Source organism: Gambusia affinis, linkage group LG19, assembly GCF_019740435.1.
Source record: "Gambusia affinis linkage group LG19, SWU_Gaff_1.0, whole genome shotgun sequence".
Lineage (NCBI taxonomy): Eukaryota > Metazoa > Chordata > Actinopteri > Cyprinodontiformes > Poeciliidae > Gambusia > Gambusia affinis.
Window position 1 is genome coordinate 18,438,789 of NC_057886.1, and position 60,948 is coordinate 18,499,736.

Below are 60,948 nucleotides of genomic sequence, written 5' to 3' on the forward strand. Positions count from 1 at the left end.
AGCAGTTTCATATCAGTAACAAAAATCAAATAATGCAAGATGATTTACTCCCCCTAGCAACTGGGGAGCGTACTCTTAGCAACCAGCCAAGCCCCGGGCTTCGGTGTAATCAGCTTGAAAATATTTCAATTATTGTGTTGATTTTAGTGGATTTGAGAGGCGGACGGTGTGCGCCTCAGTACATTCAGCCCATGACCTGCAGAGGAAGGCATTGATTTAAACAGGTGTCAGAAAGAAAACGCGGAGGCAATTTAAATGGGAATGGGATGGCAAAGTCATTGAGCATTGTTCAGTGCATGTGTGACATCCTCCCATAGCTGCTAAATCAATGCAGCTCAGCTGAAGCAAAAAAAGAAAAAAAAAACACCTGGAGGAATCATGTATTTGACCAGTGGAGCTAAAGGATTGCTTTTCTTTTGCTGCTTTGTCGTCTCTATTGCCGGGCCAAAGTAAAGTGAGACCCTTTAGCTCGTTAAACTGATGGAAGACTAATTGATTCTGTCAGCTAAACAGTTCCTGCACATATTAAATTGCCTCTATGTCAACAATCATCCTCCAGAGCAACTTTTGTCAAGTGCCAATGTGAAAGTAATATTTAGTGAATGATAATTTAGATTAAGGTGTTGAAAACATGTTAGAAAGTTTAATGTCAGCTATTCAAAATAAGTATAAGACCTAAAAACTTTAAAATGCTTTTGAGAGATTTGAAAGCCAAGTGTTACTTTCTTTGTAGAACAGATTAATAAAATGAGAGGATTAAAAAAAAAGAATGTGCCTGAATTTCTTGTGACAAAGTTTGACAACAGTTTGTTCTTCTCAACTGTGCTGATATTTTAATCTTTGAGGGGGCTTTGTTTGAATAACTTGCACTGTTCTGGTGCCTTGTGGTGACACAGTAATACTCTGCAATCAAAAACGTTGCACTTGCGTTGCCACAAAATTGTTTGGATATTCTTGCTTGGATCAAGCTTTGTGTTGATAACAAAGCACTCGCTGTTACAATGTGGGCATGATGTGTAGGTGTTTTGTGATAACGTAAGTCTTGTGTGTGCGTGTGTGTGTGTGTGTGTGTAGTGCTAAGATGTAATTTCTGTTCATTTAAAATCAAGATGTTGGAAAGTTTGGCTTTTATGATGAAAATGTAGAAGAAGCAGACTGCATGAACTGCCCTCCAACTCCCAGCTGCCAACTACCCTTTTTTCAACAAAATATGCTACTATCACAGATTTGTTTCCAACAAATACATGTATTTGTTCAAAGTATATATATTTTTTGTTTCCAGTTCTTTTGTTTTTTGCTTAGAGTGAAAAGAATATCTAAACTGGAATGGAATATACTGTTATTGAAGGCAAATATCTAGAAGGCACAAGATAATTCTCACTAAATGTGCAGATAACTACATTAAGTGTTCCTTCTTCCAGTATTTTACCTGCTATTGAACAACATTTTAGATACGTAAAATAATCTGGAGAAGTAATTGCTGGTATAGCTGGAAATTCTGTTCTTCTTGATACACAAGAGCATGGAGAACTAAGTCATAGTTTCTCATTTTTAACACATTTGTTTTTTCACCATTTCAAACTTGGTTGAGGAAAAGGCCATCTACCAACAGCTGTATGTTATCTATCATGCATGGATCCATACTGCCTTCAGAAAGTTATTCAACCATTTTGTTTTCAGTCCCATAGAAACCTTTTTTCACTAATAAAAAAAGGCTGGGACAAAATGACAACTCGTGGGAACAAAATCGGAGCACCAAGTGGCAAAGCTGTGAACTCAATCTTATAGGCTAAATGTATAAAAAGATGCAAGACAACACAAAAATAAAATTACTACTTCTTTGCTGAATGAAATAATGTTCATCCAAACTTTCCTTTATTCTTTATTTTCTGAACAGCATAAATAACAAAGACTGTGAATGATTAGTAAATGTGAGCAGAGTAGCCAATCACAGCAAATTGTGATTTATGAGAAAGAGGCCTTTCACAGCACAATACGGAAGCAAAAACAGTCCCTTATAGCCCCATATATAAGAAAACAAAGAACACAAAATGTAATTTTCCATTTATTAATAAAGATTATTTTTAAGTGTATCCATGTAGAGCTTCTCCATATGCAATATAAATATTTTTCCAAGAGCTAAAGCAATAAGTAGGCAATAAATAATGAAATTATACAAAACGTGTCTGAAGGCCCATTTGGTTACTCAATAAAGACATTTTTTTCCACTGGATTAACCTCTTAATTGATTCCTCCTGGAGATCATGTATAGGTTAACATACACACAGTTTCTACAGACATGTATCCTTGGGTCTTTACCAAGAAAAAATGTATAAGAAAATGTCAAGTTAGAAAGGTGCCATCATGTGTGATCGCATTAATCGCCTAACAGAATCTCACTTCCAGCAGTTAGTCCATTATGATTCACACTGATGTGAGGTCTAGGTGTCAGGTGTCATAATTTAATTGTGTTGTTTTCTATTTCTCACGGATACTTGAGGGAACGGCAAGCGGCATAATACAGCTCAGTCCACCTCTGCTCCATCTCACACCCCACATCTCTCTTTTCCTTTCTCTGTCTTAATTGGAGACACTGGGGGCTCGCATCACTTTTCACTTTAATCTTGACCTTAGAAGATAAACCACTGATAAAGATGAGAATCATTATCTGCCAAGAGAATTCGAGCAATAATTTCCCCAGCTCATGTACTATTCATTAATGGGAAAGTGCTTTTGTACTGGAGGATATCTTGAATTTGCAGACATGCTTTAAGATCTGCGGCCGAGCGGGCTGTTTTCAAATGCTCTATGTTGTCTTGTCGATTGTTTTTTTTTTTTTTTTAAAGGCCGCTTTCAGCTCTGCTTTGAAGTTACATTTGCTAAGTAACTCAGCTTCTAAACAACTGTTTGAAATGCGCACAGCAGGTATCGCCACTAAAACCACAAGACATTGAAGTCAACAACACAGGAGTCCCCTCAGAAATCTACCTGATGAATGTGTCAAATTAAATTTTCGAAACTTCTTTACTTAAAATAATCATTCTTTTAAAAGTCAGAAAAGCAGTAAAAATTACTTCTTCTTTTGTGACACTAACAGCTTAAGTTCTCCTTGTGTGATAAACAAATCAACCTTTGATCCTCTGCTTACACAAAAAAAAAAAAATTCAGTTTGTTAAAAGCTAAAATTATTTGTCTTTGTAGAATATTTTATCATCTATCATCTAAGCTAATGAGGCCTCTACAAAGTCAGAAGCTGGTTAAAATTACTGCCTGTATCTGACTCTTCAAATGGCCCAGCATCCTTCATTTGTGAGCAACGAAGGGAATCAGATGTGCTCTTGATGGCCTCATGGATGAAATGGTGCTAGAAGACTGAGGCTAATGCTACATGTCGCTTTACAAGTTGATGTTCCATAGGGAAGAAATAAAAAGGAAAGCACCTCCCCACTCACTTGGCAGGTGTTTGTATTAGGTATGTAAGGAAGAAAGTCATAATTTTAAGTTGAAGTGGACATATTATAACATCTGTATCTAAAACAAGGTATCACCAAACAGCATAACAATAATACAGCAGATCATTGTGCCACATTTTTTTGGCACAAAATATTTTTACTATGTAATAGAAAATTACATAGAATTCTTTATAAAAATATAATCTCTCCTCGAACAGTATTTATACTTGGCTTTATGTATATCTGACTGATGGGGAAAAAGCTGCAGGTGGCAGAGTCCCTTTTATCAAGGACAAAGTCACCTTCCTTTGGAGGAGACTTGAGTCCTCTGAGAGACACTGGGGCTTGTGAGTTGACTGCAGGAACTAGGGCAGCTCACCTCCTTACTGCAAGTTAAACTACTATTCCCTTAATGTTGTCTTTCCTCTCACTGTGTATGACTTTCTCTGTGATTGACTTGTTTTTTCTCAGGAAAAGCCCCGAACAAACATAAAGGGCACAGAATACCAACTTATTCAACACCAAACATCAACTTTTGAGTCCTTTGCAAAATATTAAAAATAAGCCAACAGCTGGATCTAAGACGCATATTTTTCTACCTTGTAATTTTCTTGGAATACAGACACAAAGAGGTTAGTTAGATTTACGAAACAACTTCCCATTTTTGCAAATAATTAGGTTTAAAAAGTATCTAAAAATGTTCATTGAATAAAATAAAAGTTAGAAGCAAGTGCACAAACCTTTCATTAAATAGTAAATTTTATTATAAAAATATGGTCTTCAAAACACTTTTCTTTGAAGACATTTGCAAAATTGTTCAGTGACTTGCACATTTTTTTTGGATCCATCTCCTGACTTAATCCTTTCAATGACATTTTGTTTCTAATTGGTTTTATAGTATTCCTTTCCATTCATGTTGTAATGGTAACCAGAAACACTGGTCCACCAGTGACTGAGCCTTCCAAACAAAGATTTATACTTCAATCGCTTGAGATACATTCACTCCCAGTGATTTCTTCTCCACCTATTGTAAGCCTACCAGTACCACATCAAAAACTACAAAAGGGTGTAACATTCCAGGGTGTGATAACTTTTTATACTGACGCTGATGGTGGTAGCTTACCATCAGCGCCAATGGCCCATTCATGCACAGATGTGTGCATGAATGGGCGGCTGATAATAATTAAATGGTAAATTGCTTTGGAGTACTCTGATTTGATAAAGTGCTATACAAATAAAGGGTATTTAACATTTATCATACAAATCTCTATATTTGGCACAGAACAAACACTATACATCACTCTAAAATAACATCCTCAAGACAAAGACCCTAAGCAAACAGAGCTACAACAGAAAAGGTATAGATAAAGCTCTTCTTCTGTTAGATCGGCCGCTGATCATAAACCCAACACAACACTGCTTACCTGAAATTTTCTGCTCACATAAATTTTGACAAAACAGATGTTGTGATATTTGGCTAGAGCATTGTAAAAACATACTGTCCTGGGATCTTTACTTTAGTTTTTCTTTCTTTCTTCTTCATACAGTCCTCCTCTGGGCCTTCCTGGTGAGCGTAGACACTGTGAGTCAATTCTTTCCTCAGTAACAGAGTAATTAGGATCAGCAACTCTTCAGCCTCTGTACCTTGTTTTCTGTTTAGGTGTGAGGTAATCAAACCCTCCTGAGATTTTTTTTTTCTTCAAAATATTTATCAATAGTTTATTCTCTTTGGGATTCACCTAAAGCATTTTTAAATCCTGGAAATTTCTATCAAGCCATCTAAACTGCATTATTTATCAGAAATATGTTGTCAGCAACATTATTTTTATTGGTATCTTCCATTGTCTTTCAGGATTTTTTATTTTAATTTTATATAACATAGATTAGACTGAGTTCATTTGGTTCTCTTTTCTGGAGAAAGTAATTGAATGAGACACTGCTTCCATGATATTTATAACCTGTATTGTTTTTCTTTCCGACACAAAGCACTTCTGGTACAGTGCCTCTGTTTAGTTCTGTTCCTCTCATGGATGAGTTGTTGCTGCTTATATCTCTGTGAACTCTTTGCTTTTATGAATTTCTCTTGAACAAGTAACTATTTTTAATTTTGTATCTTCTTCCGTCACTCAGCTGGTTACAGCAGAATGCTGCTCATTTAGATTTTTTCTCTGTTGGAGGTTTCTTCATGTCAAAAGGGAATTGTTACTTTTCTCCGTTGTCAGATTACATTCATCAACAATCTTTTCCCAGAATAATGGTCAACAACTCAAAACTGAGTTTCCTTAGTGGCAAATTATATTATATGACCAATTGAATTTGTCTGTGTTTTATTATATTTTAGATCAAATTGAATTGTATGTGACTGGAACTTATTCTGATTGTGTTACTTAATTATATTATATAAACTGAATTGAAAGGAGTTGAATTTGGGATGAAATGGATTTGGAAGTGAACAGGAGAATCTGGTGATATTGTTTCTAGCAAAACAATATCACCAGATTTTAGATGCAGTAGAAGAAATGCCATTTCAATGTTGCTCAGTGCACATGTTCTTCTAAACTGCCCGTACATTCAACTTAAGTTGCTCTGGGTGGTGCTTTAATTGTCTTCCCTTTTCTAATTGCTTATTTGGAAAGTGCTGCTAATGTTCATTGATAGCAGAGCACTGAATGTTGTGCTTTAAATGTTCCTTCCCCCCATCTTCCTCAACCTGTCAATATGTTGTTGGGAAGGAAGCAACCAAGACCATCCTCAGTGCTGCTGATGGATTCGCTCACACCTCCAAGAAGTAAACAGCATTGATTCTGTCCCACTATCACCTCTAACTTGCTTCCAGCCTCCGTCCAATAAGCTCCTTTATGACTAATCACACCCATTTACAGGAGTGATACGAGGCATTTTTTTTTATTATTTATTTCCACAAGTGTGCCTCAAGCTCTCATGCACACTGTGTCAGTATTGAAATGTTTCTGGGCTGTCACATCTCACCACTTCCTTAGCTCTAATGTGATCGATCTAGTCAACTTCAGAGCCATAACACTCTCTTTCAAAGCACTTTTACAGTAACATTTCAGGCCCGGTTGAACGTGGCATCCCCTGGGGCCATTAAATGAAAGCCTGGACCTCAAGTTGGTCCATCTCTGAGCTAACAGGCACGTTAATGACAGAAATTGTACTTGTCAGTACTACCAAAGAGCCAACGGATTAAATAATGTGCATGTAATAGTGAGATCTGAGGTCTTGGCCTTGATATGCACCGAACAGTTGCAATATCACTTTAATGACGAAAGGAAAGAGCAAAGTCTGAGACTTTTGCCTCAGCAGACATGTCAGGTCTTTCATGGGAACCATCTTTAATTGCGACCAAAAATGTCTATTAGTGAAGTGTCCCTAAGGCTCATATGTTAAACCCACTGCTGTTGCCAGAAGTAGGTTGGCTGGGGTTGAAATATTTTCAGCATGAAAAATCTTATTATTTCAAAAGATTATTGTTATTCTGGATTATCTCAAAACTTTTTTTTCTGTAAAATATATTATAAATATGTAAACCAAAGACTGTTGTTGCTTGTTTGTTGACTTTTCATGAACAATTTCTCAATATACCCCATATTTGAAATATTGCCCAGCAAAACAATCTTGACAAATTCCATGGATTTAATTCAAATTCTCACTTAGATGTCATTATTACACCTGTTAATGTGATCTAGCTGGAACACATAAAATGCCAAAAGCACGAGTGGTGGTTGCAGATGGCCCATGGGGCCATGTTAGCCAGATTTAAGACTTATAAAGAACTGACACACACAAATAAATTTGGACAGTGTTGCTTTAACATCTGACAACACTATTTAACTCATCCCATCTCGGGAAGTTTTCACACTTCACACTTCATTAACCTCCGGGGCACAGATTCCCTTGGAAGTCAAGGAAGGGAGGAAAAAAAACTTGTCTTTTTCAAAATAAATCGCCACTGAGCAGTAATCTCCCAATGACAGCATTTACATGCAGACAGTACGCCAGATAATAACTGATATTCCGCCTAGAGTGCGATTCAGCATGCTTCTTGTATGCACCTTCATGTCTCGATCGCAAATTTCCATGTGCACGCATAAACATATGCAATGTTTCAAATGATACTGTGAAAAGCAAGCTTTCCCTAATCGCCAGAAACAGCATCTGTGAAAAGGCAAAGTTTTTGTCTCAATAGCCCAGACCCATTTCATTTGCACCACCGACCAGCAGTTTTAGTGAGGAAGATGTTAAGTATATTTTCTACAGTGTTTACTGGTTTAGACTAAGCTTTCTTTCTGAGAAATGTAAATATTTGGTTTATTATGTTATGATACCCACATATGAGCTCTATATCTGCCAGCATCAAAAATAAATTGATTAATTTTATAAAGTTGCATCCCAAAAGACACATATTTTTCTATGTATAATATAATCATCTTAGGTTAAAGAACTATGTAAAATTATCATTAAATTAAATTTTTTATTTAGTATTTCAAGTTTATTGTTAGAAATGGGTACTTAATGATTAGTTATTACAGATGTTCATTACCACATTGTTCCCCTCCCACCATGGATCTGATGGGGGGGATCAGATCCATTTTATTCTTGGACGCCACAGTGTTCAACTTCTATGATAGTTAAATCAACTGCTGTTGGTCAAACTTCCATCATGATCCCCAACTTCTGAAATAAAAAATATAATATCACTGCTGCTACACAACAGGAGCTGCAATGCCCTGAGTCTTGCTTTTTTGATGCTATACATCTTATTAAATCAGACTCACACCTGACCTCGATCAGACCTTTGTAAACATGTAGGTAAATTGTTTAAAAGTACTTAATACTGAGAAACAAGATGCTTATAGATTGTATTGCCAATTACCCTGGTCATTGACCCTAATGGCTAATAAACCCTACTGGATCTCTAATTTAGAAATGGAACACAGCACATAAATAAATAAAGTCTAATTAACAACATATGTCATAAAGATATATATATATAAAAACTGTCTGCAGGAAAAATTATTATCTGTACACAAGTGAAAAGAAAAAAATAGACTATCATATATAATCTCCACGGACAGACACCAACAGCATAAGCACATAAACAGCTGCCTTCCAAACTCTTTCCATCCCCCTGTAATCAATAAAATAGTCTCGTTTATTGCTGCATACCTACTGCCATTCTTGTGCTTTTCATGAAGTCCACAGGGGACTTTGCTCCAATGTAGTCTCAGTCCTTTTGCTGTCATCCACTGCAGTGTCTTCCCTCGGATACAGCTTCCACAGGCATTTGGAAAAAAAAAAATACAATAAAAACATACCTTTACCCTCCCAACGGCTGAGACTGATTCACCTCCAGATTTCTTGTTCTGATTCCTTGCATTGATCCAAGAGCAAAATTATGTTACTGAACCCAAAAGTCAAAGACTTTTCATGAACTGAGTTCACATTGCTACCCAAATGCCCCCACTGCTACAAATTACAGTTTCAATTTGGAGAACTCGGCAAAATAAGAAGACAAAGCATTCTTCTTTTGTCTGCACTAGTAACCAGGGGCAGTTATTTGTGTATTTTTGCAGATTTTGATATAAGTGAGAAGGATTTTTAAATTTAGATAAGTCATTGAGCACACTGTGAACACGCGTTTTGGTTTAAGTTAATTTTGTTAGACAAACAAAGACACACCGAAGAGCTCTGGGAATATATTGTAGCATCTTTACTTCCTATTGTATTTCCTGGGTCATTTATCTCCCCATGTTTTGTGATCTACAATGCTATTACCTTCATTATAATATTGAAAATTATACTTTTCCACATTACCTGAAGTCCTTCTGCTGTGTTTAGTAGTACCTCCCATTTATCCAAACTGCTTCCAGAGCCGGAGCTTGAAGCCTCAGCTGGATAATCATAGCTGCTGGTTATCACATGTTATACAGAACCATTTAGACGTTAGGCTGATTGCTGTTATAGCCTGGAGTTTTCTGTCTGTGTCGCTTTTCGTTCTTGGATCAAGAGTTGCTTTCACACCCTTGTTACACCAAAACCATTCCTAAGTGACTGCCTAACTCCTTCCTCTATATCTTGTACTCTGCTGTGGCATTGCCAGCAGCATATGGAGGATCTGGTGAGGGTGTACAGCCTTATGATGTGGTAAACCCCGGATTTAATCATAAGTTGTTGTGTGAGTTATTATTTGCTTACATAATGCATTTCATCTTAGTACTTATTACTTACTTCTAATTTCGCATTATCCAAACTGTTGCCTGGACATTTCTGATGGTTCCAGGTCTGCTCCCTTTACTTTCAGTGATATAAGTAGGTAAGCTAACCTAATGATATAACCTAATAATTTTTGTAAGCATTCTAATTTATTATTCTTCCTCATACAGTGTTTAAGCCTAAAATAGGATGATTATCACATATCATCTATCAGTTGGGTTTGAAATATATTTGAAGATGTATGTGCCTTAATAAGTAAAAAGTGTTTGAAAAGTTACAAAAATGAATTAGTTTTACACATTTATCTAAAATACAAAACTTGAAACTCTAAAAATTACTTAAAGTTTTCTGGGAAATTTAATCAACTCTGTCTCCGTGTCCATTCTTCTTCCTCCCTGTGGTGCTTTAGTTCCTGTCTGAAATCTAAATACTAAAGCAGCAGCCTCTGTGGATATACTTGTATCACTCCCCTAGGCTGCTTCTAAGTTATTTTTGCTGAAGTTCAGAACATTTTTGCAAATGGAATCCATTTACCTAATTAATTTCCAAATGACTTTGTTTTCATTATATTAATGTGAACTTACGACACAGTTTGCAAAGTTGCCATTCATTCAACCTTACCTCTTATATTGGCTTTTCACTGAATAAAATAATTGAGTCCACTTCTGGCCTTGAATGACCAGTGTGCCTCATATTTTACCTTTGTTTCAACACAACTGATTCAAATGGCTGAATTCCTCCTTTAGAATGTTAGCAAATCATCTAGAAATGTTGCAATACAGTCACAATCTAGAATGTGTAAAAAATAAAGCAGGTTCTTAACAGTAGCAAAGAAAGTGCAAAATTATATTTTCTAGAATGTAAAATATTGCATACCGTTTTTGTAGTACATCATGTATGACTGAATAATGTTAAATGAGTACATTTCTAAGGCCTTGAAAACATTCCACATTTTTCTTTGCAAACTGACGCATGGAAGACTTTGTATTAAGCAGAGCTGAGATATTGCACACCATGACAGCTTTATAAATCCTTGCAGAATGTAGCATGCGTTGAAGAGTGGCGCTAGGGCACAGACTGATAAGCCAGATCAATACAACTTAGCCTTGTTTGAACATTTTTCATTCATTCTTCTGTAACAGGTAAAGAAAAATATCTGAATCCAATATTTTATCCTTTTTTGTGACCCTACATACAAACAAATGTAGCTCTGTAACTTTTTTCTGAGACTGAGTTATTAATATCTTTGTCTTATATAATTGTTTCATGCATTGCCATGGTTTTGTGCATTAGTTTGCCAGTTTGCCTACACATACCTAAAAGTGGAGCCAGTTAAGCTGTAAGTTAAACTGTAAATGTTTGGATCTTATTCTTGCCATTATTGTAAATAGAAACAGCAGACGAAGTGTTAATTGTTATTGTGCATACATCTATGACACGTAATTATTGTGTTGCCTGGATTCAGAAAGCCATAGTATTCAGTGTGTGATGCAAATCTTTTTTTTAACAACCTTGGTTTAACATTTAAAACTAAAATAGTTGATGAAGCTCTCATTTCTTTATAAATTAATTTCTTTTCAGAACAGACTGAGCTTTTAGACAGATCCTTAAGACACCAGGATTGATGTCCTGAAGCTACAAATGCATTTATTTGCTATTCTAAACTTTACTTTTTGTAATTCAATGTGTCAGAAAAAAGTTAGCAGTTGTGTCGTGAGAATTTCTGATTAATAGTTATGATGAAGGAAAAAAAAACTTTCCTGTGTATAACTGTAAGCTGTAACATGTGAACCATTAAAAAGTAACAGGATAGATGTGAACATAATGAAAGAGTTTTATTTTTCTAAGTTGCAATCAGATTTTTATAGCTAAATTGTTGCACAAAATTTAACAACAGATTTTTAGGTGGGAAGATGTGACCTGGCACAAAAAAATCCCACAAGTTGCTTTAATTTTTTTCTTTGTTCAAAATGGCTTATGTTAAACACTCTAAATGTTTAAACGTTATCTGATGAGCATACATTTTTTTCTAAGCTCAAAACTTGCAACAAATTAAAAAAATAGACAGGCAATTTTGCAGTTTTTTCCTTCTAAACATGGTGCATTTTTCTCTTATTGCATAAATGAAACTTCTCTAATATTCTAATCCTTGCCCAAAGCCATTTTAACATAATATGGAGCATGTGTAATAAAAATAAATTACAATATTAAATGGGAAGAACTTCCTTTCCTAAGTATTAACTATATGCATTATTACAGGCCTTTCTTTGTTTTTAAAAATGATTCTTGAAAAGACTGTCAGTATTTGGTCTAATGCCAGAAGTTAATTATTATCAAAATTCTTAGTGTGTTATGGTATAAAACAATACACTTTGTTACATGATAGTAAAGACATGTGAATAGACTGAATATATATATATGAACAGACTGTGAATATATTTATTTATTTATTTATTTATTTATTTATTTATTTATTTATTTATTTATTTATTTATTTATTTACTTTTCCTGGGAATAAGTTTAACTTAAATTGGTCCAGTAGATTTTGGAAAGATATATCTATTGGTTCTCAAGTAGGAAACACATGGAAATCCAAATGACTTAATAACCATTTTTTTAGGGACTTTTTTTCCGCAGAGTACTGTGAACTAATTAAAATAATTTTAAGGGTTGTCCTGAAATCAATGCAGATGGTAATTTCAGGCTTATCCCAGGTATGCACGGGAAAGATAAGAATGATTAAATCCGTCGGCGCATTAATGAGTGTGAGATGTAAAATAATCCTAAAAGGCATGGCAGAGTTGCTGCAGGAGAAGCCAAATGTCAAGTACCATTTTATTTCACGGAGGATCTTTTTTTTCTTTTTTTTTTTTCTTTAAGGGACCAGGTTTTCTTTCTTATCCAAACTGAGCCCTCCGAGTCTCCAAGATCTCTTACAGGAGCACAAAGCGCACATGAGTAGCCTGCACAGACAGATGGATTTGTGACAAGTGAGCGTTGTGGTCCATTAAAGTTGATTCAGACTTGAAACTTGTAAATCTCTCCACATCACATCCAAGAAATAAATGCATTGGGGACAAAAAAATGCTCCAGATGACAGTTAAAGTAGACAAAATGATTTTTTGAGCAGATTTTGTTGCTAAATGAGATGCTTTTTTTGTTTGTTTTTACGGGAAACAGAATTCAGCTCATTTAGCGCTGTGAAACAATCAGTTTCTAAACTGACTCAGTTTTACTCGGCTGTCATAAAGAGAGGAAAACATATGAAAACACCCTAAATAAAAACAATTACTTTGGAAATTTTATTTTTTTTTCCTGAAGATGCTCATTTAGGCAATGCTGTAAAGAAGACTCTCAACATCATGGCCATAATTAATTGAGCAAATTTGTTTCTATTAAATAAAACTAACACACACAGTAAGAAAACTCTATTAGCCTTAATTAAGCTTGATATCCTAATTTAGGAGATGGGTGGTTGAAAACAAGGCATTTTGGTCGACTTTTTTTTCTCTGTCTTTCTCTGATATGAAAACCCTACCAGCTTTCTGCCTTTGGGCTGCTTTTCCTCCTTTGAGAGTTGGAAATGAGAAATGGAAATGGAAATACCAGGAGGTGCTAAATTAGCTGCCTGATCTGCACTTATTGCCGCATACAGGCCCCTATTACTTCTCCCAATCTGCGCCTCTCTTTTTAGCATTCCGGGCATGGAGGAGCTCCGAGATAGCAGATTTATCAAATGGTAAAATGAATGCATGATGATCAGTTAAATTGAAAATCAGCGTCTGCATGACAGCCCGACCTGACACCGCCGTAATTAGAAAGAAAAATGATGGCGTCCGATGCATAATAGAGCAAAAACAATTTACACTCTCCCATAATGATCCGGCGTTCAAATTGAAAATTTCTCCGGGTATAAATTGAATTCATAAAGTATGATTCATGGGACGACACATCTCCTGGAGGCTGCCTGGGCATATCGATTGATAGTTTGTCTTGAATCATGCAGCGTGCAGCTCTCAGGCAAGAAAAGCTTAACTACTTAAGCAAATCGCTAATTTCACCTTTAGGCCACCAATGTGCAGCCAGCGATACTCCTATTCAGTGCGCTAATGAATTATGGATGAACTGGGCATACGTCCCAAGGAAAAAAAAGAAAAGAGAAAGCATAAAAGAAGTATTTCAAGAAAAACACACACACAAGCATGATTGTGATGGGTTGTTTCACAAATTGGTGAATAATCCTTGAGAAAACACAGAGTATGGACTTTTTTGTTGAAATTTGCGGGGAAATTCTTGAATGTTCCCAAAAAATTATTTAGATTAAATGTTGCTAAAGAATTAAAAAATACTATTAATAAAAGAAAAAAAGAAAACAGTACTGACAAATATAATTGATTTTCTTTCACCGTTAATTACATCTTCAATGTAATTAATTGAAGATGATTGAGGATTTTTTTCACTTTTAATTCTTTCATATATTTTATTATTATTTAAAATGATTTAAAGCTGTTTTTGTCTTTATTTTAAGCTTGGTTCATGGTAACTTATTTCTGACTCTTTAAGAAACTCTTCAAGGCAAATCACAATCCTTATCACACAGACAATAAGGAAGCTGTGACCCCAGTACATATGGCCACCTTTAACCCAGAGCCACGCGGGCCTGAGCCCGTGCGTGATTTCTGCGCGTGCCATGCTGTTTGTGTCTGCCCCTGCCTCCGCTCCCCGAACCCCCCTTCTCCCCCCCAACCCACCACCGCCACCAACCTAATAAGACGTTTCTTCCTAGAGCAAACAGCTGCATGGGTTGAAATTTATGTAAATATTTTGAAAGGGACACTGGCTCAGGGATTCATTTGCGCCGGCTCAGACGTAAAGCTCGCTCCCTCTGATTATTTCCAATTTATTTGCAAATCAAAACCCAAAGAGAACTCTAAAGGCTATGTGATATTTATATATATTCCCCCCTTTGCTTTCTTCTGTTACCGTGCTCTCTTCCTTCGGCCTGATATTGTGGTCAGCGCTGCTAATATTGCGAAAGGGGGAGCAGATGTCCCAGATCCTGCGCGACTTCCCCGGGGACCAGCAGCCCTATTAGAACAAATGTGTTCTGCTATTGTAAATAGGCACGTTTGCCTCAGCCCGTCCTATTACAGCCGACGCGTGATCAATAGGCTGATAACACAGAAACATCAATGTAAAGCGACAGAACAATGAGGGATATCATCGAACATCTATCTTAATATAGCCCTGCTACAAGGGACCCTGACAATGTGAGGAGAGAGAGAGGAGGAGAGAGGGAGGAGAAAGGAGAGAAAAACCTCATGAAAATGCCTCCCCACGAATCCCCATCTCCTTTCCAATATGCACAAACACACACACTCCCAGCTGCCGGGGCTATTATTTTCCTATTTCAATTTGACACCCAGGCCTTTTCATGCTAATTCTATTATTCTTGGAAGTTTATGTGATTTCATATCACTAGAAATCGGTAATGTATTATAACCCCCTTTGAGCTAAAATAAACTGAATCCCCCTGCAGTAGCCACCGGGAAAATAATTACTTTCATATCAAAACTCTGCAGGAGTCGAGCGGGTCCTTTTCGCCTCGGGCTCGTAACCTCATTTCAGCGGGGGCTTATAGATGAATAAATTTGTTAAGGCAATATACAAAGTACAACATAAGATTTCTTTACGAAAAAAGCCCTTCCCACTGTACTGTCGTCCTGCGCCGCTATTTAAGATCTCACACGGTGTCAGATGCTTGTATACAATAGATTTATTTAAGAAAAACCTTACATATATAAATAGTATAATACCTTTTCTTACAGCTCTTGAGGATTTTTGTTGGTCTTGTGTTTTGTTTTTTGTTTTTGTGGGTTTTTTTTTACATGTTATCACACAGTAAATACTCTCACACTCGCAGAAGAAAAAATAAGGAGGGGGACATTGTTTAAAAAATTCAGCAGAGTTGGGGCAAAACCTAAGGAGGTTAAATGCAAAGATGTAGTTAAGCTTTGGCCTAATGAAAGGTGTCGTTTAGAGGCTATTTCTGCATTTTTTTCTAAAAACAAAAATATACCCTCCCTCTGATTTATTCCATATCGACATCTTCTGTGGAGTTTAATTGTGTGGGACAGTCACTCGGAGGCTCGGGGTTGACTGTGTGCTCCAAGTGCTCCTTTTTGTCCGTGTCGACAGGCGTTATGAGTTCAAAAGTCGACTCGCTGCAAATAGCCGAGCTCGGTTGTCCAGTGGCAAACGCGGCCCTGGACGGACTCGATTTCTCCTCCTGTCCCGCCTGTCCTAGCTTTTGTGTGTCCGGTGAGTTGCTCCTACATCCCGGAGAGTTGGAGGAGGCGCTGCAGCGGACACCGGACTGGTCACTGTCCACCGGGGCGTCTCCGTCACAGCTTGTCGCTGCTGATGACGTCTTCAGGGCAGTCTGAGGGACAATGAATCCGAGCGGCTGTGTGATGGGATAGAGCAGGAAGTGTCCTTTCCCTATTAAAGGCCGCGAGGAGGGTAAGGCCGCGGGGTTGCGTCTGGGTCTGGAGTCCGAAAGGAGGCTCTCGACGCTAAACGGGTTGAGTTTCTGCAGACTTGAGGCTCTGTTGGTGTTGCTGGAGCACAGGCTCGGCCGGTGGCTGGGGTCGGGCGAGTCCAGCTCGGATCCGCCAGCATCCCGGTCTAGGTGTCTTTGGTTCTGGTTTTGGCTCTGGAGGTCGCACATCGACTGGTTCCCCCCCACTGAGTCAAAGGGTGGGCACGTGTTGTGGTCACTGTCGGTGACGTGCGACACCCCGCTGTCGCTGTCCGACCCGGGGGTGTGAAATAGATCCCCAGAAACGAGCTTGTTCTGGGACTTGAGCAGCCGGCGCTCCTGCTTCCGCTTCTTCTTCTCCAGCCTGTCCAGCTCTCTCCGGGCGATCTCCTCTGGGTCCATGGGCTCCCCGCTGCAGGTGGTGGGATGGGCGTTGTGAGCAGGTCGACCCGGGCCTTTCTTTGTGTTCTCCTTTTTCCTCCATTTGGCTCTGCGATTTTGAAACCAGACCTTCAGATAGAGAAGTGGAGGAAGGGGGGGAAGTGAAAACACGTGTAATGAGCACTGGCTGCCCCTGCTAGGGTCAAATTAATTAGAGAAAAAAAAAAAAGTGTCAGTGTCTTTGTAACATGGTAATTAAACAAATAGTGAGGTTACACCTTCCTGATGTTGTTGTTTTATTTTGTTTGTTTTTTTGTTTTCCTGGGCCTTTAATTAGCTAGGCCTTATTAAAAACGAATGTATTGAGCAAAAAACAAGTTGTGATAACTTTCAATAACATAATTTTTCACAAATATGGACTGTCCATGCGAATAAAGCTTACGTGTAATAATGAAAAATATAGTTTTTTAAGTATTTGTTTAATTTTTACTTAAAGCAAATTAAAAAATATATATAAATGGACGCTTATTAATGTCTGATATTTCTTCCTAGTCATTGTTAGAAAAACAGCCTGCAACTCTTTGTGTTACGGTATATCAAAGTTCTAAAGTTTTTCAAAACAAATATAAAGTCAAATTGTACTTATCCGTCAGATCCCGACCAATAAACTCAGAGAAAAGTAAAGTGAAATGTGGCATTTTAAGAATTAATTTTAATATTTCATTGTCTTCAAGAAAATAATATTTACTCATGGCCATGTAATTATTGATATTTGTTTTTACAGATGTGTGATTTGCAACAATAGCACATGTAGAGCGGGTCTTTTGTCACAAATAACATAACAGAGGACACAATCAAGCTCGAAGTTACAAACGCACTCAGTGAATGGGAATTTACCTGAACTCTTGATTCTATCAAGTCCAGTCGGAGAGCCAGTGCCTCCCTCATGAACACGTCCGGATAGTGGCTCTCATTAAAAGCCTTTTCTAATTCCTCCAGCTGCCAGCCTGTGAAATTTGTGCGAGTTCTTCTTCTCTTGCAGCCAGGGCTATCTTTGTCTGGGTCCACCGAGTCTGGCAGCATATAAATGTTGGAAACAAAATGTAAACAAAGCACATAAGGTCGAAATATATATATATTATTTTTTCTTTAAAAAAAATCTAAATTTTTAAAGAATTTTAATATGATTTTTATCTTGCACATGCCATGAATTTTGTTCAATTTAAAGGTGAATATGATGAAAGGAATATTGCAGCTTCTGTTCTCGTTTTGGAGATGGAAGCTTTCGATGTAAACACAAACTGTTAATGTTGTAACTGAGGAGGAGAATTTTTTTTTTTTTTAAATCCTCAGTTTTACATGAAGGGAATGAAGTGGGAGGCGAGAACGCCTTACAAACCCACTGCGAAGGTAACTTGTCGCAACATCCAGCCTTTGTTTCTTTCTGTTTGGGTCTTTCACAGCTGGCCAACCTCGAGCGCAGCTCATTGTGCTGTGGGTAGTGTGGCTTACCTGACAGTTTGTACTGCTGATTATCTCCATTCATCCCGCAGCCCGAAGACAAGAGGGGGTTGGAATTACCCACCGACGCCGTGCAGGAGCCATTAAGTAATCCGTCTATCGAGAAGGGAACCGCGGACGCAGATTGAAGTTGATGCCCTGCTAATTCGTAAACGTGATGGTGGCTCAGATGGTACGGGAAGCCAACCATCCCGCCGAGAGAGCCTCCGAACTGGGCGTGAGGTGGATCCAGTATCCTGCTGTCCATCATCCCGCAGGCAAAAGGAAGCGACGTCTGGAGCCCGGCGACGGGAATTTAAAAAGCATGCAGCGAGTGTGGCCAACGAGCGGGGGACATGATGTGAAGGGAGGGATGAGCTGTACTTTATCCACATGAACCTCCCAATAATTAGCCCAGGCTCTGGGAATATGAGATCCAATGAGAGGCGGTAATGGGTGCTGACGTCAGAGACGCACTCTGCAAACGCTCCCCGTATCGATTGCTAATTAAAGCTGACATCCACCTCAATAAACAATATCAGAGCTGTCACAACAAGACAGGAGGGCTTTGATAAGAACTACATCGCAACTGCACGGGGGACCCACCGGGAGGAAGGGCTCAGCGGATCCCGGGAAGAAAAGGCTGCAGGCGGATAGATGAGGCCAGCAGCTCCCAGACTTTGTCTTTGCTCCAAACAAATAATAGCTTTAATGCGTAGAGTGTTGATATGTTGTAGGCAAAACATATCATTTGAAATTGTGTCCTCATTTATTGATTCATGCCTATTGTTATGAATGAGGTTTTTTTGTTGTTGTTTTTTGCACATTAAAACAGGTGGACTATCAAAAAAAGTTAAAGCAGTGAGTTCAATATATGCAATATTATATATATATATATATATATATATATATATATATATATATATATATATATATATATATATATATATATATATATATATATATATATATATATATATACACCAAAAAAAAAATGAGGAAAGACGAGAATGAGACTTTATTCAACACTTCAGCCTGTTTTCCATATGTGGTCTGCCTAAATCATTTCAGCTAATTTTTATTTTACTCTTTTTTTATTATTATTATTTACAAATAATTAATTCGACTTTATTTATTCCAAGTCTGGCGCTGTCATAATGTTAATCAGAGTTGAAATTTCACACCCCACTCCCTCCCTGACCCTTGGCTTCTGGATTGGCATGTTGTAATAACCTGAATCTCTCAACAGAAGCTGCGATAATTGTTACCCTATTAGCATGCAAATTGTTTAATTAATATTATTATGAGGAAGTATATAATCCGCTCGTCACTTGACCCCCAAGCCCAAATAACAACCCTCTGCATTTCAGCGTGTAGCCCTCCATTTTAATGAACTCCTCAGAAATGATCTCGGCCATTTATCCATCTTAGTCTCTTTTTTTAACAGCAGCGAGCGCTTACTCTTTTGTGTTTTTAACTTTTAATTTCAGCCCACACGGACACAACCTTATGAATTATTCCTCCCCAGTCATTCAATTTTGCACATCAAAAATTCAATAATTGCTTCCCGTCACCTACATATGTAGGAGGTCAGAGAATATATATATATTTGTGTGCATCACCCCAGCTGAGGAGCTCAGGGGCTCAGTGCAAAGCAGCCCCTTGACACAGTCTCCAGAGACGCAGCATTCAAATCCGTTTTTCTACAACGGGTGACATTGTCAGATTCTAGCTTTAATTAACCCGATAATAAGGCGAACAAGGCCAGCATTCAGATGCGGTGCTGCCCTGCCTTGTTACCTTTTGTGTGTGTGTATGGGTGTGTGTGTGCGTGTGTGTGTGTGTGTGTATGTGTGTGTCTGATCATGGCAACTTTTCAAAGATGGAAATGCTTTTTTAAAATATGAAAAAAATTCTTCTCCTTTGGAGTTGTTAAGATGACAACATGTTGTAGATCTCAATCAATAGAAAAATATTGCATATGGGCTAATTGATTTACTTGCCAAGAGATTAGATATAGGGGAGAAAGCTGGTGTACGCTGACAGCTATACAGACACTGCGAGATCTTCATCCTTGTACAGTTTAATGCAATAACTCACATTGTTAAGTATGTAAAAGTTGAAGTACTGGTCTTTTTCATGGTTGCTTTTCTGCTTTGCGCTTTGTATCACTCCTCACACTTTGCGTTATAAAACTTCTGTGTTGATTAGAATTTGTTTCAAAGTCTCGTTGAAAGAAGTGACTGACGACTGAAGTTTGATGTTATACGCTTTATGTCTCCTCTATTTGAAATAACTTATGGACGTACTAACTTCAGCTACAGTCTGAAGGGAGCTTTTATGGTGGATGATTGGATATGGGCAAAATCAACTACTGAGCGCAGAGGTGAAGAAAGACAAGAAAGTCTTCCCATAACACTCAAACTTTGCTCTCAGTTTTGCAAATAACAGGGACAGGTGCCATGTCTATAAAAGTTCTCTCTTTTTGGTGTTTATCCTTCACTTTCTTCCAAACACATGTCCTGAATGCCACCATCTTGCGTTCTTGATATCCTCTCTTTGGAGCCCGAGGATTTTGCAGCTGCGCACTTGCTTTATCCATAACAGATAAAACAGAAAAGTGAAATTCAGCATGCCAACTTAACATAGGTGTTCACATGATCCACCTAAATCCCCATTCCCAAAATAAGACACAGGACTTATCAACCAGTCCATCCAATAATGATGCCTACTTTAGCAGCACAGAATCACATTCATTTTTAATTAGGCAGGCAAATTAATAGGCAGCAGTTTAGGAGTTTAATTACTCAATTAACTTCACGCACGTTAATTTTTAACTATCTAAATTAGGTTGCACATTATTCGATTTGATGATAATTATAGAATTAAATAAAAATTAATTGTTTTGGATGATTTGGATGAACTAGATGCAGTTCCAATTAAACAGCAGGGGAAAAAAAGAAAAGCTGGGTGCCATCTTAAGCTCGCAAATCCTTTGATTCGATTTTAAGGAAGAAACTCTGCCTAGAAATTTTCTCTCTGATCCTCCGAATTCTCTCTCCCTCTAATCCCACAATTAAAAGTTTCCTCCCATCTAATTATCTGTAATTGTGCCGCTGTCAAAGTAGAATGGAGAAGTGAAAGCGATTGATTTGGACTTTTAATTCAGTTCATTTCTGATAGAAGAGAAAGTAATTCCCTTCAAATTACCTCATTCAATCCTGACACCCTAATGCCCTTCAAAATCTTTTTTTTCCGACTCTCCAGCATTTATATATTAAAAATGAAGCTGAGAATGACTAGTGCCTCCTAATAATAATAACCAAACTTCCATTAGAATAATAATTTCATTTCAATTAAAACTGACTTATCACCTTTGCTAAAACGTGCTTAATATGCCGAAAATTATCAATGCTTGAAGGAGCCCAAACTGGGGAGTCTAATTGTAATCAGCAAATCAGAGGTGCTTGTCGCTGCCGTGCCTTTGCAGAGAGGCAGTCTCGGAAATAGAACTAATTTACTCAACTCCCCCGGGAAATCCGCTCAACAGATTAACATTTTCAAAATATAGTAATGATATAATTTGAGAAATGGTGACGCCAATTTGTGAGAAGCCTTTGTGTGGAATAATTTGCTTTTTTTTTTTCCTCCCTTCGCCACCGCCTGCGTTTTGCCCCCGTTAATTACAGCTCCGCAGATGAAGGGTGTGCTGTTTGACTCAGTGCTTATTATTCAACTTCAATCTAATAATTCAACTCTACAGGAATATAAGGGGGGAGGGGGTAGTGTTGCCTCACCCAATTTTAAGCCACCCTGGATATAATCCCAAATGGATATGGATTGGTGAAAATCTGAATAGGTGCATTTAAACAAGTAGTCCTGTCACTATGTTATGGATCATCTGCGCATTAATCTCTGCATGTGCGTATAGGACTTGCGCTAAAACATGATTGGATAGTTTCAACCAAAGCTTTTTTTCTAGCAGCCAAACCTCCAAACTTCTAACATCGCATTTGTACTGAAGGGGGTGCAAACTGTTCACTGTTTGCAGAGAACATTTCTTAGAGATGCATACTTTAACTGCAGTTATTAATTGAAGTTTAAAAGAACTTGGAGCCATCTTCTAAAAATATTGTTTTTAAAAGTTGCTGTGCTTCTGCGTTTAGTGTTTCCGCTTCATATTACTTGGAAGAGGACTGCTGACAATGTCACAACTTCTTCAATTTGACAGAGTATTTTATAGACGGTTCTATAAGTGCACAAGCCATTGAACTTTCAAAGTAAATCTTGGAAATTTACTTTGAAAGAAAAGTTAGTTAATTCTATGATACAAAACATAGACTTTAATGGTGTGTGTATGGATTTTTACAATTTGGAAGGAAAAAAAACTATGTACAGGAAATATGTTTGGATTTTCTTGTTGACTTCGTCATTCAATAACGGAAATTGCACAAAAACACAACTGTTCTAGCACTCCTAGGTTCATCTTTGTTATAACATCTCTTTAAACGCCTCTATCTGACACCTAAGCCATTGTATCCTTGACCCTTCCATGAGGGTGTGTTGAATTCTCAAAACATCAAAACCAGTGCTAAACCAGGAAGACCTATTCTGCCCTCTAGTGGCTGAGCTACCTCAGCTCAAATCGCATAAGAAGACGGTTTTGGTTCTGATTGAAAGATATCAGATTACACATTGCAGGATTCTTTTGTGTGTGCCTGCGTGTATGTGTGTGTGTGCCTGCAGAATTGAAGATCTGACATGGCAGATCTGTCAGGGTGCATGCTAACCTCTATCCAATGGAAAAAGCCTTCAACAGTAGGCACATAAGCATCAAAAATTGAGAATGGCGCAAGGGAAGAGGGCAGCCTGGTCTGAGGAGTCATTCTGCTTCACTATATAGAGAGTACATAACACCAGGACAGGCTATCGGTGGTAACAATGTAATAGCCTTTTGTCAGGAAAGCCAACTGGGCACATACCTACAAATTTTTAGCTTTCTTACAGCTCTTTTTTGATTTTACTTTTTGTTAGTACATTATGTTTTAGATCAAGTACATTTTGAAAAGCACGTAACTTGAATGAATACAGAGAGTGTTTTTCAAATGGTCATGTAATTTATTAAGGTAGAAATGCTACCCAAGACAACTTGGGCTTGTGCAAGAATTTCTTTGCCCCCAGTGTTAACTTACATTCACTGCAATGTATGTGCAATGTTTATAAAAAAGTTTACTTTAATAGTTACTAACACTACTTACTGCCAGACTCAATAAATTGCTTAGACAGAACTTGTCTAATAATAGGAAAGCAACACATCATGCACCAAGCAACATAAATTTTAGAGCAGTTGAGAAACAAAGTAGCTGACAGCCATCAATCTTGAAAGAGTAGTAAATCGATTATTAGTGCTTTGGGAATCCAACAACCTGAAGTGCGAGCCATTTTACACAGAAAACATGAAACAGTGGTGAACTTTCTCAGGTTCTCATTTTACTGCCGGCGGTGAAATGACTAACCTAAGAAGTCACAAAAGAGCCAAGAACAACATCTAATTCGTTGCATCACTCTGAAACCTCTATCCCCATTAGGAAACCTGATAGCAGCTGGTAACATCATGCTGTCAGGATGCTCTTTTGCTCAGAGACATGGTACCTGGTCAGCTAATTACTGAGAGAATACCTAAAAGAGACTGGTGTGGAGCTGCAAAAGAGTTGAGAGTGTGACCTTCTAGGTCCTCTCACTTCATATTGCACAGTCTGTCATTTAAAATCACAAAATACAGATCGAACATTTGTTTGTAAACTGTTAAATGCCAAAAAAAATGGTGTTGTCACTTTTTACAAAGCACCACTTTGTAAATGTTTAAAGGAAATTATGAATAATTTCATAATTATTCATAATTTTGTGAATAATTAGTGAATAATAATTGGAGTGCCCAAGTAATGGGCACTTCATAGGTAATTTGAGTGCCCATTACTTCTTTGTGAAGAAGTTTTATGCTCTTAGTTGGAAATAAAGAAAAAGAAAAACTATAGATCTCAGGCTGTCATGACTATATACACATGTAATATTTCTAGTGGTCACAATTATGTTGATTTCCTCGTTCGTCGTGTTTTTTTTTTCTTTCCTTCTCTAAGCTGTACTTTTCATGAAGACCAGTGCTGCCACCAACTGGTAAATCTTGGAAAGACACTCCCAAGCCTTGCACACAACCAAAATGTTGTTTGATAAGTCGTTTCAAGCCAACATTTTCTTAAGGGCTAACCTGTGTCCAATAAAAAACAATACTGAAATCAATTTTAACCCAAAGTGTGCTCACATGTGGGGTAACAGACCAATCCTGAATTTAACAACATCTAAAGCACATTCTTTGTACATTTCATTGGATTATGGGACTTGAGTTTAAATTATTAATGTCAGAGTGTAAGATTGAAATTATATGGCTCTTTCACACTTTTTAATAAAAGTGAGTTATGCACATTTTTGTGAACTTTTGTACTTTCAAATACTGATTGGGCATTCAATTATTTAACACAGAAGGCAGATAAATATTTCTTTAGCTGATGGGTCATTAACAATCACTTTGTCAGAGAACCACTCAGTAGTAATTTAAGAACTTCATGGACCAGGGAATTATATGCATTACTTATGATATTATGTATAGATGTAATCTGAGAATGGTTAGGAACCACTGAAAAGTAAAAATTGTAACTGGTGAGCTGAAGCTATACATTATCTACTGGTTGTGCAGTGTTTTTCAGAGGGGATCAGAGTATATTCTGGACAGGTTGACACACCATCAAAGGGGAAACCCAGTGACACACAGAACAAACATGCATACACACTCACACCTAAGCAAAATTCAGAGAGACCAATCAACCTGGGACATCTGAAGAAAACCTAACCATGCACATGGAGAGCATGAAAACTATTCAGAACGAGCGCAGGCGTTTAGTCAAACCTGGATTTTTTTTCTGCAGTCCTATCTACTACTCCACTATGCAAGCCATATGTGCTGCAGTCACTGCACTAAAACACAATATTTCAGCATTTATATTATTCTACTACAATAGTGTTTTTATCTGTCAAAGTGTTAGAGACAGAGAACAAAGGGAAACATAATTCACTGTGCTATTTTTTTTATTCCAAACTATGCTTCTTGCATTAAGCAAAAAAGGCAAGTCATACATTAATTAATAGTATATGATCAACGTCACTTCATGCATTCGGGGTGTTATATTGCATTTAATGTCAACTTTCAGTTCCTCTGTTTTGAGTTGTCTGAATGCAATACAAATTTCCTTAGTGAGTGTATTTAGGTTAGCCTAATGCAGTACAGTATGCATTAGTCATAATGCAGAATTGTGGAGCAGCACTAATATTATCATGATGTGTATTATTATTTTCTATCAACACAGCTTTCAAATCATTTTATTCAAAATGTCTCATTTGCCTATGTTAATAAACACACCAAACATTTTATTCCAGTCTTGTCAAACTGAATATGGACTTTTGTAGTGAAGACCAATAATAAAATCCAAATTAATTAGGGTACAAGTACCTTGCTGAGTGCATTTACATAAATGACAGAAAGGTCACAGCTGGAGACCAAAATTATATCAAGCGGATTGATTTTGATTGTATCAATCAAAATTAGGGTAGCCTACTCTGCATTTAAAAGAGCAGAGATGCAAATAATGTCTTTTTGTTTCAGGGCTCCTAAGCTCATTAAAAGTTTAGATTTTAAGAGAATTTGTGTCACACAAATCTAATGAAACCATAAATGCATTAACTAACAGAGCTTGGGTATGTAATGTCAACTGTCCAAATGAATGACTATTAGAATAGAATAGAATAGAATAGAATTCAACTTTATTGTCTTTGCACTGTCACAAGTACAAGCAACGAAATGTAGTTTGCATCTATCCAGAAGTGCTATACAGGATATAAATATTTATTTACAGGTGTACAAGACTAAATATAAATATAAATATAAATATAAATATAAATATAAATATAAATATAAATATAAATATAAATATAAATATAAATATAAATATAAATATAAATATAAATATGGGAGCTATATGCACAGATTATACAGATTATACAGAATATTCAACAATGTTAGGAAATTTATTATATATGTATTAGTAGGTTTATAATACAAGATAAATAATGGCAGATGGGATTTACAGATTGCATATGTGTGTGAGGAAAACAGTCTGTGGTGTGTGTGTGTGTGAGAGAGGATAGTCTATGTGTTATTATTGTATGAGAGGATAGGGGAGTACAGTCCTTATAGTTTATGTTTTATGTCAGGAGGTGTTCAAAAGCATGACAGCTGTGGGAAAGAAGCTGTTCCAGTGCCTGGTGGTTCTAGTCCGTAGGCTTCTGTAACACCTCCCAGACGGCAGGAGGGAGCCACCCTCCATTAAATCCTTACATGGAAAAGACTTATGTTGTTTCAGTAAAGTTTTAAATACTATTTATGTTGGTAACAGCTTTAGCAAATGAGGGTAATGAATATGAAGGAATAAATATTAATTTATGATAATGTGATTTTTTATTTGAGTACAAGAATTAAAAAGGTCAAAAGGAGCAAGGAAAGTTTGAACTGTTGCTATTCAGGGACGATGATTATTATTTCTCTTATATTTATCATTGTTTTCTGTTAATTTATTCTCTGACACATTACAGTCTTTCCAGTAATTTTCAACTCGTTTTATGTGTAACTAAATATTAACTCAAACATTTTAAAAAGGTAACAGTTTTACCACTGTCATGACTATTTGCTCTTATTTTAAAATTGTTTCAACTGATCTGAATTTTCTTCTTGAATCTACTGTGGTGAAGTGTTAACCGAGTATGTCTCATCTAACTATCTATTCATGCATGTTATCCTGTTTACTTAAAAAGAATTATGAATATTTTACTCATTTGTTCGTGTTTAGTCAACATTCATCTTTAATATGTCAACATTATATTTCCTTAATTCTTGTTTAAATGTTTCTCTATACTCACTCACCCTTTATTTTTCACGTTGTATTATTCTGTTAAACAATTTCCATGTCCATGCTACACTCACCATAGCCCACCGATTGTAAAGTTTTATTTAACCTCTGAATGCTGTTCGTTGTGATAGGTGTTTTTATTGACTCTCTTTTCCACTTTCTTCAGCAGTATTTGAAACAAGTGACAAGCTTTTGTCCCCTCCTCCAAAAAAACGCTTCCAGTCAGATTTTTTCCTTCATAGTAGATTCTATTTCAGATTTATGGAAGCCCGTTTCCGCCACTCTGCTAAAAAAAAATAAAAAAAATTATCTCATTATAATGAGATACTATCTCAAAATAATGAGATAGTATCTCAAAATAATGAGATACTATCTCAAAATAATGAGATACTATCTCAAAATAATGAGATACTATCTCAAAATAATGAGATACTATCTCATTATAATGAGATAGTATCTCAAAATAATGAGATAGTATCTCAAAATAATGAGATAGTATCTCAAAATAATGAGATACTATCTCATTATAATGAGATAGTATCTCAAAATAATGAGATAGTATCTCATTATAATGAGATAGTATCTCAAAATAATGAGATAGTATCTCATTATAATGAGATAGTATCTCAAAATAATGAGATACTATCTCATTATAATGAGATAATTTTTTTATTTTTTTTTTAGCAGAGTGGCGGAAACGGGCTTCCATACAGATTTACTAAACACAATATTCATAATTTTATTTGAACAATCTGGGTCACTCAAGAGTTTTCTTGAAATTTCTACGACCGCCTTAGAAACCACGCCTTCCATTACGACGTAGCGAGCATGACATCAGCGGCGTCTTGACGTAAGTGGACAGTGCGTGACACAGCTAAACAGACGAGGATCTTCGCAAACAAGGCAGCAGACGTCAGGGTCTACAGACTAAAACTACAGACTAAAACACTTTGATAAATTATAGAGTTATATTGGCTGGAAGAATACATTGATTTTCTTTTTACAAAACCAAAGACCGAGAAGAAAGCCGCGACTGGTGAGTAAACCTAGCTGAGGCTAGCTGCTAGCGTAGCAAAGAAGCCAGCCGTGAGAATACATTCTAACCATAAATATTCAAGATTTGTTTTTAGTATTTGTTATTGACATTTATGGAGAACTATACTGTGTGGTGTTGGCGCTTCTTTCAATTTAGCAGAGATATGTGTTATTGCTCACTTTGGGTAAATTAAGTAGTTGCTTAATTTCTATATCTTGTTACTATAATTCATTCATGTTACATTGTGAACATGTATTACTTATCGCAAAAATCTCTCTCATTTTGAAGTTCTTGTGTTCTGTTTGTCTAACAGAATAATGGATAACTTGAGCTATTAGTTAATCGATCATCTGTGAGTCTGATCGAACTTAGCTTAGCCGCTTGCTAATAATTTAGCAAACTCATTGTTGGTCTGCAGACTGATAATCATGTGACTCATGACTATCCCCAAAGCCTCATTGTTATTACAATGGAGACCAGTTCTAAGAACTGCTAGCTTCTCATCTATTTAAGTTTTTTATTTATTTGTCTTTTTCAGAATAAAAACCAGTCATTTTCATCAGAAGACCCATTAAAATGGAGTTTCCAGATTTGGGAGAGCACTGCTCTGAGAAGACCTGCAAGCGTTTAGGTGAATAAAGTCTCAAATAAAAACATTTTGTTGATGTTATTTGACTGGAAAGATAATCAACATTAATCAATAAGCTGATGTATAATGATGGCGCTTGATAAAATTTAATGTTTCAATTCTTGACTGTGTGTTGTATGACTTTGTATTTTTGTGTTTTTATGATGTGAAGCACGTTGAAATGCCTTGTTGCTGAATGATGATATACAAATAAAATGTGATTGATTGATAAACTTGTTCCCTCATAAAATACTGCTTGTTGATTGCAGATTTTCTTCCAATGAGATGTGATGCCTGTCAGGAGATTTTCTGTAAGGATCACATCACCTATGCAAATCACAAATGTACATCATCCTACAAAAAGGTGAGTTGATAAAACCTAATAAAATATGAACTTATGTTCAGGCCTGATTTTTATCCTCTTCAATAAAAACTTTATGAAAAAAAAATACTCATTGTATTCATCTTTTAATTAATGCATCCAATTACTACAAAATGTTTCTGGACAAACAATTACACCATGGGTTTTACTTTTATGAGATTACTTTTGAATTACATTTATGTCTATTTGATCTACCCAATGTACTGATCTTGTCATATGTTGTCCCATTTATTTTAATGTAATCTAGGTCACACAGCATTATCCAAAACGTATTAACCTAAGCTTGGTTGTTCTTGTGAAGCCAGTAACGTATTCCACACGTATTAAACTGTGACAACAAGTAGCCATATAAACAACTCATGTGGATTAGTAGCAATGTTGCTTGGAGAATCAATCAGAATCTGTAGATTTTATGGGCCTTGGTTTTGAAAATGAATTGGTTGAATTGGAATGTTTTTGAGTTCTATATACAATTTTCTAGTTTGTTCCTTTGTTTGCTTAATACTGTTGTGTATGTTCTTGCAGGATGTCCAGGTTCCAGTTTGCCCGTTGTGTAATACTCCCATTCCCATCAAAAGAGGCGAAATGCCCGACATAAAAGTGGGAGAACACATCGACCGGGACTGCAAATCAGACCCTGCGCAAAGAAAGAGGAAGGTTAAAATAATGCAGAGTTCCCCCTAATCATGTGGCACAACGTAATCAAAAACAGTGATAACTGGTGTTTTTTTTTTCTTTCTTCAGATATTCACAAATAAATGTTCTAAAGGTGGCTGTAAACAAAAGGAAATGATACGAGTTACCTGCGACCAGTGTCATTTAAATTACTGTCTCAAACATCGACACCCACTAGACCACGACTGTAAGACTGATGGGAAGCCTCTTTCCAAATCTGGGTGAGTACAGTTGTCCTAAGTATTCTGAAAATGCTTTTCCTTTTTTTTCTGAATTATCACATTGAACCTAATGACTAAAGTTTTTTTTTGCTTTTTCCATAGACATGCTGCTGTAATGAGGTCTCAAGGTGCTTCCTCTTCGTCTGCCTCTAGTTCTCGTTCATCTGCTTCAGAAAACCCTCGGCCTGTTTCTAATGGCGTAACTGTAAACAACAGAGCTTACAGCTCAGGGTGAGTGTTGCTACCCCACATTTGTTCAGTAATGGACATATTGAATATATATATACTTTATTTAACACATTGTATTCCTGCTTTTCCCAGTTCTATCCCGCAGATTCCTACATCTGTTTCAGCACAGAATGTAATTCCTTCTTCGGCATCCTTTCAGGCTGGCATGGTATGTACACAACTTTGATGAAATCACCTTATGTAAAGTAACCACTAGTATATTAAAAGTGAACTCAAACATTCTGCTTCTACCTTGTCACTTCAGACAGAGGAGCAGGCTTTACAAAGAGCGCTGGAGATGTCTTTGGCTGATTCGAGGCCAGCTGTTCAACCAACCCTCAGGTGAGTTACGTTAACAAAGTGCCTCTGGTTTTCCCTATCTTCCTCTTCATTTAGTTGCTTATTAAGTAAATCCGTAGTGTGTGTATATAATATAGTTGAAATGCAGATTGCAGGTGTTTCTCAGTGACAAGGGTGGGTATGATAGTTGGCCTATATGGCAAGCTGCTTCTGCATTTAATTTTCAGGATTGCCGCTTAGATCTTCATCGTCCCTGTTTAGCTGTGAAATGAACGTTTTCTTTATATGCTAAAAAAGTCTTTTCACAAATGCATGCAGAATCCTTTTATAACTGAACATTAATTTTTAAACCCAGAACTCTGGTTAGATGCTGTTTTTACTGTTCAGGTGGTTTACAGTCTCCCAGGTCATTTATGGTTGATTTTCCCCTTGTTGCTGTGAATGATGAGCATATCCAGCAATATTGTTCTGAAGGTTATGATAATGTTCCAAAAGGACATAAAGGCATTTTTAGAATCTACATGAATTTATAAACATTCTCTAATTCAGCTTCCATCTTTTGCTTGGTTTTGATAGTTATTGAGCAATGTTTAATGCTGACAAAAATAGCATTCTTTATTGGTTGGGCCTGTGAGGTGTTCAAAGTTGTGGAGATAGTTTTAGAATGTAACCCTGTCCTGTGTGGTGTGACCTTTGGACTTTACAGTGCTCTTTGTTCAGTAATGTTCTCTAACAAACCACTGAGGCCTCCATATCACAGCTGGTTTTATGTATAGATAAAATTACACACAAAGATAAATTGCTATTTATCTTTGTGACTTCTGAAGGCAACTGTTTCTCTGGAATTTATACTGAGCTGAATCCAAATACATGCCACACTTTTCAGATTTTATATGTAAAAAAAAATAGAAAACAGTGTTTCTCTTCCCTTCCACTTAATGTGCGTGTGTGTGTGTGTGTGTGTGTGTGTGGTTTTTTTGCTTGGTCTATTACATATAAATGATGATAAAATAAACTGAATTATTTGAAAGGTGATCAAATGTATGTCATTGTATGAAGAAATATGAATAATCTTTTTTAGTTGGTATCCAGAAACCGACTTGGCTCTGTTTCAGATTTGAATTAAAGTAATGATGTAATGCATTGCTAATAGTGGGTCAAAAACGGCACATTTTTCTTGTAGCGTAGACCAAGTGCAAAGGAGAAAAACCACATAAACAAAGAAACCTGAAAAACAGCCTTTATAGCGCTCTGCTTACAGATTTGAACCATCACAAAGGCGTGGCTCTTTAGTATTTGTCGAACAAAACAGGCTTATGTGATTATTTAAATAATTTCAATAAGGTTGCACTTGAATCAAACTCAAGGATCCACCGTTATGCATGTCGTCCAGTTTGTGGGGTTTTCACTCCAGGATGTTTTCCTCTCAGCCCTCAGGAGCAGGAGGACCAGGCTCTGGCTCAGGCTCTGGCCGCCAGCGAAGAAGAGTACAGACGCCAGCAACAGAGGCAACAGGTACCTGGAATTTAGGCACCAGTAGCATGCTTACAGGAAAACATGTAGGTACACAGTTGTCATGGCAACCCATCCGCTTCTGAACTTTTGTGTTTTTGGTTTTTTTAGCAGCAGATGAAAGGCTAATTTACATCAAATTTCTAATAGGTTTTTGAAAATGTGTGGATGAAAATTCTTTGTTTCTAACTGGGTTTTCTTTCTCCTTTCTCTTTAGGGAAGAGAGACCAAACAGTCCACCTGCTGCCTTTCTTAGTCTTGGAGCCCCATTTATGCTTCAAGCTTTGCTAATTGTTTGCTAGATAATGTACTTCTCAGATGTCAGTACCCAGAATGATTGATTGTACCATGAAGAATTGCTCTTAAAAGTTGCTGCAATCTTGCCATCTTCCACATATAAGCACATACACTTTTCAGCAGGATCTGTCATTTTTAATAAATTAGTTGTGAATATTTTATATGCCTATAATGATGACTCTATTATGATACAGATATTGAATAAATTAAAGGTGCACTTAAATTTTAACTTTGTCCTTTGAGTGTAATTTAATGCAACTCATCTAAAGTGCTAGTCTTGTTAAAGCGGCTCAGGAAGTCCATCAGAGGAGTGAGGTGGAATAAATTTGTGCATGCTTTTAGTGGGAAATGTCAGTGTGAGAGGATGTTTTCTAGCACAGCCTCTTTGTGTGTGACTGTTTGTTGTGTTGACCTGGAATATTCATAATCACATTTCCTAAATTTAGCTGTTTGGGTTTTTTGCTTTTTATCTTTAATTAGAAAATGGCTGATTGCTTTTCAAGTCAAATGTAAACAAGATAAAAGCATGGGTAATACAAGAGATAAATGGAACTGGAAATAATTGATTCTACTGTTGATGACAATGAAATCAACATTTATTTTTTGCTAACTGCATTAGAGTTACACAAAGTACATCATTATGAGCGATGTTAAACTGCTGATTTTGTTGTGAAATGCAGCATATCAAATCAACTCAATTTAATTGTCGTAATCAAGTTTTATCACAATAGTCTTTTGCTGCTCAGACTGTAGTAATTATCAGAATGTCAATTTATTCAAAACACTTGAGAGAAATGTTTCACTGATTCACTCTGCAGTTTAGATCACAATAATAATTCAACATAGACATTTGGAGATAAAGGGTTAACGGAACAAAGTTTAGTCATTACTGGTGACATCACTGTGGAGAAAGTATTTGCCCCTTTACAAATCTCTTCTGGTTTTGCTCTCTTTACCTTGTTTTATCTCTTCAAATATAGTTTAATACTAGACAAAGATCACCTGGGGATATACTAAATAGCGGCCATCTAATAATTTCTTAAGGGAAAAAGACATTGCTTCCTCGGCCTTTTATCAAAATACATCCCTTAAACTAATAATTCATGATTGTGAATAAACTAATTAGCATTTTTACCAATTTTTTTTTAAAGCTGAGTTCAGTAAGCCTGATTACTGCCAGATGTGCATAATCAAAAAATGACTTAAATAGGACCTATCTAACACAAAGTAGTCAAAGATACTTAAAATCAAACTGAATGAACTTATTTAACTAAATTGACAAATGATCCAAAAAATCTCAAAACCCAGAAAATCATCTAAGTATTGCAGATCTCACTTACTTCTATTAAAATGACATAAAGAAATATAAAGTTGTGCAAATTCCAGTATGCAAGAGACTAAAATAAAATGTATATATAGTAATAACATAACTACAAAGCAATATTTTACAACATTTTAAGCGAAAGAGACTTTTATGAATACTTTTTTTTTCCTAATATATAAATGCTTATAGTAGGTATGATGTATTAATTGTGTCTGGTGTATTTTTTGGTTAAAATGTTTGTTCTTCATGCAGTTAATTTACTAACAGTGGGTAGAGTTTTACTGAAGAAAGAGTAGTGATACTTAATATCACTCAAGTGAGAGTAAAAAGTATGGTGTAGTAAAATTACTTCTGAGGTTTTTTTTTTGTTTGTTTGTTTTTCCCAAAAAAAGTTATTAAAGTAAAGCGGAGTAAAGCTCACAAGCAGAGAGAAGTATTCTCCCCTTTGGATTTCTTCTTTATTATTATTGAACCTTATATTACTGCAGTCCTTTTAAAGAAGGTTTGATGTCATTTTCGCAACCTCCTAGATGAGACGCTGATAAACTTTTGGAGTAATTCTTATAGGTATACCTCTCAGGTTCATGACAGTTTGTTTCCTGTGATAGCTCTCACTGTGCTGTCACAGGTTGCTGGAAAAAAACAAGTCTTACAGATGTCATTTAACCCTTTTCAAAACTGATGAATGACATTTCTTTTTCATTATAATTCCTTGAATTTCTTTAAATTGTGCATAATATGACTCTTATTTTCTCTTTTTGTAGATCATAGAACTTTGGATCTAAAAAGTCATGGGTGTGCCTAGTAATATTAAGCCAAAACAATACGTAATCAATGAAGCCTTGGTTTTTTTATTGTTAATCCATGAATATTATTTTTTTTATTTGTTTGTTTTACTTAGCGCTTTTTTTCCTAAGTAATTTCTTGGACAGCTATGTTTTCTTGAGTAAAATATGTTGATGTAGTGCATCATTTGAGCAGAATTTCTGGGTTCTCCAACCAGCTCTGGTCAGATTTATGTAGGCAAAATCTATTTACACAATAAACAGCAGGGGGCAGTAAGGCACCAATAATGGTCCCAATTTATTCCCATATCCATACCAGAGTAAATTTGCACTGCAATAATTTCTTCTTACGCACATCACTGTAATTAAAATCTTTTTATCCAATATCTTTTGCCATATCTTCCATTAACATAATGAATATACAAAACAACCACCTACATAGTTGTTTAATATGAGTAACCTTTAAAGTAGTTAAAGAGCAGAGCTGAAAAATAGTGTGGTGACACTTACTGTCCAAATCCATTTATATAATGGTAATTAAAAGGCACAGTTTGGAGGCAAGCAGCTCTTTGGCCATGCCCTTTGACCTGGAGCAGCTTGCAAGTGTCAGAAAAATCTAATTACCATCATCTGATGCCATTGATGTGGTTACATGAGTCATCGTTTTGCAGGTATACTTTAATGAAGTGCAGCACTGCGATTGTAGAGTAGATTCATTTTCATGCAAATTGTATTCTTCAGTTTTGCCATCACAGCATGCTTTATTATTGTATTCAGGTATGCAGTTATGCACTAGAAAACTTGATCAGTTCCAGCATCTTACTGCATTAATTTACATATTCATAATTTTCTCAATCTACTATAAGTAAGCTTTTAAATAAATGCAAATTTAGTTGCTTGGTTGTACAATGCTGCGACATATAGTCAGAAGTCAAAGCATTTCAAATTATCTTACCCTGCTGATCACATAGATCAGATTTAATGTCCTCTGTGATAAAGCACACGCATTACATGAATTTCAAATTATTAATCAGACAGTTTGATAACACCCATAGACAGAGCAGGAGTGTTTTCTGCTGCAGTCATTTTCTAATCTTTGTGAAATTGGGATTTTATAGTAATAAAATTAAATGAAATTTGATTTTCCATGAACACAAAAAAAAAGTTTCGGTTGAATCTGGAAATATTATGATATTGGGTAATCAAACCTATAGCAAATGGATCAATCAGAAAGCTATTTTGTTTAAGGACTCAACAGTATGTGCAGCTCAGAGAACAGAGCTTTCTTGCAGTTTTCAAATGCAGATTTTTTGCTATGAAATATTGGAGACGAACTCCACAAGAAAGTTCTTGCAGAAGCAAAATTAAACCAAGGTTTTTTTCTACTACTTTTGCCAAAAGAAATTCTCTTTGCCATTGTTCTAAAGGTCACTCTGTGGGTGAAGAAAACATTTAAACTCTTGACAGCTTTTGCATGGAAAATTCTCACCTCTGCTCCCTCGATCCTGTCTTTGCAGATTATAGTCAATTTTTAAATCTAGATGGGGTGTTCAAGCACACCTGGTTCCTGTGACACAATACTCTTCACTCAGAGAGCTAAACAACTACATTGTTGAATGTGAACATAATCCCCATGGTTGTTGATATTGTGGCAGGGTTTTTTCAAGGCTTTCTGGCTAATAGCTGCAAACTGTTTCTGTGTGGAAAAGTATGCAGCCCTGCTTTCCTCTAAAAATACAGTGGAATATAATACTGAGGTGTTGACATTTTGCCATTTGTAAAGGTCACAAATGAACAAAATGTGGAGATCCAAAGAAATAGTGTGACACACTAACATACAAGTTAAACATAAAAGAGTTGCAAAATAACATAGAACAAAAACATGTCTTGAATTTGAATAAACAACTGTGCTGTCCTCTCACACTGAGAAATAGAACAAAGAGATGAGATACACCGAAAAAGTACAAAAACATATTTTGCTAGTGTTGACACCAACATGTAGTTCTGCATACCAACAAAAGTATTATTTTATTTTATGTAAGACGTACCCCATTTCATTTGAGGACAATTTTTCGCTTAGGTTAGTTTTATTATTTTCCATTTTTTATAAACAACAAAATGCATTTTTTTTTAACAGGACTAAACACATTTTATTGGATAGATCTGAGAGTAAAATACATTGCTATTCAGATCTACCCAATATATGTAAAAGTCATATAAAAGAAAACATTTAGACTCAGTTGCTCAAGAAGAAATGTGTGGTAAATAGACAAGAGTGAACTCATCGGTTGCTTTTTATATGTAACCATGTAAAGCGCCGAATAAGACTGATGTCATTAATTGTTTAGAGAGATTTCAGCATGCAACCATGTATGCAATTGCTCTCTTAAGTTATCGCTTACATGCCTAAGACCCCTTCTAAGATATGAATATGTAAACTGTTGTAAATCCTTTTAAGAGCCCACAACTGGGCTTCTCTGGGGTCACTCAGAGTTGAGGGAGCCAGTATATTGCTCTATGCTTTAGAATTAATAAGAGGCTATTTCATTCTAAGAGCAGTTCTTGGTTCAGGTCAAGCCTTGACCATTATGGTCATGCAGAAGGCAGGCTAAGAGCCTCAAAGTCATTTTCAATCTTCAGCTTTCGCAAGGAAATCATAAGGCTTATTGGCTGGATCTGTGTTGGATTTACATTTTATTATGTTGGCATTTTCCACGCAGAGACATGAGTTCACTAGGAGTAATGTGATCCAATCCAGCATCTACAGTACAAATTCTGACAAAATATATGCTGATATGCAAATTAAACTAAGAATATAATTTTTCTTTACCCAGTTGCTATGTTGTTTTGTTGGTGAATAATAAGTTTAATTATTATTATTATTATTAATTTTGAAAGTTGAGAGAATTAGACATACAAAAGCTGGAAATTTGTACAAATTCTACACTAAATGGCAGCCATTTATTGAGTTTGCTTGTTGTGTTTTACAGGCTAGAAGCAAATTACAGGAGCTGTTTCCGGCAAATGTTTTCTTCCTGCCATTTTTCCATGAAGATCAGATCTGGATCTGCTAAATGCAATATAAATGGTTGGACTGAGCAGTAGATCTCGAGCTCCTCCAGAGGTAAGATGCGCATCTTGGCTGCATCTCTGATTAATATTCTTTTTGGCAGGCCTGTTAGATTGACTGGAAATCTTTACCTCTCAGTCTCTTCCTTTTTTGCATCATAGTACGATTAAAGCGTAAGATATTTTGTTACAACCTAACTCTCATTTGAACTTCTTCACAACTTTATCTGTGAGCTATCTGGTGTGTTCCTTGGATGTAATGAGGCTGTTGACTAATGTATTCAAACAGGCTTTCAAACAACAGGGGTAATTATACTGAAATACACACATTTGGATTATTTATTAATTATGTGACTTCTGGAGGCACTAGATTTTATTTTTGATTATCTGACCAAGCACTTTCCAGATGTCAACTCGTTGTACAGGAAGTACAATTATTTAATTTATGGCAAAATGTGAAACATCTCAAGGAGAAAGAATATTTTATGAGGCAGTAAATAAAATAATACAATCATAACAATGCATTGGCTAGCTTGTCTTTTGGCATATATATATTTTGTTTCATTGTTTACATGGGAGCTGACAGCAAAGCTCTAAATTGCAACTGGAGATGTAGGGCCTAGAAGTTGAAGAGGAAAAAGCTCAGAGCTCTAATGTGACTGCAATTTCCTAGCAAGACCAGTTGCACTTCACAACTCAGCAGGAACTCAGCAGAGTGGTTCAAAATATGCCCAGGGTGGCCTAGTGGAAAAGTTTGTAAGATAACAGACAATTACAGCTGTATGCATTCTTTTTATATTTATACATAAAAAATATTGATTTAGATCAAAATTCCGTCTCCATGCTCCTTAAGAAGCTTTATAGGATTTACTCCTAAGGCTATACACTGTTGTGGCAAATTAATAAACTACAAAGCTCTCTGGAGGATTTTGCTTCGGTAAACCAGCTGGACAGCAGACTGTGAATGTTGAGGGACTAATTTGCTAAAACATGCATTTATTATAAATCAGATGCTGAGCTTGTTTACTAGTAGCACCACCAATGATGCAAGACCAAAAACGCAATGCAGCTCACTCAACCTTCCCCATTCACTGCAAACTATAACTTGGAGCTTTAATAGGACAAAGATTCCAACTAATTTTATATTAATTGAAAACATCTACTGTCTACAACAAGTAAGTAGCAAGTATTTTATTGTAAACTAAGGTTTAAAGTACAGTCAATGTGCAATGCTGATGCTTTTGTTGCTTAGTCTCCCAGAACAAAGTGCCATTTACTGTCATGCATAAAAACTTGAGCAGAAACAATGTTAATTGCAGCCATAAAGCATTGCGAGCTGTAGACTCGGTAAGTGTAGTGAAGCTCAGCGTGATAAGTATACTTGACATTCATTCAGATATCAAAGTGGAACAAACCCAACAGAGCAAAACTGCCTGTTATTATTTTCCCCCATAATTCTAACTGCTTTGCCATTGAACACATGAGTAGTGTTCAGTCATAATAAGGTAGGAACTTGTGACAGAGTAAAAGCATTGTAAACATCACTATGCATGAAGCACACATGAATAGGTAGTGGTCAAACAAATGATGTTTGAATGTAATTTGTTTCAACTGACTGATTAAAAAACTAAAACTCTTATTAGGAAGTCTGACTGAATCAAATAAGATCTAGTCAGTTGTTTTAATTGTGAGTAAAACAAGATAACCATATAATTGCTTTATTGCTGGCACATTAAAGATGTTGTCTGGAACCAAAAAAAGCTAAATTCGTCCATGTTTTGACAATTACAGTCAGAAAGCAAACCAAAAATCATTTTTCCAAGATCTTCAGCTGCTTTTCATTATGTTCGGATGACTGAGAAATAGTTCAACATTCACAAGCTATGGCTTGGTTTCTGCTTCAGCTTCCATTAATTGCTTCTTGTTCTGCCACTATGCTGCTGTGTGTAATTATCGCTGCTTCTCATTTTCCAAGCGCCGCATGAATCTTTCAAAGAGCACGAGGACATGGAGAGAGTGTACCGTGATCAATAAGAAACAAGTCTAGGTCACATGTAAGAAGCTATAGCAGTGTTTCCCAACCCTGGTCCTCAAGGCACACTGCCCTGCATGTTTTAGGTATTTCCTTGCTTCAGTGCAGCTGATTTCAATTGATGACTGATTAACAGGCGTTTGTTGAACTGCAATCAGTTGAATCAGGCACGTTAAAGCAGGGAAACCTCTAAAACATGTAGGACAGTGTGCCTTGAGGACCAGGGTTGGGAAACACTGAGCTATAGTACTGTGAAACATTATTTCCCTACTAACAGATGTCACCTCCCCCTGGCCCCATGCTTAGATTTAGATAAAATAGATTTTAATGTCAGACAAGGGTAGCCTTAGTAAATACAAGATGCAGTCTTGAAGTAATGATTTCATTCATTAAGGGAAAAGGCTCTACAAACCAATCTAGCTCGGAGTTGAAAAGGTTTCTTTAGTCTACGGGTTTGGCAGTAAAACAATGTAAGAGTCACTCAACAAATGGGACTGATCACAGTTTCCTAATGGAGGCTACTACTACATTTTCACACAGGGCCAAGTTGGTTTGGATAGATTTTTTCCTTTTAATTAACAAAGTTATCATTTCAAAACTGCTTTTTGTATTTATTCATGTTACTCATGTTCAAGAAAGCAAAAACAGTAGAAATATCTCAGGGTTTTTTTCCCCTCACTGGCCTGAAGGTCTCTGTGCACAAATTATTTATGTTACCAAAAAAGCATTTATGTTAGCAAGTCAGGCAAATTCTTCACAAATTAATAGCTCAACCATCATGTTATAGTTTAATGATATTTGGTTTCCAGCTACTGTCTGTCCTTTACGTTTTAGCTCTCCAGTGAATTCATGGATTAGCTGAAGCCAGGGTATGTCATCCTGAGGTAACACTTGACTAAGAGTGTGCAGTGAAGTAGAAGATTTCTCTCTGCAGTGGGTATTTGATTGAATAGGTGTAAAATGGTAAAAAAAAACTCAGTGTTTTAATGTCACTGGAGAAGAGACAAAAGGACAAGTAATGCATGAATAAAAGACAAAGCACTGTTTTCAGTGCCAGGCGAATCTGCTCCTTCAGCTCAATCCTACATTTTTCAGTGGATTGTTTAAATAAAATATTTCTTCCTACCCTGTACTTAAACACCAGCACCTCTTGTTAAAAGTTTTCTATTCTGCAAAATAGCTGTTCTTCTAATGGACAATGCAAGCACACTCTGTGAAAGAGACAGTCATTTTAGAGTCTTTGAATTTAGTATCTTTTGTTTGATGATGTCAGGTTGTTCTGAAAATTTCAGAAAGTGCTCACTCAGCTTCTAGGAATTTTCTTAGAATGTCCAAGGTTAAAAAAAAGAAAGTAAACAGCAAGCAGCAGTTGTGTGGACAAAGGTGCCTTGCTCATGTCAAAGGTCAAAGGAGACTAGGAAAACAAGAGAACATTAGAACAGAAACACACTCGTTACCACTAATGTACACTGCATCTGGAAAGATTACATACAGTTTTTTCACATTTTGTAATGTTAAATCCTTGTTTCATATTACGTATAGCAATTAAAAAATTTTCCTCAAAGTTTGTTCAGCAGTGAATCCTTTGTTCAGCATGCCATCACTGTGCTGTTGTGCTGTGGCTGTACGTATGTGTGTGACTTCAATGTGATTACACTGATCTACATCACATAAAAGGGAATTTTAAACACATACTGAATAGCTGAACAGCTTACAGCAGATGAAAGCTGTTCATATTTACCTCATTTTAAAATATGAGGTAAAATGTCTGTTATCACCATGTGAAGCAGTGCGCTAAAGTTTCAGTGATGCACAAATATGATTCTAGATGTTTACTGTGTACTGCCTTCACTTTTAGATGCAATGAAGCAAATATTACTCCACCAAATGCACAGACTAAGACAAATTTGCTGTACTTCATATTAAGTGCAGACATATCATCATCTGCATTAGTTTCTATGACAACAAGAGGGTAATCAGAAACCGTGAGTAGCCTAGACCTGGACTGACCCATGGCGGCGCCGCGATTCTCTTCTAATTTCCTTCTGCAATCAAATTTCAGTTCCCTGCTACAACACTTCTGATGAGCCAAGTAACCAGTTGGCTCTGGAATTATGTTCCCACTTGACATCTTTTATGTTCCCAGTTGAAAAGCTCTGTGCAAAGATGCTTAATCAGCCTCCAGTGTTTGAACTTTTCAGATGGTTTTCACTGCAGTCTTTTAAAATGAAATTTGCATATTTTTTCAATGTTGACTTTCAGAGTTTGGCCATCAGTTGAGAATAATCAAAAAACTTTGAAAGCCAAGGTATTTCAACCCTGATTGATGGCAAAGCTACTCTGCATAGCAGGCAAATAGCTTTGATATTATAATTTAATAGTAAATTATTACAAATACAATAAATCTAGGCAAAATAGGGCAAACATAAAAAATATTGTAATTTGTTTTTTGCACTACCAGAACAAAGGCTGAAAATTTTGTTTTTGTTATATCGATGGATTTTTTTAAGGACAAATGAATGGGGGATATGTTTGATGTGAGCCACAAAAAAAACATGAACCTCAAATGTTGTGACTTGATCTAGAGGCTTCCAATATGGAAAGATTCCTTCCTAATGCCATTCTGTTTGTGATAAGTGGTGCTTTAGATATGTATATAAGTTGCGAGTGAAGAACATTGCCAAGCTGGGTGTGAAAGTTTCACCCAATCTGTGTCGCAGATAATTCAGGAAACCTATCAGTCAAGTAAATATTTTTAATTTGTGTCCTCACTGTGTTAAATTTAACTAAGACTCCTCAGTCTGTAACAAAACAGTTTTCTTAAGTGAAACTGAGTCAGGAAGCCAAGCCAATCAATCCTTGGAGACAATGTAGACAGAAACCTTTTATTTCACTAGCCCCGCTCACTGTGAGTTCCCGCTAATGTAAACACTCAAGGGATCATGAGCTGAGGTAAGAAGCTAAGTTTAAGCCTTCACCTTTGATGCACCTCTCATTTCCTCTGAGGACATTGCTGTGATTGATCCCCTGCGCTGAGACAGGGCCAATAAAGCGAGGTCCAATGAAAGCTTCCCATGTAAACCATGTACTCACCATCTAATTGATTTCACAGTAAGATGTCAATCCTAAATGCTTGTTGTTGTCCTGCAGCAGAACACTAATTAATGAGTGTTTGCTTGAAATGACAGAGATGCCAGTGTGTCATTTTTTTTATTTTTTATTTTGGGTTTGTAGCCTCTCAAAGATAATGATTCCATCAGTATTTTTATCACACTTTCGTAATAGGAGCAATTTGACTGCTTGTCAACACTTGAGCTGTTTTCCCACAGGCTACACATCCAACGGTTTCAGTTATCTCTATTTATCACCATGTGACAGGAACGCAGAAGAACGTAGGGCATAATCTAAAGAAAGCACTTATTTAAACCACTTTTTAGCCTTCATAATAAAAGCATGGATGGCTTTCTTTAATGTTAAAATAAGTAAGCAAATTAGTTTTGGCATGTTAGAAATCTGCCTTAAATAACTTGATGTGAGCAAACAGTAGCTGGCAGACTGCTACTGAGACCCCACGGCCTCACAGCTCTACACTCTGAGTAATAAGCAGAAATATGTTTGATTTCTTGTCGCAAGCTGCTTTTTAATAATTCATGCATCAATGTAGGCAACTCTTGAGAAATGCCACACAAATCAATAGTTTGTTGTTGTTTTTTTCTCGTCCTTTTGTGGTAATCCATCTGCTGTTACCATGGAAACATTCACATGAAACAACACCCAAAGGTATTTCTGAATCTTAATTTGCCTTTCGTCAGGGCAGAGCTCCATCATTGTCCTAACAAAACTGTTTGCTTTGACTCAGGCTATTGTTCTCTCCCTTTCACTTTTTTTTCTTCTGCTTTTTGTAAATCGGGGGCGGCCCTGTTTCAATAATAGGCAGTGAAATATGTTCTCAGTTGGAATCAGCGTCAGTCAGGGTCGACAAAGTGCCAGCATCACCAGTGAATTTATACTCTTGAACATGTGTGCCATGCCATTGCCAAACAACAGTCAATCACAATTATTTATACAGCCAACTGAGCGTTTTCAGAATTGTTACATTACAACTGCGATTTCGAGTGTATATTATTGGATTTTTTTTATGACAGGCCAACAAAAAGTAACCCATAATTATTACAGTTATATGCTACTTTCAAACAGAAATAATAATGTAAAAACTATTCAAATGTTTTCACCTTCCTTCCCCTAAATAAAAGCTTGTGTGATTAATTAGTCTCACTAAAATCATAAAACATTTCTTTCTTGAGAAAGAGAATTTATTTCTCAAAGATACTTATCATTTTTATATGAAGCATTTGCTTAAAAAAATATCAGTGTTTTGGAACCACTGACCAATAGTGGGAATCTAAATTTATCATCGCTGTCTGTCTCAGACCCCTTCACTTCCAATTTCAATTTCAGTTTTAGCTTGGAGTCCCTGTTTCACAGAGAAACATGCTGAGAGCACTTACACAAAAACAATCTGTCCTGTTATTCCCCTAAGTAGAAAGAGACAAAGACATGATGACACCAGTCACTTAATTCAGTCTTATAATAAATTGCTTCCCATAATTTTTTGTATTTTTATGTATAAAACATTTTCAAACTTGTGTCATTTGTCTTTCTCCTTCTCAATTAATTTTCTTATTTGTTTATCATTGTAGCTTGATTTAAAAAAAAAATGAAGACAAATTTGTTTTAAAAAAAGAAATATAAACCAGAGTTTAAAAATGGAAACTGCAATATTTAAAAGCAGATCATATGTGACATATCGACAGTGGTAGGTCCTTTAAAAAATAAAAAAAACAAAAGCGTGTTTTGTTTCAAGTCCAACAGGTATTCGGTCTGTGTGGATGATGTTGTTTTACCCGCAGGTTGTTGATGGATGAATGCTGACAGTAATGCCATCAAACAGTCGAAGCACACGCTCTGAATAGAGGTAGGGTGAAATGTGTCAGGCTGAAGGTTCTGATGCTACAAGTGACTGCTGTTTCATTTATAATTCAGTATCCAGAGTCAAGTTGTGCACCAGATTGAGATCAGTCAGCGCCTGTCCCTAATGAATTGACCATAAACATTCTCTGTCCGTACTGGAGCATGTTGAAGACGAGGACAGTGCTCGGAGCTTGAGTGACTAGTGTGTGTTTAGAGACAGCAGAATCAGTGCATACGCAAATGCGAAAGTGAAGTTCTCTTTAAAGTGCAAAGCTTTTAAGCTTAGAAATGGACTTTGACAGTGTGAAAACCTTTATCACAGCTATCAGGAAACAACTTCAGCTGGTGATGTGTGAGCACCTCAAAGTTTGGCTGATATACTGCTGAAGAAGAGAAAGAAGCAGGACAGATAATTACATCTGCATGCAATGACTTCCGATTAGAGCCACAGAGCAGCATTTATTTATTTAAGATTTAATTAACAATAATTTGCTTATACAAAATATGTTAATTTTATTCCACCTCACTCATGTATGGAGAGAGAGAAAAAAAAGAATAACTCATCTTTTACTTCTGAATGCATTAAGTAATGGATAGCAAAAGATTGATAAATGTTAGATGGCCTTTTATTCTGAAATCTTGAAATCTAATTCATTTTTTACTTTCTACAGTGACAAAGTGTACATGAAGCCTTCATATTAATCAAGAAGAATTAAAAATATTTAATTGATTTTGTGGTGGTAACATTAACTTTTGTAGCAATCTTATTCCATTACAGTATGCCTAAACATCAAAGAGGATAAAATATCTAACAACCCTCTAGTGAAGATTATAAGCGTGGTTCCAATGCTCTGGAGGACAGAAGGTTTTCTCCATCTTCTTTTTTTCTGCTTTCCCTTCACTTCCTTCTTTTCCTCCTCCTCTGCCTTTGGATTTAATTGGATCCTTTTTTTAGAAGCCGACAAAATTGCTCTTCTATATAAATATTTCTATCTGTCCATGCATATCTTTCTGTTGGTCTCTATGTAGCAATTAACAAAGAGCTGAAAGAAATATAATCTTTAATAGCAAGGCAATTGCAGTTATTAATGTGAAAAATGAGTTTTCTTCTTTTGAATGATTTACTTTTGTATAAATCATACGACTCTTCAGTATGTGTACAAGAAAAAAAGGAAAAACAGGACATGGTGGACCATGGACATCAAGTGGAAAATGGATCTTACTAACCACTGATTTTTTTTCCTGCTCTGCAAATTATGCCTTTTGGGGAGGATATCTATTTTTGCCTTACAGGAGTGTTTGCTCTAATTCAAAACTTTTACAAGTCATCCAAATGTGTGTTTAGCCATGGTTTAAGAACTTTATGAAGCCATGCATTCTGGAGGGGCACAGAAAGCATCCTCCCTCCCTCCCTCTGAATCATATATTTTCTAGGCAATAATTCAATGTTACAGCACAATCAATAATTATGTTACATTCAGTTGTTATGAAAGTGCTGCATATATCAAAAATAACTTGAAGCATTCAACAAAATCAACAATAGGATATCTTTATCTGCAGAAAAGTACAATTTTAAGAGATTAGAGATTAGAGTTACATCTGATAGAGCAGGAGACGGTTTTCAAGGAAAACTGTGCAAATATTATTTATTACAGATGTGGGACGCTGATAGGCTCTGACCAAATGAGACAAACTAGTTGATCAAACTGTAAGTTGATAGTTTATCCCTGACTTAAAAAAAAAATCAAAATTAAAAATGATTTGTCCAGTCTTAAGAAAACAACAATGGAAATCCTGTCAACAATGCCTGTATTGCAAATCTTACATTGTCATTGCTTTTACATTTTGAATGGTTATTGTCATAACTGCCGCACTTTATTGTCAAATTGTTTGTATTTTATTTATTTTTAATGTTTTTTGTGTGTGTTCTGTTTGACTTGCCACTATGGCATGCTGCTACCTTTCTTGGCCAGTTCACTCTTGTGAAAGACATCTTGAGCTCAGCACGTTTTATCTGGTTAAAGATAGATTTAATAGAAAACAAAAAAAATATGACTTAATTTTGATTTGATAGTGCAACACAACACTTTGATCCTGTGTACGTTTAGATGTTGCTTTGGCAATAAGTGATTTGACTGTGAAAAACATTGAAACAGCTTGGGGCAAGTAAAACACAGAGAGTTATTCTTAAACCACTGGGAGATGAACTGTCTGCTTATAGTCTCTGAAACCTCTTGTGGATGGTTTCAGTTATGTTACAGCATCATCTGCTTATATTTGGCACTGAAAATGTTTACAGCTTTTATGTAAGTCATTAATGTACAACAGATCCTGGTAGTTTTACAGTTTGAAAAGGTTGGTCTTCCTATAAATTCTAAGATATTCAAATATGAATTAAACATCAATGAAAGTTATATAAACCACTAGTTTTGCTAATGGAAGTTCTGCAATGCATTGCATTACTGGGTTTTCTCCTGGCTCTTCCTGCACTCATGATTCATTATTAAAATCCTTTTAATTCTTTTTCCTCTTCTACTTTCTATCCTTTTGTAACATTGAGGTGGCAGAGAAATGGTGTAGGTGGAAACATTTGTTTTAAAATATGGGTGGCTGAAAGGGAAAGATGCAAAGCATTGCAGGCCATCTGGAGGAGGGTCTGAAATCCTGATGCAAGTATTTAATAGTAACATTTAAATTTATATTTACATTACCTTAAATTACATTTATTTACATTAAATTACTACTATTTAAATATCACAACTTTTGTGAGGAGAAGGCTCTCAAGCTGACTGCAAGAAGGAGATTATTTTTATGCTGAACACTGTGATGTTTGGAGAAAGTCTTGTTTGGTCCAAAGGTTCCTGGTTTTGCTCATCGTATGATGATGAATTTATGAAGCCATAAGAACAAATTACCATTTCTTAGCATGAAATTGTCATTAGAGACATTATGCAGTGATTGTGCAGAACATAAAAATGGGTGTGGCAGAGTCCATCAATATAGTAGAGGTTCCTAAAGTAATTTAAAAGTTTTCCATGAATAGAACCTTATGTTGAAAACACTTCACAGAGTTTGGCTGTTGTGGTTGATGTTCCTCTTCAATGTCTGTGAAGACCAGATCTTTACCACCATAGAAAGGTCTTGGAAGTGTGTTTGGCTGGTCTAGATATGTTTTGGGGATCTTGAGAAGCATCCCTCAAGCATTTTGTTGATGTATTTTGGGATTATTTGATACTGGGGTTGTTTTCAATGAGTACTTAGTTGTTATATAAAACAGCTACAAGTAGAGATTGTTCCCAGGGAGGATTGAACTCTTCCATTGCTGCCCCTTTCCATGATTCTGTTTGTGGTGTTCAGAGAAAAAAAACTCGAGGTGTATTGGAGTGTGTGTTTAGTTTGGATACTTCATTCGCTCAACGTTGCTTTTGATGGACAATGCAGTTCTGTTGGTGTACCCAACTCCTAACCATCAGATTGCACTGGAATTGTCTGTGGCAAAGTATGAAGTTGTTGAGAGTCTCTCCTTCTAAGTCTAAGAATGGGGATCTCAGTTGCCATTAAGGGTGACAGCTTCTTTTTGTTTTTATATTGTCCGAAAACTGGATGAAGTGGGAAACGGATGGACAGATTGGAGAAATTGTCTCTAATAATGTGACCGATTCTCCAATCTGTTCAGGTGATCAAAGAATTGAACCAAAAAGCAAAACTCTTACTTAAGTATTTGACCAACCATCACTTAGTCATGAGAATTGATTTGCAATCGATAAAAGAAATCCTGGATAGCAGCAGCTAAAACAAGCTTCCTCTAGAGAATAGACTGACTTGGCCAACAGAGGGAGAAACTCAGTCATCTAAGGGAAGCTCAGTGTACACTGTTTCCCTGCATCATGGTGAGGCAACATGGTTTGGGCATGTGATAGAGACAACCTAGTAGATGTCTCCTGTCAAAAATTTGCAACATATCCCACTTGGAGAACACCATGGGGCAAACCCTGAACCCGCTGGAGGGACTATAAATAACTCTTCCAGCCTTTGAACACCTTGGGATCCCTGGAATGAGCTGGAGCGTAATGCTGGGAGGAGGAATGTCTGGGGTTTCCCTTCCAGACCTTACAGCCCAATCTCAGGTAAGCAAAATAAAATTAACGGTTGAATATTAATGCATTTTGCTTATGAGAAAACAAAGATCTTGTTTGTTTTTGATGTATTCTGTACTCTTATGATTCCCTTCCAGACCTTTATCTCTACCTTAATACTGCAAAACATTAGCTAACTAACTAAAGCTTAAACAAAATGTACAATTTTGAGACATTTTCCACCTTGTCTGCAGTGAAAAACTCAGTCTCCTTCTTACCAGGCAATGGCTGTCGATGTAAATGGAGCAATGCAATAAGGTAACCCTTTGTTTAACAATTTGGGGTCTGGGTTCACACTCTCAGTTATACTTGGCAACTGTTTATCAGATGACCTACTGATTACACAGTGACAGTGAGCCCAGCAGGCATTAAAACCTCCCTCCATACCTCTATTCTCTCCCATCCTTCTCTGCAGTGAAGTGTGAACATTAAAGTGAATGTGGAGGAGGAGTTCTTGTGAGGGGGGGAGGCAGGCGGAGAAAGAGAGTAAGACAGCAGCAACCCTGGCAGACAGCGACAGATGCTGGTAGGGAAGGGACGTCTGTACAAAAGGAATCAGCATGATAACAGCATTGGTCCCCTGGGAGTGTTGTACCTAATCGGGGAAGATTGGGAGGCTTTGGATACTGTACAGCATCATCAGTCCGGTAGGTTTTCTCTGCAGCACCCATGACTGATCTGCATCCTGCTGTTGCTGGTTATGCAAGATAAAAATAAACCGTTCTGCAAACATTTAGTATCCTGATCTTTAACATGTATTTGTTCTTCACATTTGTTCATCACAAACATAGATTATCTTATCATATCTTAACTTTGACTCTCATAGTGTGTGTGTTTGAGTCTTGTTTCTTATTTAGGATGAAGCTTATAATTTTGAGACTCATATATTTCCACTGACTCTGATTTTGGCTGTGGTACGTCCCCGTCAATCTCTTCATCTCTCTTTGGATTTCCTGTTTCCTTTACTTTTTTACTGATCTGTTTTCTTTAACTCCCAATTACACCTCCAAATACATCACACAGAGCACAACCGAAGCTTCTGAATTTTACTGCATGTCTAGTGTTGCATGCACCAGACCATGAAGCATCTGCTCATCTGTCCCCATTTCCTCTGATCCCAGCGATCCCGAAACACATCCAGCTCTGATTGAAGTCTTACTACTGGCATATTGCTGTTGACTAACATTTTATATCAGTGCAAATTGCGTAGCTTTAAGGATAAGAAGGTGGGTTTAGTGCTGCCTAAATCTGGAACGGAGCTGTGAAGTAAATTCCTCTGCAGCAGCAGGCAGCAGGTGTTATCCCCTTTATACAAATTTAATCGGGGCATTCCTGCATCTGTTTATTTCAATCTGTAGCCGGAAATAACTTGACATATAACGTTGTGCTTTTCCATTACACTTATAACATTTTTTAAAAAGCAGATGATAAACATGTCCTTGTTTCCTAAGAGATCGTAAGAAGAAAGTATATTCTCTTCATTTAACAGGAAGCTGAAACTCAAGAATCTTTCACGCTGGTGTTTTCAGCCCGCCCTTGCCATCTCTTTGATAGGGAATAACCTTTTTTTGATTAGGGTGATGAGTAACCTCTCATTAAAGCATTATCAAACATAATCAAGCTGCTCATTTGCTGTAGAGAAAATTTCAGCTTTTTCCTCTTCATTGAACCTGCTTGGTTCCTGAATGAGGTCAGTAAGCAGCATTGACAGGCGTGGGTTTTTTCCTTTCTCTGATCTTATTAATGATACAAAATTGCAACCGTAACATAAATATCGCAGTGCAAACGAGATAAAAAAAAAAGACAGTAGTTTGTGTAGATTGATAGTTTCCCATGCTTCAATTTTAGAGCACAATTGCACTCAAATGCTATTACAAAGAGCACAATTTCTAAATGAAGTGCATTGCTTTGAGAGCGACTTCCTATTGATTGATTTTGATTTTCTTCTGAAAATCAATGGTGATATCAAAGAGCAAGTTGTTCCTATAAGTCTACTCACTGGAAAAAAAAGAAAGATTTTCTTTACAAAAAATGAAGAGTTGATAAAAACACGCTTGACACAAATACACCCCAGCCTCTTTGTCCTGTCCGTCACATCCTGCAGCATGAAAGCCCGATGATCACCCTCAGAGCAAAAATCCTCCACTCAAAGTTGTGATGCGGAACCAACAGTAAAAAACAAATGTTGGTGCTGATAAATAGGTGTCTGTGGATTATGGGTTAATTGCAGATATTGCCTCATTTTACAAATGATCTAATTGCACAATTAGAGAAGATGATCATGCATAATTAGAATTTTGCATATACTCTTTGTCACCAAACACCCATTACTTCCTTTAGCACCTGTAATTATAAAGTGACTTTTAACAATTAACTGCCAAAAATGGCCTCATTATAGTAAGGGAAATAATAAATTACAAACCCTGTTGTTTTTTAGCACCTTTTAACACAAAAAAAACAAACACTCTCTTTGTTGGAATATAAACGTGTTTAGACATATTTTGCTGTGCGTGTGACTCAATGATTCACCTCCAAGTGGACCACTTTAGTTTCAATTTTGTACCAAAGGCTGGCTGCCGTACAATGTGAAATGAGGGTACTTATGACATGATAGCAGATTGACGTCATTGGAGACATTACTTTACCCGATCCTGCACGTCAGAGAGTTCAATATGACATTGTTCCAGGCCAGAATATGACAGAGACGAGTTGGTCTCTGGTCGTTGGTAGGGATCAATGCTTCTATATAGCCGTGATAGGAAGGGAAGCACCCAGTATCCACAAATCAGCTCCTGCTCTTTTTGTTTTCGCTGAGTAAATTTAAGCAGAGCACTCAGATAGTGGTGGGTTAGAGAAGCGATCCATTCAATTATGGTGGAGAGGAGCTGAGCTCTGGCACAGCGAGTCGCTTAGTGGTCCAATTACCTCTTGAAGTCAACTGCAGCAGTGCATCACATAATTATATGGCTTCAAAACAGTAAGGATACAACTGGCAGAAAACAAACAAAACAAACCCACAAAACTATTATTTGATTAAAGATAAATTTATCACTGTTGCTAAATTTTGAGCAACATTTACATTTCACTTCTAATTTTGTTAACTGCATCTAAACTGAATTTGTAATTGTCATTATCTGAAAACCTTTTCTCTGTTTTTCAATTAATTAAGTAATCAAGCAATCAGACCATCATATATATGGCAGATTGCTTTTCAACATCTTTTTCAGCATTAAATCATTTGCATCCTCCAGATTTCATTCAACAGTTTCCCTGCATTTACCTCCATCCATTTTGCCATCAACTTAGACCAGCATCTCTGTGTAGTTTTTTCTCCACAAATAACATTTTGCTAGTTACTGTTTGGTTAAATATCACTACCCTTTACAGAGTCTTATTTTTCTTGGTCTGTGCAAATTTGTGAACCATTTCCAAAACATTTGGAGTTTCAAGCCTCCATTTCAGCTGAATAGAGGTTTGTCATTTCCATTGCAATTAACCCTGCATGAGATGACCTTTGTCATCATGTCAGCACATTCACCATTACCCTTCCTCAGAGTACTTGGCTCTTTTTCTAAATGTATTCATAGCTTTCATTTTCAGATGGGCACATTTAGTATCGTTTCAGACACATGCTTGAATTATCTTTCTTCTTTCTTTCTAGATTCACCAAAATGTCTGACTTTGAGGATTTCAGCTGGACAGGAGGACAGGCCAACGTTTCTGAAAGCTACCAGCTGAACCCCACCAGTGTGATTGTGTCTGTGGTTTTTTCCCTCATCTTTCTGCTGGGCACCATTGGCAACAGCCTAGTGCTCGCTGTGCTGCTGCGGAGCGGCCAGCTCGGATACAACACGACCAACCTGTTCATACTCAACCTCAGCGTGGCTGACTTCTTCTTCATAATCTTTTGCGTTCCCTTCCAAGCCACCATCTATTCTCTGGAGGGATGGGTGTTTGGCTCCTTCATGTGCAAAGTGGTACACTTCTTCATCAACCTTACCATGTACGCCAGCAGCTTCACACTGGCTGCTGTATCAGTTGACAGGTAAGTTGATTAATGTTTGGGATTAAATAGATTTATTCTGTTCTAACCTAACGCCTAATTAACTCTATTCCAATTTAGCTGTATTCTAATTGTAGTTCAGATTTTCAATAAAGTGACTTTATTGGATGTCACTTTATTGTGACATATCCCATATTTTTTTGTGTGTTGTGCAAAACCAGCAATAAAAACAAATGTTGGTGCAGATATTGCCTCATTCACAAGTGATCTAATTGCACAATTAGAGAAGATGATCATGCATAATTAGAATTTTGCATTACCTCCTTTATCACCTGTAATTATAAACTGGCTTTTAACAATTAGCCAATTTATAACACCAAAAGGTGTTTGTTTCAAAGTCATTGCAAGCATTTCATAGCAACATGTCCTCGTATTTTTGCCTCTGCAATCCAATAATGTTGAGCTAGTCTTCATTTCTTTTAACTACTTTTATTAGATTTAAAAATGTAATACCAATAAAACTCTTTAATACAGCATTTGGTTGATCGAATATCCTCATTCTGTTTTGTTTACCTTCTTAATTTACGTCTAGAGCAATGAATGTGTGGAAGCATGAGGAAAATCCTTTGTCAATTCTTTGTTCCACTATTGATTTTATTTTGGGTCTTGGATTAGAAATCCACCCTGCTCAAATGACTAATTTAAGCCCATAAAGCCTTAAGAAATTCTTCACTTCCCTAAGGCCTGTGATTCATTATTGAGAACTAATACATCTCACACATACATGCATAAATTAATAACTACTCTCTCAGAATACTCAAAAGCTGTAGCTGTGCAGCTAGTGAATGCCTTCTTTCTTTTTACTTTTGAAAGGAACAGTCGGTCTTTATTTAAATCTTAATCCTTAAGAACTGAAAGAGAAAGAAATCTGCTCAAATATATTTTGCATATGAATCCCAATTTTGGTTCTGCTCAGAAATTTCTCAGAAATTGCATTGACTCCCAATAGCTTTTGTTTTCTCAAAAGTAACATGTTCAATAGAGATTTCTTTTCTGCTTCCATTTTCTTACAGTTACGTGTATTTATGAGATGAATAAATGCACTTTTGTCTTGATTTGACTTGATTCAACAAGTGCCTAAATACTGTGAGCAATCCAGAAACCTAAATATTAATTGAAGTAAATAAGTTCTAATGCTGTACCATTGATATTTAGTAAACAAACAAGTTATGGCTAAAACATCACGTTTGATTTCACTTGTATTTTAAAATTTAGCGTGGAAAAGCCATTTTGAAGAAAATTGGAGCTGCATCATGATGACCGCAAGGTAGCATAGTTGAATTAGATGTACAAGGAGTGGAGTCATCAGCATATAAACAAATAAGAGAAACAATAAGAGATCTTTAAACAGATATGTAATGTCATAGCATCAGACTATAAACTGACTGTCTGCACTGATTTTACATGGCCAAAACTGTAATTCTTTAATCATACCAGCAGTCTTTCTCAAAAACAATATTTGTAATCCAACTACTTCAGATGTCATGGTGAATGGAATCAAAGGTTTTAGCCAGATCAACAATATTCCTTGTTATATGGCTTACTTGTGACACTCACTTTTATGCTATCTTATTATTAGTTTTTATGCAGAATCCAATTTAAAAGTTACCACCTTCACAATTCATAACAGACGAATTACGTTCACTTCAAAAATTAACTTTAAAAATAGTTTTTAGTAAATTTTGTGTTCCACTTTTTGTTTCTTTTTTGATGTCTGTTTTTTTTTTAACCAGACATCAAATACTGAATAATTTTCAGAATTTTAACTCCTCATATGCCAAAATCACAAGTCATAATTTTTTTTTTTTTTCTGCAAATAAAAGCAGGAATGAGTTTTTCTTTTCTTTCTTTTTCTATGTAACAAGTATTTAAGCATTGGAGGAATTAATATGTCAAGGATAAAATATTGATTTTGATCTTAGCAAAGCAATTGATTATTTGACGACAAGAATTATAATGGATTCCAATGGAAACCACAATTTTTAAGCTAAAATATAATCATGCATTATAAGATGTGACATCTATTAGTGTGTAATCTTTCATCTATTTGCTTTTCTAATATGCCTTTGAATGTAAATGTTTATAGGTAAAAAATATGAATTCAAGGTCATCATTTTTATTTTATTTTATTTTATGTTATCTGTTTATTGTAATGAATAATTTAACAACAACATTGGCTAACTTCACAGAATGCATTTTTCCCATGTGAAGAAAGCAGACTCTATCAGTGAAACCCCAAAGGCACAAATGAACGGAATTAATGAAAGACTCACATGACCTCGCAAGACAATTAAGCTATAACTGAATATCTTATGAGACAATCATGCAGCGACCCTGGCTAAAAATGATTGCCCCCTCACAGAGAAAGCACTGAGTAATGATTACAGTTGTTGGGTAGCATTCTGTCAGTATAGACATTCATTGAGGAGTTGCTCACTGCAGCAGAATTTCTACTGGCTGTGTTTACCCTTCAGAGGATTCACTCACTGTTTCCTCCTCTGTCTGAAAAAAAACTGACAGAGTCAGACTGTTAATAATACATTTCTTCTGTGTTTTCCCCCCACACTCTGTTGTATAAATTCAGAATCACATACACATAGAAAAAAACTCTGAAAAGAAGGCATGTGAGTGGAGAATTCTCATTGGGAATGAAATCAAAGTTCAAGAAGACAAATGCTTTACAGTATTTCCAGGTGAAGGGTGGTTTCATAGATAATTTATGTTGAAAATGTGTTTTGTGTTTTTGCATGTACATTTTAGGGTATGAAATACAAAGTGTACTAAATACAGTAATAAGCTAGGGGGATTTGTGTAACTTCTTGGTTGAGCCAAGTCAGTCAGTGTAACTTCTGTCTTTATAGCACATCCGTAGAATTACAGGACGGCCATTTTTCTTGATACAACATTCTTTTGAATCCCAAATTTCAAATCAACATGATGAAAATGAACATTTCTTTCAAATTCCACCTATCAATAAAGCCGGATGGCTGCAAACAGGGACGTTAGTTGTTCGAACCACTGAGGCTTCATTCAAGTAGGTTCAAAGTGTCTTCTTTCTGCCTTTCATGTCAAACATAAGTGCCTTTAGCTACCATTTCCGGGAAATATCAAAGAGCAGAGAAGCTGTCCTTTCGGTCTCTGAGAGGTGACTGAAGTGTTTCATAAATGAAAAAGGCTGAGAGATGTATGTGCTGTTTTACCTAAAATCACTGCAAAAGAATCTGAAATATTGGGGACACCTGCCAAAAGACATTCAGCTTATGCAACTTATGCCACAAGCACAAATATCTAATTGAAAGCAAAAAAAGGACATGATAATGTGCTGGTTTTGTGAATTATTAGTTTATTTTTCATAACTTCAACATTCTGTTAAGGGATGTGAATGTCCTATATCCAGCCAGTTCTTGCCTGCAAAAAAGAAGGTGATATTTTAGACAGGCTGGCTGCCCATCAGAGACCCAAGAATCATCCATAATCCGAACACGCATGCTTCAGGACTGTCCAAGAAAGCCTGATAAATAACACGCATATTGTAGAGGAAACAAGCAAGCTCCACACAGCTTGCCAATGGTGCCCAAACCCTCACACAGTGCACCAACACTGATAACGGCTAAACCACTGTGAAATCCATTGTAATGACGATATCATCACTGTGTGGTTTAATGGAAAGCAACAGCTTACTTCATTTTCTTCATTGCAGCCAAAGAAACATTAAAACATTTCAACAGATTGTACTCTTAGCAAACAGCTGTCCTAAGCACAGATCATATTCTCTTATTACTGGTGCGTATTTCCACGTCAGTTTTTAGATGACATCAAATTCTATAAAACAGAAAACTGAAAGGCTATCTTACTAAATATTTCCCTGATTTTTAGCAGTACTTTTTGTTTTTATACATATTTTATGTAAGTATATAGGACATAACACAATATTATTCTTGTACTATTTTTTTTTATTGCTTTTATACGTGTCTTTTATTTTTCATAAATGTTTTTTTCCACTGTCGTTTTGTCTACCTGTGCTTTTCCAATTCAGGCCCATCTCATCAAAACAAATTTTATATCAGACTGTACAAAATATAATTAAAAATCCTCTTTGTGAATGGTGCACACGGTGTTACAAATCCCATTAATATTTTTAGGTACAATAAAAAAGGCAAACTGTTTTTTTGTTCTATACAACAAAAAGAAGAAAAATAGGTGACTCATACTGAATGTGCCATCAGAAGGGCTTGCAGGGTAAATTTAAGTGGAAAGTTTTCTTGTAAGGACTTAAAATTACTTCTCTATCAGCGCCAGAGTTGAATATCCAAGCAATAACAGCATTATTTCTAATAGTGGAAATAAAAATTAATTTGCTTCTCAGTTTATTTACTGATGTTATGTGGGATGAAATCGGACAACTTTCAGCCATCTGTATTTCTTGCACTGCATATGTCTTGAACTTCAAAGGAAGTAGTTTTTTCATCTAATTGGAAAATTAATTAATAGAAAACAGGTATTGGACACAAACTGAAAGAATCAAAACAAGTTGAGAAATTAATTTGAATGTCTTTCAGAAAGATTCAAGCGATCTAGATCAGAACAATTTTAAATAACTAGCAAAATGAAAATTGAGAAGTTACTTGGCTTAGTTTCCCATTTACCTTTTAAGATGTAAAGATGCAACAACAAACTATAGTAACACCATCTTGATCACAGGGAAATGTTGACAGTAAAATGATAATCTTTAAATAGAGCTCTTTCTGTTCTCAAAGTACTTAACAGTAATAGCTGGTTATAGACAGAACCGACCCTTTGACTCCTGAAACATAGCTTGGTTGATCTCAGCAAGGAACAATAACATTTAAACTAATAGCACCATAGCACTGAGTACAAGACTTTTAAAACTATAACAGATGGAGAAAGGTACAGCCACAGAAAAATCATCTTAAAAGATAAGAAATACATTAACATAGTCATATGAAAAAGAATTTTGCAAGCAAATGATGGTCTTTGAGCAAACAATTCAAGATCTAAGATTACTTTATGGTCATTAACAGAAAGTTTGGCAAACTTACAAGACTGTGCAGGGAGCCGCAACAACAACATCAAAACTGACTCAAAAACCTTTAATCATGAGCAATGAACATTGGTGTTGTCTTTGGTTAAAACTCACAGGTACAATTATTCTCCCTTCACAACGTTTTTTTATTGTTTATCAAATTGGAATTTTAATTCCTGTATACAGAGCTTTGGAAACGTTTTTGACTTGTAGATTTCTTCTGTTGACATAAAACTGTCTTCTGGACACAAATTTTTATCAAATTTCCTTTTGCTGTTTAGAGTTCTTTTGTGACCTCCTAAAGGTAACACCAATGCTATGTTGGAGTAATTTTAATAGGCCAGCAACTTCTGAGAAGGTTCAGGTTGTATGTGTCTGATATTTTGTGATAATAAATATTAGTAATTATTGGTAACATTTAGAATGACAGATGATTGTATGCACTTTACAATCAGACCATGAAACATTAAGAACACACTGAATTTGTTTGTCTTTATCTTTGCAGATATCTGGCCATCCGCTACCCTCTGCGCTCCAGAGAGCTGAGAACCCCTTGTAATGCAGTGGTTGCCATGGTGGTTATATGGGGCCTCTCCTTGGTCTTTGCAGGTCCATATCTTAGTTACTATGACCTGATTGATTTTGCTAACAGCACTGTGTGTATCCCTGGCTGGGAGGAGCAGAACCGTAAGGTCCTAGACACCTGCACCTTCCTGTTTGGCTACGTCATTCCAGTGCTGGTTGTGAGCCTCTCATACACCCGAACCATCAAGTACCTATGGACGGCTGTTGACCCGCTGGATGGTATGTCCGAATCTAAGAGAGCTAAGCGTAAAGTCACCAAGATGATCATCATTGTAACTGTGCTCTTCTGCATATGCTGGCTGCCATACCATGTAGTGATACTGTGCTATCTGTACGGAGACTTCCCTTTCAATCAGACCACTTACGCCTTCAGGCTACTCTCTCACTGTATGGCCTATGCCAACTCTTGCGTCAACCCCATTGTGTACGCTCTGGTCTCCAAACACTTCCGCAAAGGTTTCAAGAAAGTCTTCAGCTGCATCCTCATTAAGAATGGCAGAAATAAAGTTCATGTGGTTCACGTGGACAACACAGGGCCTGGGTTCGAGGCGGGCTCAACGGAGGTATCACACATGAATGAGGAGAACGTTCGACAGAATGAATGCGAAATGATGAACAGACCAAGGCGAGTGGAGCCGAGAGAGCCCACGGTGACGCTGAATTCTCCCTTTCAGCACCCGACTTGATGAACAATCAGATCGGTTTCAGAGCAGATTGCCTTATATGTACAACTGTGCAACTATATAAAAAAAAGTTTAATTTTTTTTCCTCGATTCCAAATTTAAATTTGGGGGGTTAATTGGGAGGCACATTAACTGGGAGCGAGTTAACCACTAAACCCAAAAATGTTCTTCATTAATCCCGTCTTTCTAATTCATGATGTTAATATTGGCATGCAGACGTGATTTTAGAAAAGTTTTTTCCTGTCTCATTAATAATGTCAGCTCAACTTAACTCTGCAATAACACCTACCAGCAGACATATTTCAATTCAAGTACTTACAGTTTTGTCATTCATATCTTCCACTAGTTTCAGTGGAGCTGCAAAGAAAAAATTTGTTTCATATGCCAAGGTAATCTTTTTTCAAATGATTGGTTGCAATTATTGAAATCGAGGCTGCAAGGTTGTTGTGCTCCTTGCGGTGTTCTCCTTTGTTGTTCCTCCTCGCTGATGTGAATGTCATCACTTGTGACTCATTGATAAGTCATCTTCGCCCCACTTTTTAACCAATACCATTTCCAAGTTTAGGTTTTCAGTTGCTGGATTTTTCTCACTGTGATCAAATTTTCAAGTGTAATCACTGGAGTCTAATCTGACCTTCCTGTCAGGTTTAAATCTACCCGTTGGATATCAAGGTGTAGTTTTTTTGTGGAAGAGGTTGTTTGTTTTGTATTTTGCATGCAAATGCTGTTCTCTCGTGTCGAGATAATTGTTCATTTTATCAAAATGTGTATTTAAGCTAACTCTGCAGACAATTGTGCAAAACAGTTAAGTATTTACGGTGCAGTTTTACACCTGCATGTAGAAGTTTCTAAATATGCCTGAGAGCACACCTTTTGTGTGGCAAATGTAAGAATTGGGTTTGACACTAGACATTTTGAGCTAAGATATATATAAAAAAAAAATTAATAAGTGCAAAGTTCAGGATTGATGACTTACATAAATCTTTTAGAACTCTACAGTATTTGCACACATTTTCTTGTTTTTCTTGTATTTTGTATCCATGGCATGTTTCTCTCTCTTTAGTGTAAAATATTATGCAGTTAAAAGAATGTGTTTGTCAATGAGTGCACTCATGTACCCAAGTGTATTTTAAAGTGTATTTAATATTGTAATGCTGTGAAATGATAACCACACATTTGCAGATTTTTTTTCCCACAAAGTACAGATCATTTTGCGTTCACCTTTGTTTTTCTGTAAGGTTGTGTTCTACCTCAGAGCTGTAAAAAAGCATTTTGTTTCTGTTATGTTTCTGGACATTTTAATGGCGAGAAAGAATGTACTGTTGACTGAATAGCTTAAATGACCAAATAAACCAGTTTCTGCTGTGAGGTTGTGTTGCAGAATATTTGGTTAAAAGGAAAATCAGAAATATGAATGATTATTCCAACATTATTGGTATAAAGCAGTTATCTCCAGTTATCCCAGTCTAAGTCAGTCAATCAAATTTATTTGTATAGCATATTTCAGCAACAAGGCAATTGATTGTAATTCCCACATATATTTTGATTTATACATTCAGTATTCTCTTTTCATATATTTACATCCTTTAGTACTATATTGGCTTTTTTGTTTCAAATGCTTATTTAATAAAGACTGGTAATGTTTGAAAGAGATGTTATGATCCTTAGTTAGTTAGTTAGTTAGTTAGTTAGTTAGTTAGTTAGTTAGTTAGTTAGTTAGTTAGTTAGTTAGTTAGTTAGTTAGTTAGTTAGTTAGTTAGTTAGTTAGTTAAGCAGCCTATAACAAAGTCAAGCTTCATTTCATCTTGTGCATTATGCAGAGTTATCAAAGACGTTTGACACTTTTATTTGATTT

General features: G+C 36.3%; 3 protein-coding genes across 5 annotated transcripts; 2 read left to right on the plus strand and 1 right to left on the minus strand.

Moving 5' to 3' along the window:
- Positions 1–15,098: 15,098 nt before the first annotated feature.
- uncx (UNC homeobox) lies at positions 15,099–18,902 on the minus strand. The gene is made up of 3 exons (XM_044099452.1): positions 18,121–18,902; positions 17,506–17,681; positions 15,099–16,737 (listed from the first exon to the last, which is right to left on the minus strand). The coding sequence occupies exons 1-3, from the start codon at positions 18,377–18,379 to the stop codon at positions 15,778–15,780; spliced, it is 1,395 nt and encodes a 464-aa protein (XP_043955387.1). The 5' UTR covers positions 18,380–18,902; the 3' UTR covers positions 15,099–15,777.
- Positions 18,903–27,962: 9,060 nt separating this feature from the next.
- zfand2a (zinc finger, AN1-type domain 2A) lies at positions 27,963–32,630 on the plus strand. Of its 3 annotated transcripts, none has more exons than XM_044099453.1 (10): positions 27,966–28,158; positions 28,697–28,789; positions 29,056–29,150; positions 29,694–29,825; positions 29,913–30,064; positions 30,167–30,295; positions 30,386–30,461; positions 30,558–30,634; positions 32,023–32,107; positions 32,322–32,630. In XM_044099453.1, the coding sequence occupies exons 2-10, from the start codon at positions 28,735–28,737 to the stop codon at positions 32,358–32,360; spliced, it is 840 nt and encodes a 279-aa protein (XP_043955388.1). In that variant the 5' UTR covers positions 27,966–28,158; positions 28,697–28,734; the 3' UTR covers positions 32,361–32,630. The 3 variants fall into 3 exon arrangements, with proteins under 3 accessions (XP_043955390.1, XP_043955388.1, XP_043955389.1); XM_044099454.1 differs by having other exon boundaries at positions 32,023–32,151; positions 32,322–32,463; XM_044099455.1 differs by lacking the exons at positions 30,167–30,295; positions 30,386–30,461; positions 30,558–30,634; positions 32,023–32,107; positions 32,322–32,630 and having other exon boundaries at positions 27,963–28,158; positions 29,913–30,068.
- A 15,030-nt stretch (positions 32,631–47,660) lies between these two features.
- galr2b (galanin receptor 2b) lies at positions 47,661–60,455 on the plus strand. The gene is made up of 5 exons (XM_044099456.1): positions 47,661–48,709; positions 48,913–48,976; positions 49,134–49,365; positions 52,380–52,763; positions 58,331–60,455. Exons 4-5 carry the CDS (start codon positions 52,390–52,392, stop codon positions 59,094–59,096), a joined length of 1,140 nt encoding a protein of 379 aa, XP_043955391.1. The 5' UTR covers positions 47,661–48,709; positions 48,913–48,976; positions 49,134–49,365; positions 52,380–52,389; the 3' UTR covers positions 59,097–60,455.
- The last annotated feature ends 493 nt before the right edge of the window (positions 60,456–60,948 follow it).

Coding starts and splice junctions, on each gene's coding strand:
- zfand2a (XM_044099453.1), top strand. CDS start 28,735: ATGGAGTTTCCAGATTTGGGAGAGCACTGCTCTGAGAAGACCTGCAAG. Junction 29,151..29,693: donor GTACATCATCCTACAAAAAG/GTGAGTTGATAA, acceptor ATGTTCTTGCAG/GATGTCCAGGTTCCAGTTTG. Junction 29,826..29,912: donor CTGCGCAAAGAAAGAGGAAG/GTTAAAATAATG, acceptor TTCTTTCTTCAG/ATATTCACAAATAAATGTTC.
- uncx (XM_044099452.1), bottom strand. CDS start 18,379: ATGATGGACAGCAGGATACTGGATCCACCTCACGCCCAGTTCGGAGGC. Junction 17,682..18,120: donor TCAGCAGTACAAACTGTCAG/GTAAGCCACACT, acceptor ATATGCTGCCAG/ACTCGGTGGACCCAGACAAA. Junction 16,738..17,505: donor TGATAGAATCAAGAGTTCAG/GTAAATTCCCAT, acceptor CTCTATCTGAAG/GTCTGGTTTCAAAATCGCAG.
- galr2b (XM_044099456.1), top strand. CDS start 52,390: ATGTCTGACTTTGAGGATTTCAGCTGGACAGGAGGACAGGCCAACGTT. Junction 52,764..58,330: donor GCTGCTGTATCAGTTGACAG/GTAAGTTGATTA, acceptor TTATCTTTGCAG/ATATCTGGCCATCCGCTACC.